This window comes from Mobula birostris, chromosome 8 (genome assembly GCF_030028105.1).
Source record: "Mobula birostris isolate sMobBir1 chromosome 8, sMobBir1.hap1, whole genome shotgun sequence".
Taxonomy (NCBI): Eukaryota; Metazoa; Chordata; class Chondrichthyes; order Myliobatiformes; family Myliobatidae; genus Mobula; species Mobula birostris.
The window spans coordinates 145,540,328-145,612,416 of record NC_092377.1 but is presented as its reverse complement, the minus strand read 5'-3'; the positions used below and the strand labels follow the sequence as shown (position 1 = coordinate 145,612,416).

Here is a 72,089-nt window from a genome sequence, read left to right as displayed (position 1 = left end):
GCGTTCTCAGGATTTCTGCCAGGGCTGCGTGATAGTGATGCTAAGAATTGGAGGAGATGGCAGTTGAATGCGTGGCTAAGGAGTTGGTGCAGGCGGCAGCGTTTTAGATATTTGGATCATTGGGATCTCTTCTGGGGAAGGTGGGACCTGCACAGATTGGATGGGTTGAACCTAAATTCGACGGGGAGCAATATCCTTCTAGGTCGGTTGGTTAGCATGGTCGGGAGGGTTTAAAATAATTTGCAAGGGGGATGGGATCCGGACCGATAGAGCAGTGAAAGAAGTGCATGGAGTAAAGCCAGATCTAACATATAGAGAGGCTTTGAGGAAAGAGAAGCAGGATAAGGGGTGTAAAGGTAGAAGGTGGAAGGGCTAAAGTGCGTGTACTTCAATGCAAGAAGCATCAGGAATAAAGCCGATGAACTGAGAACTTGTAAACATACATGGAATTATGATGTAGTGGGCATTACAGAGACTTGGCTGGCACCAGGGCAGGAATGGATTCTCAATATTCCTGGATTTCAGTGCATTAAAGGGGATAGAGAGGGGGAAAGGTGGAGGAGGGGTGGCATTACTGGTTAGGAATACCATTACAGCGACAGAAAGGGTTGGGTAATGTAGCAGGATCCTCTTTTGAGTCAGTATGGGTGGAAATCAGGAACAGGAAGGGAGCAGTTACCCTATTGGGAGTATTCTATAGGCCCCCTGGTAGCAGCAGAGATGCCAAGGAGCAGATCGAGAGGCAGATTTTGGAAAGGTGCAAAAACAAAAGGTTGTTATCATGGGTGACTTTAACTTCCCCAACATTGATTGGCAACTGATTAGTTCCAAGGGTTTGGACGTGGCAGAGTTTGTTAAGTATGTCCACGACGGATTCCTGTCACAGTATGTTGACAGGGCGACTAGGGGGAATGCCATGCTAGATCTTGTTTTATGTAAGGAACCGGGTCAGGTCACAGATCTCTCAATGGTTGAGCATCTGGGGGACAGTGACCACCACTCCCTGGCCTTCAGTATTATCATGGAAAAGGATAGAATCAGAGAGGACAGGAAAATTTTTAATTGGGGTAGGGCAAATAATGAGGATATAAGATAGAATTTGCGGGTGTGAATTGGGATGCTGTTTTTGCAGGGAAATGTACTATGGGCATGTGGTCGATGTTTAGAGATCTTTTGCAGGATGTTAGGGAGGAATTTGTCCCGGTGAGGAAGATACAGAATGGTAGGGTGAAGAAATCATGGGTGACAATTGAGATGGAAAATCTAGTCAGGTGGAAGAACGCAGCATAAATGAGGTTTAGGAAGCAAGAGTCAGATGGTTCTATTGAAGAATATAGGGTAGCAGAAGAAGGAGCTTAGGAAAGGGCTGAGAAGAACAAGAAGGGGGCATGAGATGGCCTTGGTGAGTAGGGTAAAGGAAAACTCCAAGGCATTCTTCAGTTATGTGAAGAACAAAAGGATGACAGGAGTGAAGGTAGGACCGATTAGAGATAAAGGTATGAAGATGTGCCTCGAGTTTGTGGACGTGAGCTCTGTCCTCAATGAATACTTCTCTTCGGTATTCACCAATGCGAGGGAACTTGATGACGGTGAGGACAATACGGGTGAGGTTGATGTTCTGGAGCATGTTTATTTTGAGGCAGAGGAGGTGTTGGAGTTATTAAATACATTAGGACAGATAAATCCCTGGGACCTGACGGAATATTCCCCAGGCTGCTCCACGAGGCGAGGGAAGAGATTGCTGAGCCTCTGGCTAGGATCTTTATGTTCTCGTTATCTACGGGAATGGTACCGCAGGATTGGAGGGAGGCAAATGTTGTCCCCTTGTTCAAAAATGGTAGTAGGGATAGTCCGGGTAATTAAAGACCAGTGAGCCTTACGTCTATGGTGGGAAACCTGTTGGAAAGGATTCTTAGAGATAGAATCTATGGGCATTTAGAGAATCATGGTCTGATCAGGGACAGTCAAAGCATGGCTTTGTGAAAGGCAGATCCTATCTAACAAGCCTGATAGAATTCTTTGAGTAGGTGACCAGGCATACAGATGAGGGTAGTGCAGTGGATGTGATCTATATGGATTTTAGTAAGGTATTTGCGAAGGTTCCACAAGGTAGGCTTATTCAGAAAGTCAGAAGGCATGGGATCCAGGGAAGTTTGGCCAGGTGGATTGAGAATTGGCTTGCATGCAGAAGGCAGAGGGTGGTGGTGGAGGGAATGTATTCGGATTGGAGCGTTGTGACTATTGGTGTTCCAGAAGGATCGGATCTGGGCCCTCTACTTTTCGTGATTTTTATTAACGACCTGGATGTGGGGGTAGAAGGGTGGGTTGGCAAGTTTGCAGACGACACAAAGGTTGGTGCTGTTGTATATAGTGTAGAGGATTGTCGAAGATTGCAGAGAGACATTGATATGTTGCAGAAATGGGCTGAGAAGTGGCAGATGGTGTTCAACCCGGAGAAGTGTGAGGTTGTACAGCTCGGAAGGACAAATTCCAATGCACAGTACAAAGTAAGTGGCAGGATACTTGGTAGTGTGGAGGAGTAGGTGGAACTTGGGAAACATGTCCACAGATCCCTGAATGTTGACTCACAGATAGATCGGTTAGTTAAGAAAGCTTATGGTTGTCAGCTTTCATAAGTCGAGGGATAGTGTTTAAGAGTCGCGAGGTAATGATGCAGCTCTGTAAAACTCTGGTTAGGCCGCACATGGAGCACTGTCTGCAGTTCTGGTCGCCTCGCTATGGGAAGGATGTGAAAGCATTGGAAAGGGTACAGAGGAGATTTAACAGGATGCTGCCTGATTTAGAGAGTATGGATGCAGGGTGACTTGGATAGGTTGGGTGAATGGGCAAATTCATGGCAGATGCAATTTAATGTGGATAAATGTGAAGTTATCCACTTTGGTGGCAAAAACAGTAAAACAGATTATTATCTGAATGGTAACACACATCAAAGTGGCTGGTGAATGGAGCAGGCCAGGCAGCATCTCTAGGAAGAGGTGCAGTCGACGTTTCAGGCCGAGACCCTTCGTCAGGACTAACTGAAGGAAGAGTGAGTACGAGATTTCAAAGTGGGAGGGGGAGGGGGAGATCCAAAATGATAGGAGAAGACAGGATGGGGAGGGATGGAGCCAAGAGCTGGACAGGTGATTGGCAAAAGGGATACGAGAGGATCATGGGACAGGAGGACCGGGAAGAAAGACAAGGGGGGGGGGAACCCAGAGGATGGGCAAGGGGTATATTCAGAGGAACAGAGGGAAAAAAAGGAGAGTGAGAGAAAGAAAGTGTGTATAAAAATAAGTAACAGATGGGGTACGAGGGTGAGGTGGGGCATTAGCGGAAGTTAGAGAAGTCGATGTTCATGCCATCAGGTTGGAGGCTACCCAGACGGAATATATGGTGTTGTTCCTCCAACCTGAGTGGTTGGATGAATGGTGGCCGATTAGGAAAAGGGGAGGTGCAACGAGACCTGGGTGTCATTATACACCAGTCATTGAAATTGGGCATGCAGGTACAGCAGGCGGTGAAAAAGGTGAATGGTATGCTGGCATTTATAGCAGGAGGATTCGAGTGCAGGAGCAGGGAGGTACTACTGCAGTTGTCCAAGGCCTTGGTGAGACCACACCTGGAGTATTGTGTGCAGTTTTGGTCCCCTAATCTGAGGAAAGACATCCTTGCCATAGAGGGAGTACAAAGAAAGTTCACCAGATTGATTTCTGGGATGGCAGGACTTTCATATGATGAAAGACTGGATCGACTAGGCTTATATTCGTTGGAATTTAGAAGATTGAAGGGAGATCTGATTGAAACGTATAAAATCCTGAAGAGATTGGACAGGCTAGATGCAGGAAGATTGTTCCCGATGTTGGCGAAGTCCAGAACGAGGGGTCACAGTTTGAGGATAAAGGGGAAGCCTTTTAGGAATGATATTAGGAAAAACTTCTTCAGACTGAGAGTGGTGAATCTGTGGAATTCTCTGCCACAGGAAACAGTTGAGGCCAGTTCACTGGCTATATTTAAGAGGGAGTTAGATATGGCCCTTGTGGCTAAAGGGATCAGGGGGTATGGAGGGAAGGCTGGTACAGGGTTCTGAGTTGCATGATCAGCCATGATCATACTGAATGGCGGTGCAGGCTCGAAGGGCAGAATGGCCTACCCCTGCACCTATTCTCTATATTTCTATGTTTCTATGATCAGAGTTTAAAGGTTTTACTCTTTGGAGAGAAGGAGCAAGAGAGGAGATATGATAGAGGCATACAAGATATTAAGAGGAATAGGTAGAATCGATAGCCAGTGCCTCTTCTGCAGTGCACCTCTGCTCAATACAAGGGGACATGGCTTTTTCGTAAGGTGTGGGAAGTCTAACGGGGATATTAAAGGAAGGTTTTCTTTACTCAGAGTGGTTGGTGCGTGGAGCACACTACCTAAGTCAGTGGTGGAGGCAGACACACTAGTGAAATTTAAGACACAACTAGACAGGTGTATGGAGGAATTTAGGGTGGGGGGTTATATGGGAGGCAGGGTTTGAGGGTCGGCAGAACACTGTGGGCGGCAGGGCCTGTACTGTGCTGAACTATTATATGTTCTATGTATTTTAAATTGAGAAAATGACACCGTAAAATGTGAAAATAGTCCTGAGGCCTAAGTAGTTTTCCAAGGCACTATATTTTAAAATTGAAGCAATGTTCTATTATGAGAATAAGATAAGCTGTGAAGTTGATACGATCTGATAGTGGAAAATAAATGCTGGATATAAAGCAATAACCATGAAATTGCTAAAATATATATTCAATGAAAGAATTCGTAAGAAATAATAAAGTAATATACTTGGGAAAACTTGAGCCTGTATAAACAAATACACAAGAATTGCAATTGAGGAAGAGCGAAAATGGAACATTGTAAGTTGCTGCAATAAGCAAGGACAATGATGAAATTGAAACTGTGGAAAAAAAAGCAAACACAGCTAAAAAAAACAGCATGTAAAATCGATGTATCATGCTAGAATGTCCGGGAAACTGCCAACAGTGTGCAGTAATAAGAAATTTGAATCGATGCTTTCGAAATATACGTATTTATTTATTGAGATACAACCTAGCCCTTCGAGCCTCGCCGCAAAGCAATACCCAGACTTAACCCTCTACTAACCACGGGTCAATTTTCAAACACCAGTTGGCTGCAGACCTTTTACGTTGTTGGACTGTGGAAGGAAAACGGATCAACCGAGTTGTCAAGGGGAGAAATTGCAAGCTCCTTACAGACAGTGGCAGGAATTGGACTTTTTTTGCTGGTACTGTAAGACGTTGTGCTAACCACGTCGCTTTTCCACAATATTGCAGAACCAGCACTCATGGTAATTGTGGAAGTAAAAATATACTGCTTCCAAAATAGTTCTCGAGAAGCTATCATGCTGAACAAGCGTAATTTTAATGGATATATTCATACACATGAAGGAGCTGGCTTTGGGTTTGTGGCTGTTATCACGTTCACACAATATTATGGTTTATTTTTCACATTGACGGGTAGTACAATCATCATCCCTGATAATCAACTATTCACCATCACGGTCCACAATTATGGCTTCAGAGAGGACTTAAGGAAACATTTCCAGTCGAAGTGAAAACATGAAAATGAAATTTCAAAGCTGGAATTTGAAAGAAAATTATTGTGGAAGTACATATTATCATGATTACAATCCTGACATTAATTTTCTTGCGGACCTTCAGAGTAAGTACAACAAAAACAACAGCAACAACAACAGCAACTACAGCAACAATACTACTACTACTACTACTACTAAAAATAATAATAAAATATGCAATAAATGTCATGTGATAGTGCCTTATGTCGTGCTCAAAGGTGGGAAGGGCTTTACTTATGATGGATTGCGCTTTACCCATTATTTTTTGTGGTGTGGGAATGTAAACGTGTTAACATACAAAGGGATTAATGGAAACTGTCATGGTCTGGTCCGTGAAGACCGCATTCCGGTTCACGGTCCGGTCCGTGGACTCGGGACTCCGGGTCTTCCAGCAGTCCCTTGTTTGAGTTAATCATAGGCACCTGATTCCCATCTTTGGGCTTGCAATATAAGTAGCCCTGGGCTTGAGTGTGGGCTGCTGGTTTGTCTTGTCAGCCCCCCTTGGAGCAACTTGCTGATGGATGGTTCGTGAAACCATTGTGATCTCTAGACCTGGTTGTAGGACCACCGCTTTATGGAGCCGTGTTGCCACTTGTTGGAGTAGTATTTGCGGTATGGATTGGGCTTTTTCCCGGGCCAGCTGAGTGGCCCTCAGCCACTCCGAGCTAGGTGGGAATCCGGCTGTTTCAGTAGCCAGCGGAGGTTGCTGGCTGTAACTGCAACTCGGCGCAACCCTGAAGCAGAGATGGATCTGTCTGTCGTTCTTTGTTTTTTGTCTCTTCTTGTCCTCACCTCTGTGGGGTAAGTCAGGCTGTTTTGCCGTTGCCCTGCGGAGGGACCTGCCTTGTCTTGTCCTTGCCACTGTTGGGTAAGTCTGGCCGTTCTGCCGTTACCTGACGGAGAGACCTGTCCCAACTTGGTGTGGAGACGAAGTTGAGTCCCGGCTTGTCTTAGGATAAGTCCCCGGCTCTATGTTATGTTCTGTCCTCTCTTATGTTAGTGTCGTGTTAAAGATGAGTCCCGGCTTGTTGAAGGATACGTCCTGGCTCTATGTTGATGTTCAGTTCCCAGTCTGTCTCTGAGCTTCAAGAACTCTAGCCTCGAGGATCCCGCAGCAAAGCACAAGACTCAAGAACCCACGCCTCGAGGATCCCGCAGACAAGCTCAAAACTCAAGAACCCAAGCCTCGAGGATCCCAAGCCAAGCTCAAGATCCAATACCCCAAGCCTCGAGGATCCCAAACCATGCTCAAGACCCAAGACCCCAAGCCTCGAGGATCCCAAGCCAAGCTCAAGACCCAAGACCCCAGCCTCTAGCTTCAAGAGCTAAGACCCCAGCCTGTCTCCAAGCTCAGGGCTCTAGACCACAGCCACATCCTGTCTGGAAGCCATGTCATGTCCTTTCTTGGTTCCAGGGTCCGAGCCCGAGGCAAGACGCAGGTTCTGGGTCCTTGTTCAGTCTGGGACTTGGAGTCCAAGCCTTGTCTCCTCGTCCAATGCTCCTAGTCCCGGTCCCGCTTTCCCTCACCCAAGTCTGCATTCTTGTCCCTGCTCCTTGCCTGATTCCTGTCACGTCCCTCTCAAGTCAAGTCCTGTTCCTTTTTCTTCTGTGTCTGCGTCTCGCTTTTGTGTCCGTTCCCAGCTCACCATTGTGGCAGGAAACTATATACTGGCTACAGAGTGGTAAATACGTTGCCTGTGGAATATGATGCTGAACACTGAAATATCCTGCTTACATAGAAAGAAAAAATATACTGAAGATTATGAAATATAGCACCAATAAGTCGGTAAAGTGTACTATATGTAAAGCATGCAAGGTACTGTTCTAGTCACGTGCATAGCCTAACATTTGAAGCAATGGTCTTTATCTTTTTAATACTTTCAAAAGAACCAGGTTGAAGATGGGGTAGATGTACATTATTAAAATTTATGCAGTGGAAGCACATGATATCGGTCCAACCATCTAAAGAACCTGGCTGCATTGTGCTATTCAGTGTTACTTTTCATTACTTTTATTGAACATAAACACATATATGTTCATTTTATTGAATGAGTGATGAGAGACAATATGAAGTGAAGAGCCAAATTTAAATTAGGTGAGTATGAACATAGTGCAGTACCTATACACGGAGCAGAGAAGATTACAACATCGCACAGTTCTTTCGGCCTACGATGTACTGCCGACCTTTTAACTTAACTCTAAGATCAATATAACCCTTCTCTCCTGCACAACCATCGTTTATTGTATTATCCATATGCCTATTTAAGAGTTTCGGAAATGTCCGCAGTGCTTCTGCCTCTATCATCACCCCTAGTGGGGGTTGTTCCACGCACGCACACACCCCCATTCCCTGTCTAAAAAAATAAATCTGGCATTCACGCTATACATTTCTGCAACCACTTTTAAATTACGCTTCCTTAGCATTGTGACTCTGGAAAGTCTCTGGCCACCCATTCTATATAAAATTGATATTGTACATTTCTATTAAGTCCCCACTTTCCCTACTGCGCTCCAAAGAGAAAATCCAAAGCCCTTGATTCTGTCTTTTCCCCCTTCGGCCAGTAGGGAAGGAAAAAATTTGCCACCTACTTCTGATGCTGTAATTCCGAAAGACCACATCCGAGCTTAAAGAGTGGCCCGGACAGGTGTCAGAAATGCAATACATCCTCTACTTATCAGTAGGTACAAAAATGACAAAAAGATCATTCAGTTTGTCTGCCTGATATTTCTCGTTTTTTTTTTTCCAGAGATGAGGTACTATACTGAACTAGCATGTATTGCGGGAGTATGGACTGATTATGCTTATTGCAGAAGCGGTAGGGGTGTGGGGGTACAAAAAGATGTGCTTAGTGGTCGGTCCTGTTGCAGACGGCGTAAATTACAGAGATTTGTATGTTGGACCCGGAGAATGGTGGGGTGGTAGGTGAGGACAAGGGGAACCCTATTCCTATCGGCCTGGCAGGACGATGGAATGAGTGCAGGTGTGTGTGAAACGGGAGAGATGCATTTGGGAGCAGAGTTGATGGTGGAGGAAGGGAAGACCCTTTCTTTAAAAAAAAAAAAAAAAAAAGGGCATCTCCTTCGTCCCGGAATGAAAGCCTCATTCCGTGAGCATATGCGGCGGAGACGGAGAAATTGCAAGAAGGGGATGGCATGCTTTGCAAGAGACAGGGTGGGAAGAGGAATAGTCCTGGTAGCAGTGAGAGTAGATAGGCTTATAGTAGACATCAGTGGATAAGCTGTCTCCACAGGTAGAGACAGAAATATCAGAAAAGGGGAGGAAATGGACCAGGTAAACTTGAGGGCAGGGTGAAAGTTGGAGGCAAAGTTAATGAAGTCAACGAGCTCAGCATGCGTGCAGAAAGCAGCGCCAATGTAGTCGTCGAGGTCGCGAAAGAAAACTGGGGGACAGATGCAAGTAGAGGTTTGGAACATGGATTGTTCCACAGAGCGAAGGAAAAGGCAGGCATAGCTGGGACCCATACGGGTGCCCATGGCTACACCTTTAGTTTGGAGGAAGTGGGAGGAGTCAAGGGAGAATTTATTAAGAGTAAGGACTAATTCCGCTAGTCGGAGTAGAGTGGTGGTAGAGGGGAACTGGTTAGGCCTGGAATCTAAAAAAGAAGCGGAGAGCTTTTAGACCTTCTCGGTGGGGGATGGAGGTATATAGGGACTGGACATCCATAGTGAAAATAAAGCGGTGTGGGGCAGGGAATTTAAAATCATTGAAAAAATCAGAGCTTGAGAAGTTAGATGGACATGGCAGGAACACCTCATCAACAGTTTCACAGTAATATCTATGTAAATCTTCAGAAAGCCACAATACTAAACACAGTAGAAATGTAGAATAGCATGAAAGTTCCTAACAATTGACAAACTAGTGCGCCTGGCTAGGCCAGTACTTCAGAACAATTAATATAATACATAGAGCCATTCCAAACACACAAAACTTACAGAAATCAATAAGTGAAATACACCATAAATGCGCTAAATTACAAGAGGAATTTTAAAGATAATGGAACATGAACAGGTTATACATCGTCCCAAGAGTAATACCTACAACTGATATGATCCCAAAATCATTACACAATAAACCAAAGCTGCAATATCTATGTGAATTTCTGGAAAGCAACAATATCAAATCACACACAAAAAAATACAGTCGGAACGTTCATAACCTTTGGAACGTGACTGTGCTTGGCAAAGCCAGTATCTGAGTTTTTACCAGCGTGAGTGAGAAAAAAAATACAGCAGAAATAATAATAGAACAATAATAACTTTATTTATGTAGCAACTTTTAGACATCCGCATGCGGCCTCAAATGCTTTACGTAGATTCTAAAGTAAAAACAATTTGTATTGATGTTTGTTGCTGGATTAAGACAGCAAGCGTGGGTTCTTAATCAGTTTAATTGCGTAACGCTTACTAGCTGTTGCTTTGAAATCTACCTTTCAGATTCACGAAAGCATCCTGAGTCAAAGTCGCCCAAAAAACGGAAAGATTATGGATTTTGGACATCGGCGATTCATATGGGTATCACTAACATCATTGTGGTGCAAGATTTTCATTGCGGAGTATTAATTTTCAGTCTACCTTTGCAGAATAACCAGTATTAAAATGACCCAGCTGAAGGGATAGAAATATAATACAATTTTCCAGTTCTATGGCCTCAATCCAAGACATTTAACCACAGACACAACATAGGTTAAAATGTCCTACATTCAAAGAGTAACATTTCAGGCTCTAGACTGACTACTAATTACGAGGGAGCACTAACTGCTCCGTAATTCTACATAGGAAAGACTGGAAACCTTCAGTATGGGTTCATAATATGAATCAAATGTCACTGTTAATATTGTCGTGTGTATACCTATTCCCTTCTTCTGTGAAATCATACGAAAGGATGTTGACATTAATGTTAAGGACCGCGGAGTTGGAATGAAACGGGTTATTAATCAACTTTTAATTTGAAGTATGTCAGTATTTACATCCTACCATTCTGTTCACAAAAAATATACATATTAGCAATGGCTTCTTGTGTTAAGTAACAGGACCAAAAAATGGACCCGTAAACTTTTTTTGAGTCAGAATTCAGTCTGCTACCAAATTTAGATTCGGCATTTCAATATTTCAGAGGAGAAGAAAAATAAAATCCCCCATAGCAGGTGTTTCCTGCTAGCTCAAGAGATAAACAGTTTTGCAGAGCCGTTGCTGTGCTGCTGCAGAATGCTGCAGCAGTCTCTGTATACAGCGAATGAAATGGAAAAAAAAAGACACAATGCTCAATTATTACTGCCTGAATAATTCCTGGCAAATAGTTGGTAAAGAAAACAATACTCAGCTATCATATAGTGAAAACCTTTTAATACCGTAAAGGAAGACTGTGGGTCATTGCATTTCCTAAAATCGTTGGGAAATGACCATGAGTACACAGAATAAGTACATTTGTCTTGTTTTGAAGTAGTTCCGAGAGTCAACTTTCTGGCAAAATCAATTAGTGTGGAAAGCCTTAGAAACGCAATAATCTCTGCTCACAGCAGAGCAGAGTAAACTCGAGTATAAAATCTGACAAAAAAAAACAAACAGCTCATTCCAAATGGATAACTTCTGCAAGATAGCCCAAATTGTCATATTAAATTGACCGAGAAGATCTGATTCACATTGATGATGTGAAAATAGCTACAAAAAGTGATCAGGCATACTTTTGAGATTGAAATTATTTTATTGAAAGTTGGCGGACTGAATTTCGTAACAAGTAACCCGAATTTCTGTTCTGTTTGTCATCGCTCTTCTCTCTTTCAGTTTGAATCTGCACATTTCCATCCCTTTAATGGGAGCATGTCAGGATTGTTTTTATTAATTCAGCACTGAGTTCAGGAAATTTAGGTTGTAAACACAGCTCAACTTTTAAAAAATATAGAAGATTATTGTATTGCTTTTGTAGATTGAGAGTTGTGATCCACTTTCAGAAACCTCTTGACTCTTCCCTTTTTACCTCGCTTTTCATTATAGCACTTATTTGTAACCTTTCGTATTCATGACATTTGTGACAGTCACAATAGTCTATGCGTGGTCTGTCGAGTGCTACTAGAATTTTATGCATGATTTGTTCTTCTTTTACCCTGCAGCGTCTTTCATTTAAGCTCTATATAATCTCTCTTTTCAGTTTCTATTGCAATTGCTTATAGGAATGTGAGTATGTATTACCCAGTTCTAACTTCCAGTGAAAAGTTGATTGTCAGCCACCTTCCAGAGACGGAATTCCCACGATCTTCAGGAACGCACGGTGAAGAGAAGGGACAAAAACAGGCAAAGAGAGCAATCTTGGGACACTTGTCTGTCAGCATGTCCGTAAGCAGAAACACAATGATAACGACAAAGAAGACACTGAGTGCATACAAAAACGCTATAATTGGGATATGTCAGTGCGTAGAGGAGGGAGATTACAATTCTGCCTGAGTGGTGCCACGACAACCTCTTTTCAATGTCAGCAGAATTATTGATTTCAGGAGGGGGAAACCGGAGGTCCATGAGCTAGTCCACATCGGGGGATCTGAGGTTGAGAGGAGTAGCAACTTTAAAATCCTCAGTGTCATAATCTCAGAGGATCTGTCCTGGGCCTAGCATATAAGAGCTATTATGATCAAGCACAACAGCATCTATATTTCTGAAGATTCGGCATGATATGGAAAACTTTGACAATCTTCCACAGATGTTCAGAGCGGAGTATATTGACTCACACCTTGTATGGAATATCCTGCATCAAATACTCGATACGGCCCAGTCCGTATTGGAACCAATACTGTTAAAGCTCTCACCATCTCTGGGCACCTTCTTCCATCATCATGGACATCCACTGTCAAGGCCATTCTCGCCTCACGTTAGTGCCATTAGGAAATACGCTGCAGGAGCCTCAGGACACTTATCATCAGGTTCAGGAACAGTTATGTTCCATTATCCATCAGGCTCTTGGATTGGAGAGGATAACATCACTCAACCTCACTCGTCCAATCGCTGAACTGCTCTCACAGCCTATGAACTCATTATAACAATGACTGATCAAAGGTTTTTCATTTGATGTTATTAAAATGCATTACTTATTTTTGTCATCATCATTATTATTATCTTTTGCATTTGCACAGTTGGTTGTCTTTTGCACGCTGATTGTTTTTTCTTCCGTCCTGCTGGTTACAGTATTTCATTGCTGGTATTGCGTTTTTTGGATTAGTGTTTCTGTCCCGGAAACACCCCACAAATCTTAGGGTTCTAAGTGCTGAAATAGAAAAAAAAACTTTGTAAGTAAATATACTATAAACTTTGAAGAGAATTGCAGGTGCATCGAATATGAATCGGTACTGAAGAAGAACAGCCCTTGCGCCCATCATGTCTGTGAGGAACACCACATCAAGTACTACTCATGCATTCTGCTTGCCCATTTCCAGTTTCTCCACCCCTTGCCTGTTCAGGCGCATAGATGAACGTCTCCTAAACGTAACTAACATATCTGCTTCCACTGGCAGACCTGGCAACGTTTGTAAGTACCCATTTTCGTTGTGTCATGAACATGCCCGAAACACTGCCTTTAAGCATTCACTCCCCTCACCCTAGAGCTATGCAGCATAGTATTTGACTTTCTAACATGGGAAAGAGATTCGCACTATCTCTCTTACCTATGTCTCATATAAATTGATGAATTTTTATCACGTCTATCCTTGAAGTAATCATAGGTTATATAGCTTGTTCTTACAAGTAAGGCAGTATAATCCCGGCAGCAGCCGATTAAGAGACTTCTGCACCATGTACAAAACTTCCACGTGTTTCAGAAATCGTTGATGACAATGGAAAGTCGTATCAAGGTGCAGCCGAACATATGATTTATATAGATACACCATGTACTCTTATACTCGGTGGCCTCAGCAATGTTGTGATGTGTGCAATGTTTTATCCTTTCCATCCACATAATTTACTTTTTCACTTTCAGCAAGGGATAGACTTGAACCCCAAGATCCCTCTTTACAATTATGCACCTAACCATTTATCATCGTCGGACTACGTTCCCATACTCTTGCCTCACATGGCACTTAAACAAGTGAAATTCGATTTGCCAGATTCTGCCGGCAACTGTTAATGATCCATATCCTGTTGCATCAGTGATGATATTGTTCCATGTTCACACCTCCACCACATTTATATCTTCCTCCAAGTAAAATATAAAAACAGATATATCTAAATCAACAGACAGTTTGCAGACACCTGGGTACATATATCCAGCCAGATAATCCCTTCCACCACTACAATATGCCATTTATGTGCAACCCGTTTCAGACTCTAAACTATCATGTAACTGTACGTTAGTCTTCCCGATAAAACCAGCAAAATGGATATTTTCAAGTACATTTATGCTTTGTATATTACATGTGGACAACATCCAAGCAGAACCACCATCAATCGATTTGTTCACAATCTGCAATCCTGCAAGCAGTTTTTAAAGAGATGACTCCTTCCACAGAAAGACATGGTGGTTGTTACTTATATCCTGTGTTTTTCCAAACTGTGACAAATCCTATCATTGAAACTCCACTTCAATAGTTTCAAAGGGTTAATGTGAGAGTGAACAGCTTATAAATTCCAGGATTTTCCTCTACCCCGCTTAATCAAGGAAACAACATTGATCCTCTTAACTGCTTATTTCGTACTTTCCCACATCGTCTAGTTTCACACATTAATTACCTCTCTTACTCTTGAGCAGTCAATCCTTCACTCTGTTCAGCCTCTTGTTCTGAATCAATGGTAAAATAGATCGTGATTCTTTTAACATAACTTGTAAAGTTCATGTTTATACACTATTGGCATTTCTATTCTTTTTTTAAAGTTTTTTCCCTGTATCCCTAAACGAGGCTGTCCAATTTCCTTTCCCTCAATAATATCTATGTTTCATTTACTTTCTGCCGAGAGCCAATAATATAATCGGTCCAGTATGAATTCAATTTTCATCCTTTTGCATTAGTGAATGTTTGTCTGCTCTGAGTAGAGCTGTGACATACTTTGGTTAGACACGGAACTCACTTATTATTTTACTTCAATTTATATCATTTTTGGCTTGGTGGAATCCCGGTGAGCAGTCAGTTCTGTTCTAATCGCAACCACTTATCTCCCATTGAAACACCATCATAGTTTAATGCAGTAATCGAGACTCTAAGTCCATCGGCCTTTTCTCTAATTCTCACCGTGTTGGAATAAACGCCATTTTAGTCCCATCATGTCACTTGAACTCTCCCTGCTTGTTTTCTTTTCAGACATACTTCTCAGAACATTTATACTTCTGTCACTTTCTCTATCTAACCTACAACTTAGGTTCCCACCGTCTGTCAATCCGGTTTAACCCCTCCCGCGTTCAAATTGTGAACCTTCCTACAAGGGCTTTGGTGTCTTTGCTGTTGTACAGCATCGCACCTTTGTACATGGATTGCAGCTGCCCCAGAAAAACGCCTAATAACCAACATCTCTAAAGCCTCCCGACTGCACCAACTGCTGACACGTGCAATGATCTGCACTCTCTTTCAATTATATACCTCAGTAGTTTATGCTACAGGCAGGAAGCTTCCAATGACAAACCCGGAGTTCATATTTTTAACTTCTGCCTGAGTCACAGAATTCTGTTTGAAGATCTAGAAATTCTTCTGTGCCAAATGATGCACGACCAATTGCTACACAACAACTCCATTAGAATGTCCTGTGCCCGTTCAGGGACGTACTTGAGCCTGGGACCAGTAGACAAATATCATTCAGGATTCTGTTTTAGGACCACAGAGACAGCTTCCTGTACCTCTGCTTTAAGAAATTCCTATCGCCTCAGCACCCCACGATTAAACAGTGAGAGACTGTATTGCTCCTTCAGCCTGCTGCTACTATTTTTCCTGAGGGGACACCGCAACTCAACTCTTAAATGATACTTTCATATCTGGGTAGCCCTGGGGATTCATTCAATGCTTCCCTTTGGGTTACCCATTTATATGGCTGACTGTCTCCCTACAAAATTCTCTAACTCCTGTATGACGATTAGTGGGCTCAGTGCTACTCCAGGCCAATCATTCTTCCTCACAGGAACAACAACTGTACACACCTTTTGCAGACAGAGTCGTGGGGACATTTGACTGCCCGCTGATTCTACATAACTGGCAGAAGAATCACACTCTATTGAATGCTCATCGAATAATATAAGAAGACTGGAAATCAACATAGAAACAAAGAACACCGTTAACACATACAGACCATTCGGCCTACAAAACTGTGCCGAACATATCCTTACCTTAGAAATTACCCAGGGTAACCCATAGCTCTCTACTTGTCTAATTTCAAGTACCTATTCAGGAGTCTCTTAATAGACCCTGTCGTTTCCGCCTCCACCACCGCCGATGGCAACCCATTCCACGCACTCACCACTCTCTGCATAAAAAAAAACCTTACCCCTGACATGTTCTCTGTATCTATTTCCAAGCACCTTAAAACTATGCCCTCTCGTGCTAGCCATCTCAGCCCGGAGGAAAAACCTCTGACTATCCACATGATCAATTCCTCTCATCAGCTTGTACATTCTATCAGGTCACCTCGCATCCTCCGTCGCTTCAAGGAGAAAAGGCCCAGTTAACTCAACCTATTCTCATAAGGCATGCTCCAAAATTCAGGCAACATCCTAGTAAATCTCTTCTGCATCCTTTCTATGGTTTCCACATCCTTCCTGTAGTGAGGCGACAAGAACTGAGCACAGTACAGGTGCTCCAAGTGGGGTCTGACCAGGGTCCTATATAGCTGCAATATTACCCCTTGGCTCTTAAACTCAATCTCACGATTGATGAAAGCCAATGCACCGTATGCCTTCTTAACCACAGAGTCAACCTGTGCAGCAGCTTTGAGTGTCCTGTGGACTCGGATCCCATGATTCCTCTAATCCTACACACTGTGAAGAGTCATACCATTAATGCTATATTCTGCTATCATATTTGGCCTACCAAAATGAACCACCTCGCACTTATGTGGGTTGAAATCCATCTGCCACTTGCCAGCCATTTTTTGCATCCCGTCAAAGTCTCGTTGTAACTTCTGACAGTCCTCCTCACTACCCACAACAGCCCCAAACTTTGTTTCATCAGCAAATTTACTAACCTATTTCTCCTATTCCTCATCTAGGTAATTTATAAAAATCACGAAGAGTAAACGTTCCGTAACGGATCCCTGAAACACACTACCGGTCACAGACCTCCATGCAGAATATGACCCGTCTATAACCATGCTTCTCCTTCTGTGGACAACGTCATTTCTGGATCCACAAAGCAATGTCCCCTTGGATCCCATGCGTCCTTACTTTCCTAATGAGACTAGCAGGAGGTACCTTATAATGCTTTGCTAGAATCCATATACTCGATATCTACGGCTCTACTTTCATCAATCTGCTTAGTTACATCCTGAAAAAAATTCAATCAGGCTCGTAAGGCAAGACCTGCATTTGATAAAGCCATGCCGACTATACTTAATCGTATTATGCCTCTCGAAATGTTCATAAATCCTGCCTCTCAGCAACTTCTCCATCAATTTACCAACCCCTCAAGTAAGACTCACTGTCTATAATTTCCTGGGCTATCTCTACTCCATTTCTTGAATGAGGGAACAACATCCGTAACCCTTCAATCCTCCAGAACCTCTTGCGTCCACATTGGTGATGCAAAGATCATCGCCAGAGGCTCAGTAATCTCTCCATTCGCTTCCCACAGTTGCCTGGGATACATTCTGTCTCGTCCCAGTGACTTATCCAACCTGATGCTTTCCAAAAGCTCCAGGACATCCTCTTCCTTAATAGATACATGCTGAAGGGTTTCAGTCCGCTGTAAGTAATCCCTACAATCGCCAATATCGTTTTCCATAGTGAATGCTATCGCAAAGTACTCATTAACAGAACGAAACAAGCAACTTAACTTCGGTTTGCATTGCTGTTTTTTGTCCTTTTCCTGAAGTTTGATAGTTTCAGAGTGCACTGTTCAACCCAGCAGCCGCTAATTCACCTCCAAGTCGTCACGATGAAAATGGTTGCCTCGATACTGCGGGTCTTCCATACTTTCACCTTAAACCAGTGCTTACTACAAACAAGCTTCCCAGCGGTTCAGATTCCCCATCTCGGCTGCATATTGTCTCTTATTCGCCATTGTACATCGCATTGGAAGCTCGTTTATCTCCCTCCACCGCAGGAGTTTGGAAAATAATTTGATATGCATCAGGTTCTCTAATCAGAAAAGAAAATGGGAAGAACGATGCATCTGTGAATGGTGTGTGTTTCTGTGTGTGTGTGGGGGGGCGGTGGGGGTTGGGGTGGGGTAATGTGGTGGGGGTGATAATGAGCTTTCACTAGGATGAGTGCCAGGATGAGCGAGTGGGAATATTTTGAAATACATATTCCTGAGAATTAGAGGATCATCTAAAGAAGAGAAGGGATACTGAGAGCACACAATTATCGAACTATCATACATTACTGGAAAAAAAAAGAAAGCATACTGGAGGAGCATCGAGAGATAAAACGTCATTAAGTTTTTAGTCCTTTTGATGGAAATAACCTAACAGATTTGTCGTGACAACGAACGATATTGATCGATAAAGCAGACAAGAAAACAAAGTTGATTTTTTTTTTTTTGGTGAAAGTCGGAGTCGGGAGAAGATCGCTGACTAAATGTCCAAAGTTTCCAACTGCATGATATTGGGAAAGAGGTAGATATGTAATGTGGTCTCCGAGAAAGCCCACCGAATCAGAAATAGTCTTTGCAATGATCTGAATAGCCTACTCCTGGGCAGTTAGCTTCTATGACTGAATGTTTTCTTTAGGATGTAGATACCGCGTCGTTGTATCATTGCTCATTGCTTCCTCAGAAGATGAACACATCAGTTCCATTAATGGACACGTCCTTTCCTATTGGTGCGATTCAACAAATTGTAATTCACGCGTCTATTGAGAGAATAACGATTGGATGCTGAGAGGGAAATATTGAATACTCAAAAGCATTCTCGAAGAACCTGCTTTCAGATCAATTATTCAGTTACTGATGTGCCTTTTCCTTGAACATACAGGACCGATAGCTCTAAATGACGACCGACAGGTTACCATTGACTATCTTGGCACTGATGGCGTTGAAGATCTGGAATTGTGAGTTCTTTAAACACATTCAAAATATTAGATGATCTGTTGATATGCTCATTATCATTAATGTCCAATGTCGCGTAATTTCATAACACTGTTACAGAAAATTGAGTGAAATGGAAAGTAAAACAGTAAATAAAAGTTCCTCTTCCACTTCCCTCTTTGTGATAAATCAATGTTGATATAGTAGACAAAAAGGAATTAAACATATCTGGCGCCCTGCGAATTTCGTGACGAAACCAATGTTTCATGTTCTTCAAAATTTGCAGTGTACTGGTTGAATAGATCAGGAATAGGCCGATTTGTTTCCAAGAAATGACGACGGATACGCTACGGTGAAATTTGGTATTGAATTTGCAGTTTTTGTTACCCTTCTAGAAGCAATTTTTCATTTCTATCATTTGCAGCATAAGTGCTTCTATGAATTACATGGAGTTCCGTTGAGTTTCTGTCAAATACTTCACTGCAAAATTGCAGCGAAAGGTAGATGAATTGTTTCGGCTCGAAAAATTTCGCTTTAGAAAACAGTCGGCTGCTGTCATCTTATAGTCTAATCAAATTATTAATCCATCTTGGAGAGTGGTCGCACTTGGGAAACAGCCAGTCAGATTTCACAGTATATCGTTCAGTGAATGCGAGCAGCAACCAAAGTTACAGCTGCTGCTCTTGTCTAACGCTGGTACTCATTCCTATCGCTGGTAATTATCAGTTCTTTCAAAACATTATGCTGCACAATCGGGTGAACAAGCATATCTAGTTCATTTAGTCTCAGCTTTTGGAAATTATTTTCATATTTTACATTATTGAAATAATTCTGGAATACAATGAGTTTGATTGGTATCTTCAATGAAATGATATTTTGTATTTTGTATTTTTGTGCGGCCGGAGAGAAGCTCCCAGCATTTTTCTTGTTACATTGCAAGTATGCGAGAACTTGCTGTTCTACATTCCTTTTCTTCTCCAGGTTAAACTTCTAGTGCAAATTTCAATGGGAAAATGTTTTCTTTATCTCTTTTTACGTTATGTAAAACGTTTAATGCGTTACTGCTGTATAGTGGAAGAAAAAACATGAGAAAATCGGTGTGCAGTGAAGGGCAAAGGAAATTAACGAAGCAAAACGTCTCTGTTTCTCTTGACGCAGATACATACTAATCTGCCGCGTGTTCTTGACTTTAATCTCGTTTACTGAATACTTGTTTGATATTTATTTAAGAAATGAATGCAATACAAATTTTGTTCAGAATTTCTGATTAAGCTAATAAGTATGTAAACTGAATATTGATAGATTTTGCATACTTTTGAATATTCATTAACACTGAAGTATACTCTCTCCTCGACTCTTTAAATGGAAGCAAATTATTATTATTTTTTTTCTCGATGGAAATAATGACGACTTAATTTCTCTCTCGGAAAATATGGTTAGATGGTCACCCATACACAAACGCTCGCTTCGGACTTCCAGTCTGTGCCGAGTGGGAAACACTAACTTACAATTGAATCCTATTTTAAGATTTCCTTCTTTCTAAATATCCACCAATAGATTCTCCCAATTACCAACATACCGGATGGTAGATTGCCTCCAGGGTGCCGGAGTCTGGGATATCTCTGATTGAGTCCTGAGCATTCTGAAGTGGGAGGCAGAGCAATCACAAGTGGTGGTTCATATAAGTACCAATGACATAGGTAGGGCAAGTTATGAGATTCCACATAGGGATTTCAGTGAGTTAGGTGCTCAGTTAATGGCCAGGTCCTCTTGGTTTGTGAACTCAGGAAGGCTATCCGTACCACGTGTAAGTGAGGCCAGAACTGGAAATATTAAGCAATTTATTACATTGCTAATGAATTTGTTTTGGAAAGAGGGCATGCATTATTTGGATCTTTGGGATCTCTTCCAGAGAAAATCGGACCTATACAGAAGGGACGGCTTACCTTGAACAGGAGGGTGTTAATAACCTAGCGGGGACGATTGTTCATGATGCATGTTGGGCCTTAAACTAGAATTGCATTGTGGTGGCAACCTGAGTATTAGAACAGTCAGTGGAGTTGTTGTGGTGGGAGATGTTGGTATGACCTCAGACAAAATTAGCATTCAAAAAGTTGACCGTGGTGCTACGAGTGTCCTGAGCTACGTGTATTCCAATGCTATGAATTTCATACGAAAATCCGATGATAGTGCTGATGATGGTTTCCAAATAGAGGCAATGTGTAGTGAGAAGAGGCTGTTACCAGGGCAAAATTGCAGAAAACAAGATGAGTTGGAACTTAAAAGCAGGACAAAATCTGGAAGGGTAAATACAGCACTGAAGGTGTCATATCTGAATGCAGGTAGAATCAGTTAAATGGACTTGCAGCACAATTTCAGATTGGCAAGTCTGATATTGTAGACATCGCAGAATGATGGATGAATGCAGATTATAGCTGGGAGTTAAATGTACAAGGGTACATATTGTAAGGATAGGCAGGAGGGCAGAGACAACGACGTGGCTCTGACGATAACATAGGAAACCGAGCATTATAAAGCGCTGAAATCGGATCAGAAGATGTTAACTAATTGTGGATAGAGCTAAAGATCTGCAAGGGTAAAATGAGCCTGATGAGAGTTGCATTGAGGTAGTGATAAGGATGTAACCTACACATTTCAAGGGGATGTAGCAAATACATGACAAAAGGATAAAATTGTCATGGTCATGGGTAATTTCAATTTGCAGGTAGACTGGGAAAATTACGTTTGTGCCGGAATATAGAAGGGAAAATTTATCTAGTGCCTACGAGAGGGTTTTTTTTTTTTTAGAGCAGGTCATAATTGAGCCCACTTAGTGATCAGCTATTCAGGAATGTGTTTTGTGCGATGAACTGCAGTTTATCAGAGAGCTTGAAGAAAAAGAATACTCGGGGATAAGGGATCATAATATAGCCGAATTTCCCTGAACTTTAAGAAGGGGGAGTTAAATTCAGATGAATAAGTATTACAGTGGATTAAAGGGAATTACAGAAGCATGAGAGTAGATGGCCAGATTTAATTGGAAAATAACAATGGCAGGACGGCCGGCAGCGTATAGAGGTCCGATACTTCTGGAAGCAATTCGGAAGACACAGAAGAAATATGTCCCGCAGAGGAAAAAAGGAAGAAGAAAGAGATGGCTGAAGGGATTGTGGAGGCATTAGTAATGGTCATGCATCGATAACCAGACTCTGGCAAGATTCTGGAAGACCGATACTTTGCAAAAGTCAGTCCATGTTTCAAAAAAGGAGAGGAGCAGAAGAAAGGAAACTATTGGACTGTTAGCTGGCCTCAGTGGTTGGGAAGATGTTCGTGTCCATTATTAAGGTTGTGGTTTCAGGGTAATAAAATAGTCGGCAGTCGGCATAGTTCATCAGGAGAAAATCTTGCCCTACAAACCTATTGGAACTCTTTGTAGAAATAGCAAGGAGGATAGATAACGGAGAAACGTTGATGTTTTGTGTTTGGATTTTTAGAAGGCCTTTGGCAAGGTGCCACACATGAGGCTGCATAATAAGTTAGGAGCCCATGGATTTACGGGAAATAATTTAGCATGGAGAAATCAAGAGGGAAAGTGTAGACATAAATACATTTTATGGCTGGCTGCCGGTGACTTTGGTATTCCACAGGGGACTGTGTTCGGATCGTTTATTTTTACGTTTAATGCCAATGATTTGGATGATGGTATTGATAGTTTAATTGCAGTTTGCAGATGATATGAATATAGTTGATGAGGCAGGTAGTTTTGAGGAAGCAGAGAGGTTACAGATGGTCTTCGGTGGATGCGAAGTATGGGTAAAGATATGGCAAATGGAATTACGTATCCAGAAGTGTATAACTCGTGAAATTTGCTAGAACAAATGAAAAGGCTGACTATTTTCGAATTGAAAAGAAAAGATGGAAAAATAATGGGGGCGCAAAAGGTGAATTTGCAGGCTGAGTATGTGGTGAGGAAGGGAACTGCTATATTAGCACTCATTTCAAGAGAACTGGAATATAAAAGCAACAATCTAATGGTGAGAATTTATACAGCAAAGGAGATGCCTTACTTGGAGTATTGTGAGCATTTCTGGCCCTTATCTTCGGAAGGATGTGCTGAAGCTGCAAAGGGCTCTAAGGAGGTTTAAGATCATTCCAGGGTTGAACGAGTTTGTTGGCTCTGAGGGTGTGTTCACTATAATAGAGAAGAAATTGCTCTGACCTAATTGAAAATCGTCAAGTACAGAGAGGCCCTGATGGAGTGGATGAGTAGAGAATGTTTCCAGTCCTGGGAAAGTCAAAGACCCGAAGGTACAGCCTCAGAATATAGGGGCGTCCTTTTAAATAGCATATGAAGGGGAATCTATTTTTCCACGAGTATGGCGAATCTATGGAATTCTTTGTCACATGCAGCTGTGGAAGCAAAGTCGTGATGTATATTAAAGACAGAGCTTGTTATATTCTTCATTGGTCAGGACATGAAGGGACATAGGGAAACGGGAAGAGTCTGGTGTTGAGATGGATTTGATGAAATGGAGGAACACACTCGATGGGCCAAATATCTTCATTCTGCTCTTATGTCTTATGCCAGTTCCCAGTTAACTTTAAATTATACTCTATCAGGGAAATGGGGAAAGCCCAAGTTTCAAATGGAGTACATGCTAATCCACTGAGGGTGAACTTGAGCTTAGAACTGAAGGCCGATCACCTGTGACTGAGCGCAGTGTCACTATTAATGCAACGTACTAGAAGTACTCCTTACTTAATAATGTGTCGTTCTTCAACTGTATACTTCTAGAGACGCATACTTGTGTCTACCCGACGGTGCTATCTGCGAGATGTGCAGTGCATGTTTCCCTGTGAGCTGTTTCCCTCATTCCCTGTTTCTCCGGGTACTCTGATACCTTCCCACATTCGATGGCTTGCTGGTTTGTTGTTTAATTGGATACCATAAACAATTGCTTTGTAGAACCCTAAAGATAATGCACATGGCAGTTCATGGGATTTCGTGAGATGTAATAAATGCAGCATGAAGGAAAATAACGAGTAGAAGAACGAAACTGATTTTTCTTCGGAAATGTACTACGATTAAAGAGTTTGACAGGTTTCTTTTCTTATATTCCGCTAATAAAAAAAAAATAATAAGTTCTCTTCAATACACAGCGATGAGGTTTAAACAACAGGAAATTGCTTCAACTGTTAGGAAAAATAGAGAAATGATTACCTTTGCCTAATTGCCACATGTAGTTCAGCACAAACAGTGACATATGTTGTTTGGGTCAAATCCAATCGGCGAGGCTTGCGCTGGTCTGTGCAAAAATATCGCTACGCTCATGGCGGCAACATTGCATGCCAACAACTCACCAACCATATGCATACGTCTTTGGAATGTGGTAGGAAACTGAAGGAAGCCCACACAATCACAGAGCGAACGTGAAAACTCCTTTGAGTAGGGAAGTGTTCCTAAGCTGGCACTTTACATTGATGCGCGAGTGGGTAAGTTGCCGCTGAATTGAATAAAAAAAGCCTCGTCATTTATTTCTAGTTCTGAGGCTGACTTAATTTATAGGTATTACGACTTATGAGACATAAACCTAACATACTGAGCATCAACATTGCTTATTGACAATATAAGGATGTTGGATACTCGACTTTCTAACCCGAAGACCACAATCTGTGCGGATTGGCGATGACATTTTCTCCTCGTTGATGATGAACACTGGTGCACTTCAGGAGTGTGTGCTTAGCCCACTGCTCTACTCTCTCTGTACCCAGAAGGCAGGACAGCGACTATACATCATCCCGAGTTTGAAGAGATTTGGTATGTCAAATAAAGAAACACTCAAACACATCTATAGATGTACTGTGGACAACATTCTGTGAGGCTGCATCACAGTCTGGTATGGGACGTGGAGAGGGTGGGGAGTGGCTAGTGCACACGATCGGAATGAGCTACAGAGGATTCATAATGTAGTCGGCTTCATCTTGTATACTAGCCTACAAAATACCCAGGATATCTTCAAGAAAGGCAACGTCCATTGTTAAGGACCTCCAGCACCCAGGGCATGCCATTTTCTCACCGTTACAATCAGCTAAGAGGTACAAAATCCTGAAGGCACATACTCAGATATTCAGGAACCTCTGCTATCCGTTTTTTTTTACTGGACATTGACCCCCTTGAACACCACATCACTTTTTAAATATATATACTGCTTTCTTGCATGATTTTTAATCTATTCAGTATACGTATACTGTAATAGATTTAATATTAATATTATTTTTACTATTATTATTATTTTATTTATTTTTCTTCTATATTGGGAATTGCATTGAACTGCTGTTGCTAAGTTAACAGATTTCAGGACATTAATATCAGTGATAGTAAACCTGATTCTGATTCTGAAATAAGTTGAATAGTGTGTTTGAACTGGATCAGAGGAAATGCCGTGAAAACCGTTCACAACTTATAGCAGAGGCCTTGAATTTATGAATATAATCATGCAGTTTCCACTTGTTAAAAATCGGTTACTTGAACATAGCAATGCGTCAGGCAGTTCCTGTCACTTGAGCAGAATTGTTCGGAGCAGTCGGACTGGGAGCAACCAGTCATTTGTAATATCCGGAAATACATGAGAGGCAGCGAGCGGTGTGTGATTTAATGGATGAGTCTGCCAAAGGGAAAATATCGAGTTGTTTTGCTTTTGAATTTAAATTTATCCTGAGAATCGCAGCGGCGTCTACAGAGCCAAAAAATAAAGCAATGCAGCGGAACAAAGAGCTCGGAGGGCGGGACTGAACGTGGGAGGGAGGAGGATGTGTCGGTGGGGCAAGATGGCGGATGCGGGTGTTTTTACCTTTGATCGCTTATTAATTTCGTATTCCTTTTACCATGTCCTCCTAATACATAAGTATACCACCCCTGTAACTCCAAAGATAAATCTAATTGTACATTTCTCATTTCAGGCCGTCCAGAGCATTCTCAGACCGAGCAATCAGGTAACCTCGCTTAATTTTCACTGAGTAATGGTCTGATTTGTTGAAACTAATTGTTAAAGAGTATCTGGCTGAGAGGCATTTGCTATTCTCATGGAACGACGACAAGCACCAAACTTCATACAGGACAGTCAGCAGAGAAAGAACGTCCGTTGACTTTGTTAGTTCCTGAAAGTAAAAAAGAAGCCTCCCATTTTTTATTCCATCCTTTCAGTGCTGAGCTGACGTCGCCTGAAGGCTCAGTTCGACTCTTTCTCCAGGAAATTTCCACACCTCCATTAATGTTTAAGTTCGATTACCCGATTGATGAGGGCTAAGTACGGTGGAGGCACGGAAAGAGCAGAACATCAGTAGCTCTCCGAAGAGCAAACACTATTCAATATCCCCTATAAGCTCTGTGAGTGCGCGGCCGCGCATTTAGACTTTGTAGCCGCGGAGCTGGATTTTTTTTTTTTACATTCAAACTTTTAAATGGTGTACAGTTGTAAGGCTGTGTAAAACTTTACTTATTAGAGCAATGGTAGGTCCGCAAATCTGTAAAACAAATTAGTGGGAACATTGAAGCAGATCATCCTGTTTTCCTCGGAGACACCCATTTCTTCCCATAGAATGACCGGTTGACTCTCGGTTCTCCAGGAGTTGTCCAGCTCATTGACTAATTTCGTTATTTTAAGCAGCGTATTCGGGGTTTGCCACAGTCTGAACTCCGTGTTGATCATCACGTTGTTCATGAAGAATTATAATGTTTGAGGTGGCTTAAATCGTGGCTGACTTATGATATGTTATTTTCTGATATTTTTCAGAAATCCCAGCGTTAAGATTGGTGAATGGTGGCAGTCGATGCGCCGGGAGAGTAGAGATTCTCTACAAGCGAAACTGGTGGACTGTGGTGGGCTATTACTGGAACGATCAGGCTACAGCTGTGGCGTGTCGGGAGCTGGACTGCGGCGCCGCGCAGAAAACACTGGGCGATGCTCACTTTGGACAAGGATCCGGACCCGTTTTATATTCCAATGTTAATTGCAACGGGAGCGAGGCTACTCTGCGGGACTGTACAGCCTATGACTGGTCTGACTATGGCTACGTACATTCATACGATGTTGGCGTTATTTGCGAAGGTAAATATCAGGCTTTTATATCTGTGATCCCGCCACTTTGATGTTGTCCGGGGTGACTCCGATAGCAAATAAACGGGACGGGCCACACTTCACTTGTGATGTCGAACTAAATCTAGCTTATGTCGGGATTATTTCCGTCATGTTGGAAAAGCATTTCCTGTGATAGTACTCGTACTGTGATGTTAATAAAATAGCACCAAGTTCATGTCTAGTCTAGTGTCAGCTAAACTACTCGAAAGAGTCGCGTAACATTTGTGGCTTGAGAGACAATGATATCGTCAGGCCTGCACAGATACGGACCAGAAACGTCGAGCATTTCCGTCCCCCGCAGATGATGATTGGCGCTCTCAGCTCCTCCATAGTTTGTTGTATTTGATCCAGCATCCAGCGTTCCTATCGTTGATTAATAGCGTAATATGGCACGGAAACAGTCCTGTCCTATCGCCCTCCAAACATTTTCTATACAAGTACCACGGTAAATGTTTCTACTCCGGTCCTTTTGATTTATTTGGTAAATTGATGGAGAAGATCCTGAGAGGCAGGATTTATGAACATTTGGAGAGGTATAATATGATTAGGGTGTTGGCGCGTGGCCTAGTGGTTAAGGCGTTCGTCTGGTGATCTGAAGGTCGCTAGTTTGAACTTTGGCGAGGCTGTGTGCTATGTCCTTGAGCAAGGCACTTAACCACACATTGCTCCGCGCCGACACTGGTGCTAAGCTGTATGGGTCCTAATGCCCTTCCCTTGGACAACATCGGTGGCGTGGAGAGGGGAGACTTTCAGCATGGGCAACTGCCGGTCTTCCATACAACCTTGCCCAGGCCTGCGCCCTGGAAACCTTCCAAGGTGCCAATCCATGGTCTCACGAGAATAACGAATACCTGTTATTAATATGATTAGGAATAGTCAGAATGGCTTTGTCAAGGGCAGGTCATGCCATACGAGCCTGATTGATGTTTCTGAGGATGTGACTAAACACATTGATAAAAGAAGAGCAGTAGATGTAGTGTATATGGATTTCGGCAAGTCATTTGATAAGGTACCCCATGCAAGGCTTATTGAGAAAGTAAGGAGGCATGGGATCCAAGGGCTCATTGCTTTGTGAATCCAGAACTGGCTTGCCCACAGAAGGCAAACAGTGGCTGTAGACGCGTCATGTTCTGCATGGAATTCGGTCACCAGTGAAGTGCCTCAGGCATCTGTTCTGGGACCCTTACTCTTCGTGATTTTTATAAATGACTTGGATGAGGAAGTGGAGTGATGGGATAGTATGTTTGCTGACCACACAGAACTTGGTGGTGTTGTAGATAGTTTGGAGTGCTGTCCGAGATTAAAGCGGGACATTGATAGGATGCAAAACTGGGCTGAGTAGTGGCAGATGGAGTTCAACCCAGACAATTGTGAAGTGGTTCATTTTAGTAGGTCAGGACAGTTAACATCTTAGTCGACGTGTATTTTGTAACTCTAGTAGGTCAAATATGATGGCAGAATATAGCCATAATGGTAAGACTCTTGGCAAAATGGATGATCGGAGGGATCTACCACTGTAGCCATTCCCCTGAATAATAAGGTTACCGTCCTGGATACTGTCGGCGGGGACGACCGACCAGGTGCAATTCACGGTGGCAGGGCCTCCGGCATTGAGTCTGACCCTGTGGTGCAGAAGGGTGGGACGGAAAAGAGGAGAGCTGTCGTCATTGGAGACTCTATATTCAGGGGAGCAGACAGGAGATTTTGTGGACGTGAGAAGGACACCGGCATGGTTTGTTGCCTCCCGGGTGCCAGGGTCCGGGATGTCTCTGACCGGGTGCACGACATCCTGGTACGAGAGGGAAAGCAACCAGAAGTTGTGATACATGTTGGTACCTACGACGTAGGCAGGAAGAGGGATGAGGTCCTGATGTGTGAGTTTCGGGAATTAGGCAGAAGGCTGAAGAACAGGACCTCGAGGGTGACGTTCTCAGGATTGCTGCCAGTGTTACGTGACAGAGATGGTAAGAATTGGAGGAGATGGCAGTTGAATGCGTGGCTGAAGAATTGGTGCAGGGAGCAGGGTTTTAGATTTTTAGATAATTGGGATCTCTTCTGGGGAAGGTGGGACCTGTACAGATTGGATGGGTTGCACCTGAACTGGAGGTGGAGAAATATCCTTGCAGGTAGGTTTGCTAGCATGGTTCGGGAGGGTTTAAACTAATTTGCGAGGGGGATGGGACCCAGAGTGATAGAGCAGTGAAAGAAGTGCATGCAGTAAAGCTAGATCTAACATACAGAGAGGCTTTGAGGAAAGAGAAGCGGAATAAACGGTGTAAAGACAGTAAGGTAGAAGGGCTGAAATGTGTGTACCTCAATGCAAGAAGCATCAGGACCAAAGGTGATGAACTGAGAGCTTGGATACATACATGGAATTATGATGTAGTGGCCATTATAGAGACTTGGCTGGCACCAGGGCAGGGATGGATTCTCGATATCCCTAGATTTCAGTGCTTTAAAAGGGATAGAGAGGGCGGAAAAAGGGGAGGAGTGGTGGCATTACTGGTCAGGGATACTATTAACAGCTACAAAAAGGGGTGGGTAATGTAGCAGGATCCACTTTTGAGTCAATATGGGTGGAAGTCAGGAACAGGAAGGGAGCGGTTACTCAACTGGGGGTATTCTATAGGCCCCTGGTAGCAGCAGAGATACAGAGGAGCAGATTGGGAGGCAGATTTTGCAAAGGTGCAAAAATAACAGGGTTATTATCATGGGTGACTTTAACTTCACTAATAATGATTGGCACCTGATTGGTTCCAAGGGTTTAGATGGGGCAGAATTTGTTAAGTGTGTCCAGGATGGATTGCTGTCACAGTATGTGGACAGGCCGACCAGGGGAATGCCATACTAGATCTAGTACTGGGTAATGAACCGGCTCAGGTCACGGATCTCTCAGTGGGTGAGCATCTGGGGGACAGTGACCACCGCACCCTGGCCTTTATAATTAACATGGAAAAGGATATAATCAAAGAGGACAGGAAAATGTTTAATTGGGGAAAGGCAAATTATGAGACTATAAGGCTAGAACTTGCGGGTGTGAATTGGGATGATGTTTTTGCAGGGAAATGTACTATGGACATGTGGTCGATCTTTAGAGATCTCCTGCGGGATGTAAGGGACAAATTTGTCCCGGTGAGGAAGATAAAGAATGGTAGGGTGAAAGAACCATGGGTGACAAGTGAGGTGGAAAATCTAGTCAGGAGGAAGAAGGCAGCATACATGACGTTTAGGAAGCAAGGATCAGATGGGTCTATTGAGGCATACAGGGAAGCAAGAAATGAGCTTAAGGAGGGGCTGAGAAGAGCAAGAAGGGGGCATGAGAAGGCCTTGGCGAGTAGGGTGAAGGAAAACCCCAAGGCATTCTTCAATATTTGAAGAAAAAAAGGATGACAGGAGTGAAGGTAGGACCGATTAGAGATAAAGGTGGGAAGATGTGCCTGGAGGCTTTGGAACTGAGCGAGGTCCTCAATGAATACTTCTCTTCGGTATTCACCAATGAGAGGGAACTTGATGATGGTGAGGACAATATGAGTGAGGTTGACGTTTCGGAGCATGCTGATATTAAGGGAGAGGAGGTGTTGGAGTTGTTAAAAATACATTAGGACAGAAGTCCCCGGGGCCTGATGGAATATTCCCCAGGCTGCTCCACGAGACGAGAGAGGATATTGCTGAGCCTCTGGCTATGATCTTTATGTCCTCGTTGTCCACGGGAATGGTACCGGAGCATTGGAGGGAAGCGAATGTTTTTCCCTTGTTCAAAAAAGGTAGTAGGGATAGTCCGGGTAATTATAGACCAGTGAGCCTTACGTCTGTGGTGGGAAAGCTGTTGGAAAAGATTCTTAGAGATAGGATCTATAGGCATTTAGAGAATCATGGTCTGATCATAGACAGTCAGCATGGCTTTGTGAAAGGCAGATCGTGGCTAACAAGCCTGAGAGAGTTACTTGAGGAGGTGACCAGGCATATAGATGAGGGTAGTGCAGAGGATGTGATCTAAAAGGAATTTAGTAAGGCATTTGACAAGGTTCCACACGGTAGGGGGCTTATTCAGAAAGTTAGAAGGCATGGGATCCAGGAAAGTTTGGCCAGGTGGATTCAGAATTGGTTTGCTGCAAAAGTCAGAGGGTGGTGGTGGACGGAGAACATTGAGATTGGAGGATTGTGACTAGTGGTGTCCCACAAGGATCTGTTCTGGGAACTCTACTTTTCGTGATTTTTATTAACTACCTGGATCTGGGGTAGAAGGGTGGGTTGGTAAGTTTCCTGACGACACAAAGGTTGGTTGTGTTGTAGATAGTATAGAGGATTGTCAAAGATTGCAGAGAGACATTGATAGGATGCAGACGTGGGCTGAGAAGTGGCAGACGGAGTTCAACCCGGAGAAGTGTGAGGTTGTACACTTTGGAAGGACAAACTCCAAGGCAGTGTGCAAAGTAAATGGCAGGATACTTGGTAGTGTGGAGGAGCAGAGGGATCTCGGGGTACATGTCCACAGATCCCTGAAATTTGCCTTACAGGTGGATAGGGTAGTTAGGAAAGCTTATGGGGTGTTAGCTTTCATATGTCGAGGGATAGAGTTTAAGAGTCGCGATGTAATGATGCAGCTCTATTAAACACTGGTTAGGCCGCTCTTGGAGTATTGTGTCCAGTTCTGGTCACCTCACTATATGAGGGATGTAGAAGCATTGGAAAGGGTACAGAGGAGATTTATCAGGATGCTGCCTGGTTTAGAAAGTATGCATTATGATCCGAGTTTAAGGGAGCTAGGGCTTTACTCTTTGGAGAGAAGGAGAATGAGAGGAGACATGATAGAGGTGTACATGATAATAAGAGGAACAGACAGAGTGGATAGCCAGAGCCTCTTCCCCAGGGCATCACTGCTCAATACAAGAGGACATGGCTTTATTGTAAGGGGTGGGAAGTTCAAGGGGGATATTAGAGGAAGGTTTTTTTTTACTCAGAGAGTGGTTGGTGCGTGGAATGCACTGCCTGAGTCAGTGGTGGAGGCAGATACATTAGTGAAGTTTAAGAGACTACTAAACAGGTATATGGTGTGGGTTTATATGGGAGGCAGGGTTTGAGGGTCGGCACAACATTGTGGGCCGAAGGGCCTGTACTGAGCTGTACTGTTCTATGTCTATTTCTATGTCTGTCTTGGGGTCAGAGTCCATAGGACACTAAAAGCAGCTGCGCAGGTTGACTCTGTGGTTAAGAAGGCGTACGGTATGTTGGTCTTTAACAATCATTGAGCTGAATTTAGGAGCCGAGAGGTAATGTTGCAGCAATACAGTATAGGACCCTGGTCAGACCACACTTTGAGTACTTTGCTCAGTTCTGGTCGCTTCACTACAGGGAGGATGTGGAAGCCATAGAGAGAGTGCAGAGGAGATGTACGAGGATGTTGACTGGATTGGGGAGATGCCCTATGAGAATAGCCTGAGTGAACTAGGCCTTTTCTCCTTGGAGCGACGGCGGATGAGAGGTGACCTGATAGAGGTGTATATGATGATGAGAGGCATTGATCAAGTGGATAATCAGAGGCTTTTACCCCCAGGCTTAAATGGTTGCCACAGGAGGACACAAGTTTAAGGTGTTGGGGAGTAGGTACATAGGAGATGTCGGGGTAAGTTTTTTTTTACTCAGAGAGTGGTGAGTGCGTGGAATGGGCTGCCGGCTACGGTGGTGGAGGCGGATACGATAGGGTCTTTTAGGAAACTTTTAGATAGGCACATGGAGCTTCGTAAAATAGAGGACTATAGGTAAGCCGAATAATTTCTCAGGTAGGGACATGGTCGGCACAGCTCTGTGGGACGAATGGCCTGTATTGTGCTGTAGGTTTCCTATGTTTCTCTGTTCTATGTTCTATTTCATCTCTCACGTTAAACATAGGTTTCCATTTTTTAATGCTCTTTCCCTAAATGCCGAGAGTTTCTCTTCCCTGACAGATGATGCTCATGCCGCCGAAATGCTCCCCGTTCCGGCATTTCGAACTGTTTATTAGTAGAGTGATGCAGCATGTAAACAGTTCTCCGCTCTCCCGCCCCCTCAAAGAAAGGAGACAAAAATCGTTCATGACAAGCAATATGACAATCTGCGTCAGTTTGACCACATGAGTTCCAATATCCATCAAAACAATTCCTATTTTTTAGCTGTCAAAATAGCTTTCAAATATTGCCATTTTACCTGCCTCAGCCACTTCCTCTTGCTGGTCACCGTCAACAGACCGACATTTAGATGAGGAGTTTGCACCTCAAGTTCTTGAAAAACATCTCCTATCTCCGCTAAACATATGCTTTTAGGTTTTAATAAATTATTTCTGAAAGTAAATAACGCTTATTTGTCGCACTCATGCTTTACGGGCGATACATTTCCTATGACAGCACGCTAGTTTTACAGCTCAACAGTTGCCATAGCTCAACTGTATGCTGAGTGCAATACCGCAGTGCGTATTGCTGGGAATCCTTCGCGTTTGACAGGGATAGATCTTCGCATGATTTGCATCCGACAGCTCAAGCATGCGTTAAGATATTTGTGGGACATTTGAATTGTTAATGATTGTGTTTGTTTTCCATAAAATGTAATGCAGTCATTCATGTCAGCGTTGCTTAATTATAAAAATCATCTTTTAATGAAATTGTTGAAATTATAGAGGTTGCTGGGCAAACCATGGCTCACCTCATCCATGCCTTCTCACAAAGTGCGCAAAGCGTTTGGACTCGGGACAATGATATTTGTACGCATCAGATGAGGGAAAACTAGAAATGGAGTTGCGAATTATGTTATTGGTCATAGCTTTTTTGTGGAGTAATCATGCTTCACTAAATCATTTTAGTGGTTGAGGAGTAGCTGAGAATATTAATGGAACACACAAATAAACTTTGGTAATGCTTTTTCATGTTTTCGCATGGTAATCTCTAGAAAGTTCAAGCGCCTGGTGTCCAAACTGAGCTGGCTAATTAGTTGCATAATGTACTGCAAGACAAGAAACCGATAGAAGAATGACTTTCTTGTCAGAAAACTTGACCAGCAGTGTATCGCAGACATTGTTGTTCTAAATTTTGTTTTGCGTCACATATATACTGTAACACTGACTTTGACTTATATGCGGATGTTTTGATAAGTATATTTAGATGACAGGCAAAATATGGACGGAAAGAATGTTGAGGATTCTTGATGTACAGAAAGTTGTTGCAGTTCGAATGCTCTTGATACCTTTAATTTGCAAAGGAGATGACAGTGAGCCAAAGATGGCATATGGCTTTTTTGCCTTCTAGGTGACATTGGAACGAAGAAGATTTGAGTCGTCATGACATAAGAATATTAAACGCTCGTTAGGCTACACATAGAACATTGTCTGCAGTTCTGTTACCTATTTGGTAAGAAGCATAAGACTTTGCTAGAGGACGAGAAAAGGGGATGAATGAAAATTTTCGCTGAAAGAGTGGATTTTAGTTATGTAGACTGGATACACTCGATGCTTGAGGCCCAAAGAGCAATAAACGAGAAAGATGACCTAATATCAATTATCGGACGGAAATGTAGCTGATTTTTTTTTATCTATCAAAACAAAAACAACGACAAGTACTAAAATATACTTAAATTAAATGACGACCGTTTGGGGGCGGGTGGGGGGTGTCGTTTTTCCCCCCTAAGTTTGCAATCATACAGCAGTATCATTTTCTCGATTTCAATTATTATCGAGGTGGCATGATTCCTACATACGCAGTGCATCTAAGTAGTCGGTTTCAAACAGGTTCTCCACCGGTAAATCGTGCGCAGTTCTGATCGCCTCCGCATGTGACAGATCTTCATAAGCGGGACAGGGTGCAGGAAAGATTCAATAATAATCAGTAACAGTTTCCCAGCTATACAGCTTGGATTAAAATAAACTTAGCACAAGGTGAAACAATATTAAGTGAAGATGGTTGAGGGGTTACCTTATGGATGTTTATAAAATCATCAGTGTCTCAGGTAGGAAAGTGTTTTGCAGTATTTTTCCTGTTGGTGCGTGGCCAAGTGGTTAAGGCGTTTTTTTTTTTTTTTAGCGATCTGAAGGTCGTTAGTTCGAGCATTGGCTGAGGCAGCGTGTTGTGTCCTTGAGCAAAGCACACATTGCTCTACGACAACACCGGTGCCAATCCGTATGGGTCCTAGTGCCCTTCCCTTGGACAACATCGATGGCGTCGAGAAGGGAGACTTACAGCATGGACAACTGCCTGTCTTCCATACAACCTTGCCCAGGCCTGCGACCTCGAAACCTTCCAAGGAGCAAATCCGTGGTCTCACATGACTATGGATGCCTATAGATTACTCTACAAATATATTGCTTAGCTTCAGTCGAAACTGGGACCGGCTAAAGAAGAAGCATACGAGACAATCTTTTCATACAAATAATTTTGGAGATATTGTATCGGTGGGAAAAAAAAGTCAATTGCAATTATTAAATTTGAAAGGTACTAGAACAGGACGCTGAGTAGGAAATGTTTGGTTTGATATGGAGCAAAACAAAGAAATTGGTTAGCTCAGGTAGATTTCTTGATGGGAAAGAAGACCGTTCGAGTAGCTTACCTCCTTGACTGGAGACGACACGAACCCAACAGAGAAACGCGTTGCTGAGGGAAATTATTGAAGCAAGAGAGGGAGTTTTTTTGTGATATTTATACAGAGCGAGTGTAAACATGGAGCAGTGTGTCAGGGAAAGTTAATTCGGCAACATGCTTTTCATCGTCTGTCGGCATTCGACATACCAGAGAGAGGGCCTGGGGCATGTCGAATGCTGAGTGAACAATGTAGTCTTTTGTGTACCACAAGCCTGTCTTTTTGCTGTTGCCTCGATCACGCTTTAGTACTCGGTGGCGGATGCTAATGTATTTTTTTGCCCGTGAGGTGATGGGGTGTTACTGCTGCGGTCGCTTTCGCGCGGGAGGGATTGGAGCTGGGGGCGAATTTGAGGCTCTAATGTTTACCTGTCGTCCATTCTTGAGGGGTACTCCTCTGTTTTCATGGATGGTTGCGAAGAAAAAGCATGTAAGGATGTACATTGTGTACATTTCTCTGACATTAAATGTACCTTTGAGTTCCTGCAGACAAGAAGTGGAGCAGCAAAGGCGATTGTAGAACGACCAGTCATTTGTCCTTAATTAATGAGGAAATGGAAAATAAGGGTCTTTCTACGGAGCTCTGATGTCCCTATGTCAAATTGGACAATGGCGACCAAAAGATCGAACTTAGCGTATGCTCTGCGATAAAAAAAGATTGTTTCTTTTTACAGATTTTAGAATATTCCTATTCATTATTTTACCGGTTATTTTGTTCTCATACACAATTAGCTTGCAACATGGGTGTACAACATGCTCAGTTAAAATTAATTCGCCATTAATAAATAAGTACGGTTCAAACTGGTGGAGGAAAACCAGGTAATCTCTCGGAGAACAGCTTGGAACCCAAATATTTCGGAACCTGATAAATGCTGAATGCAATATGATTTGACTGTACATTGTTATAACTTTCATTGCTGTGTTTGCTCTTCACATCTCTCTCAGGTCACAGAACTGCAAGATTGGTGTCCGGAAAAGACGAATGTTCGGGAAGACTGGAAGTGCAGTTTGGTGACTCCTGGCGAACTGTGTGTGACCGGCACTGGGATATGAATAATGCCAACGTCGTGTGCAATCAGCTTCAATGCGGAGTCGCTGTTTCTGTGCTGGGGGGAGCTTATTTTGGAGAGGGAGAAGTGCCTGTATGGAAGAAAATCCTTGAATGTCAAGGTAACGAGTCGAGCATAGCCGACTGTCCATATTCTTCAAGGACTCCCCGTTGCAACCACAAGAATGATGTCAGTCTGACCTGTTCTGGTGAGTATCGGGTTTGTGAACAAATCAATATTAAGCTTTGATTGCACTTTAAATGCAGAGGTCACTTATTAATAGTTCATCCTAATAAGCATTTGTAAGTTGAATCAGTACAGTATGATTCGATATTATTTTGATGTGAAATTGACCAACATTTTAAAGGCGGGATAGGGGGTATTTTAAGAATTTGCCATTAGTCAACGTTAGTCATTGAGTTCAATGTCGGGTTCTGAAGGAGGTAATTACGAATACCTGTAATTGTAAACTTGGAAGGGATGAAAAAAAAGAATCTCCTATCAAAACTTGATCAATAGGCTGATAAGTTACCGTGGCGTAGAGCAATGACAGTTAGCATATTAACAAAGTACTTCGGTATTATTCTTCGATTTCCTTAGTGTCCTTAGTGACTAGAGGTGTAGCTGCACATGAAAAGTAACACGGAAGAGGGAGACAAATTAAATTGTACAGCGGGGAGATGGTTGAACATGTTTCAGGCAGTATAATGTATAGAAAGGAATGCAAATAAGATATATGAAAATAAATACTGAAAAGTATGTTTTGATATTATAGCGTTGTAGGAAAGTCTGTTGTTCATGCATGACTCAGAAGGGAAGCACATGGCGATATTTTCAGAAATCATCATGCAAGTGAAATCAGAAACCATATTGTATTAGACCTCAAACGCAAAAATCTGCAGTTCATTGTATGCCCTTCGGCCCACAATGTAATGCTGATTATGTAATCGACTCTAGAAACTACCTCTTGTTTTCCTACCGGAGAGCCCTCTATTTTCCGAAGCACTATGTACCAATCTGAGAACCTCTTATAAGACCCTATTGAATCCGTCTTTCTCAGTGTCGCCGACAGTGCACCGCTCTCTGTGTGAAAAAAAAAAGCTCTGAGATTCCGCTGTACCACTTTCACGCTCCTTAAAACTATGACCTTAGATGTTTTCGATTTCAGCCGTGAGAAAAAAAAAAATGCCTAGCTCTCCACACGATAAATGCCTTTCATCATCTATACACATCTGCCAGGTCACCTTTTATCCTCCGTTGCACCAAGGAGAAACGGCCAACTTCACTCAATCTATTCTCATAAGGCACGGTCTCCAATCCAGGCAAGAACCTTGTAAATCTCCTCCTCACTCTCTCTATTGTATCCACATCCTTCCTGTAATGCTATGATCTGAACTGAACACAGTACTCCAAGTGAGGTCTAACTAAGGTCTTATATTTCTGTAACATCACCTCACGACTATTGCACTCAAATTAGACTGAAATAAAACAATATAATTGTTTAAATGAAACTAATTATACTAAATTCTAATAAATCGCTGACAACGGGCATATAACGGATTATACGCGAAAGTCCAAATAAGATAACATCTGCAGATGCTGGAAATCAAATGAATAAACACAAAACTCACGAAGGGTTATGGCCGGAATATGTCCACTGTTTACTCTTTTTCCGTAGAAGCTGCCTGGCCTGCAGAGTTCCTCCAGCAATTTGTGTTACAGATATGCTGAAGTATTCAGCAAGCACTATTACTCTTGAGGAAAAGCCATAAACTGTTGTCTTTCAGCACTACTGGGACAATGGAATAAAAACAATATATTTCAGTTTTGGGTTAATTTCCAGATGCTTAGAGGATGTTGAAGAGATTATTCCTTTCTTTGAAAACGAACTGCAGAAGATCATTAATCCAGAAATGTGTCGATAAACTGAATACATTTTTCAATTCGCATTATTTCCAAGCAGCTGCCTACTGCATTATAGAGGAATATTATTAGGTCGAGACACGCTGCGGCTTTACTATCGGAGTTCCCCGCTGCAGAATCAAGCATAATAAATGTCCGCGCTGACCATGCATAGAGGCGAAGGATTAGAAGACAACAGCATAGTCGTTAATCGCTCACAAAATAACCGATGAATTCCCCTTTAATTAGATTCAGGCCGGGGAATATTGATGGCGTCTTTGAGAAACCATAAGGCGACAAGACCATTAGATATATGAGCAGAATTAGGCCATTCGTTCCATCGAATCTGATTTGTCATTTCATTGTGTCTGACCCATTTCCCCTTTTAGCCTTAACACACTGCTTTGCCCCCATATCCCTTCATGCTCTGAATAATCAAGAATTTATCAACGTCTTCCTTAATTATAACCTAAACCTTGGATTCCACAGCCACCTGAAGCAACCAAGTCCACAGACTCACCAATCACTAGCAAAAACAATTCCTCCTCATCTTCGTTCTAACAAGTTGCCCCTCTGTTCTAAGGCATTGTCCTCTGTTCTTACACTGGGACTTAGACTTAGCATGGGAAATATGCTCCCCAGATCCGCTCTACGGGAGAATGTTCAATATTCGATCGGTTTCATTTTCGTCAATACTTATTCTTCTGAATTTCAGAGAGCACAGGACCAAAACAGTAAAAAACTCTTCATATGATAATCTCTGAATAATTTTCCTAGGACAGGAAAATTCCCATTCAGCCCGTCAGCCAGAGTTGGGAAAGTTACTGAAAGATAACCGAGTGGCCAGGATCTACCAACTATTGAACAACAGAGTCTGATTAGAAGTCAGCATGTTGTTGTGAATGGAACATTATGTTTAACAAAACTTTTTAAAGGTTTTAGAAGATTTAACTAAAAGCGAAAATGAGGTTACGGCAGCCGATGTTGTACATTTGACATCATCAACGTCTTTGATAAGGTTCCACATGGCAGCATGGTTTGAATCATTCCCTTGTTCATTTGTCCCTGAAGCGTTGACTGTACTCTATTTCATTGATGCTGCCTGGCCTGCTGAGTTCCTCCGGCAGTTGGTGTGTGTTGCTTAGATTTCCAGCGTCTGTAGATGTTTTCATGTTTATGATAGGATCTCAGCAAAAATTTACAGAACTGAAAACTAATATATTGGAAGCGAAATGTCCCCCCTCAACGAGATGAAGAACATGTCTGTATTGTACTATTCAATGTGTCCCATTTCGATGAATCTTCCTGTACAGAAACGATTGTCAGGCGCTCTTGCTTAGGAAGTAAAATAACAGCTAGTTTGTCCATTTTATTGTTTTACTCTCTTTTTATTGAGAGTAATTAAATGCCTTCAATAATTACTATAACAGGGAAGCATGGACCACGCTTGGTTAATGGGAAGAGTAGATGCTCTGGCCGTGTGGAAGTCCTGCGCGGAAACCAGTGGGGTACACTTTGTGATGAATACTTTGGCCTGGAAGATGCTGCCGTGGTCTGTGAACACCTACAATGCGGGGCAGTAAATGCAGCTGCCAGAGGTGCTAACTTTGGCAAAGGAAAAGGGCCATTGTGGAAGTATAACTACCGTTGTCTGGGGAACGAGTCCCGATTAACTGATTGTCCACTCTCAGCCTTGGGTCACATTAACTGTTCACATGGGAATGCCGCTGGTCTCATCTGTTCTGGTGAGTCACAAAGAATGTTGGAGAGAACAAAACTGCTCTTTACACAATTTACACATCAGCGACGTGTTTAGTAATTTAACGAATCTGTCATTTACCGGTGACCATGTCTGACTGAAATTATAAAGGTAGCTTCCGCTTCTTAATTTCGCAAATACATGCCGTCAGACCATTTTCCTTGCATTATACATAGACTGCATTTGAACTTAGAGTAAATAATTCTGAAGTTGGAAAATAATTCTGCACAAGGCTGCAGGAAGATGACAATTCATTGATCAGTCTAGCACTTTTTAGCACAATGCAAAATTCCACAAATATAGAAATATACTATCTATTCAGAGCTCCCCTTTAAGGTAGACTTCACTGTTGATTTGACGAGGGGCAATAAAAAATGAAGGGCCCGTCTTAAATTTGGCGAGTAAGAGCAGAGTCTGGCGTTGTTACCATGAGCTTAGAATACGTGTTACTTCGAAAACACTCTTCCTTCTGCGCATTATGTATTGCCGCCACTTTAATCTACTCTAATAGTGGTCCAATTCTTCCCGACAGCACAACCTCCATTGCTTTTCCATGTGCCTATTTAAGAGTTCCTTAAATGACCCGACTGTATCCGCCTGTATTGGCTACAGCAGGCCGTTCCATGCGGACGACTGGACTCTGTGTAAATAACAAGAGCTCTGATATTTTCCCTTGCTTTACTCGACTCCCAATAAAGATATGTCTGCAGGGATTTGCCATTTTGACTGTCGGGTAACGTTTCTGTCTATCATCTTGTTATCATCTTGTCCACCACGACCAATTCCTATCTGGTTCTGCTTTACTCTAAAAAAAAAAACAGTCGCATTTTTTTTTCTGTGTGTGCTTTTCTTTCCCACCCAGACCACTCGTAAAGAGAAACTGCATATCGCTCTTGGGATGCTTGTATTTAATAATGCGAGCAAAATAAAGAGAATAACGAAAACCCGCCTGGGCCAACAGTGTAGCTTTGGTCAGGGATCAGAATAAGTAAAGCATTCACTATTTATCGATACGTTCAAAGTTAAGTTGTATTCTTCATAATTTCCGTTTCTGAGATGAAGTATGGAGATAGTTTTTTTTTTGTCGAATGGTTCAGCGCACTTTACTGATATTGCTCGCAACGCACGTAATATGTGGGAAAATTAGTGTATAAAACAAACTCTACAGTAATATCTGAAAAAAAGTGCATATTTTCTCTTAATGTTAACTGTTTTTTCTGCCTTATCTGATATCGTAGCTGAAATTTGGTCTTTGAGACTGAGCGATGGGGTAAGCCGATGCGACGGCCGAGTGGAGGTTTATGATAACGGCACCTGGCATAGATTGCAGGATAAAGATTGGAACCTCAATGACGCAAACGTTGTCTGTGGGCAACTGCGTTGCGGCTTCGCCACATCCGCCTACAACTCCTCAAGGTCCAGAGAACCTGAACGGCCCTTGTTGGTGACCGAAGTTCAATGCGTGGGAAACGAGACACACATGCGAAACTGCAACACGTCGGTGTTGAAAAGGTCTTTTTCTGACATCACGGGCATTGGTGTACAATGTTCAGGTGAATATTGTCAAAAAAGTGGCAATAGTAATTTGTAAACTCGTGTGGTCATTAATAATGCATCGATAAGTTCAGAGTCACTAAAGCATGGAGGTAGTTATTCAGACACATCGGCGCAAATTTCCTTAATAAGCAATCTCTAGCCTATACGGCAATGACCCCCGAATACCCTCCCCTCCACACACACACACACACACACACACACACACACAACTCCACCCGAAGCCCTGTTCCACAGACACCACAACATATTTGAATCTCATAGGGAATTTGCAGTACTTCCTTAGCTTACCAGCGTACCAGACTGCACAACCTGGGGAGGTGAATGAAAATCTAAATACAAAGGGGAGCATCCTGTTTCTGGGCAGAATGCGGAAAATTCACGCAGAGAGTCGGTTTTTAATCTGCTTCAATGGATCTGTGACGCACTAGCTTTTGACGCTATGAACACGATGTCGCGGACTCATTCGCCATTGGGCTGTGTCCTGCAGAGCTACACCAAGGGGAAAAATTCATTTATCCGTTCGTTTGAATCTAATCAGGCATCGCAATGAGATTTCTGTTAATTACAAATGGCTGAAATTACTGTACATGTGCTTTTAAATAACTGAGGATGAGTACAGGCGGATTCATTTCTGTGCGCACAGACCTGGGAGGGTGAAAGCCCGTTTTGCATGCTGTACAATTACGAGGATGAAGTCTCGGATCCATATATCTGAAACTCTCAGGTTGAACTCTCAATTTGAGGTCTTCAATGGGAATGATGGGCCATGTTTTCTGTATTTAACAAACATTCCCATACTGTGAAAATATAGTTCTGTTCAAGGGATTATTGTTACATTTAAACCACAACCTATGGAAACATATCAATAGGTGGAAGCACATTAGTGGTACTACAGTGTCCAGTAACTGCATTAGTTAGGCTGTGAAACCATATGTCTTCAATTGTGTCCCCATTGCTACAGTCAATTGGTGTGTGTTTATTACCCTAGTACGTAGATGTGTGCTTGACTGCATCTGCTACAACCGTGAATTGAATGAGAAGAAGATACATCTATTTGTCTATTCATCAAAGACAAACTTAATATCCCGCAACACTTGTCCTATAGGGTGGATAACTCTTGGTTTGTGTCGCCAGCTTCAACTTATTATATACGCACTCCAATTCTCACTAATATTGTATTCGTGAGATTACTCCTTTGACAGTGCCGTCTTTGGTTGACCTCACGTCACCTTCCGTGTTATGTGATGAAGGAACGCAGAAAATCATGGATCAACGTGAAGTTTTGGACCAAGAAACTTCGACAGTACTGGAAAAGAAGTGTGTTTGTGTGTGTGTGTGTGTGTGTGTGTGTGTGTGTGTGTGTGTGTGTGTGTGTTGGTGCGTGGTGGGGGGGGGAGGAGATCAGTGGGGTTGGTAGCGTTAGTGGTAAATGATGTAAGAGGCTCAAGCGCTAGGTCAAAGATATAAGGGGTTGCGATGAATGAATCTGCTACGAGTATGATTTGCGACAGTAGTCTATGGAAAAAAAAAGAAAGTAACGGGGTATCAGATTGTAATGATGACCCGCAAATGTGAAGTTATGGGAGAGGAAAGTGAACGGGAAATGTGAAAGAGAGAATGGAGAGAGCGGTTGGAGAAATTAACGGAAGTGAGAGGTATTTCTTCCAGATTGAGATAGACAGAATTTTGAACCCTTTGACGTTCATGGAGAATGAACTTTACTCCGTATCCAGGAGAACTTTCGGATATTTCAGTCTGATGCGACAGGTGCAAGACTGCCCAAGGAACGAACAAAGAAAGAACAAAATTAAATGGCTGATGTCTGGCCTTCTTTTACTTTAAATCTTTCATGGTTGGATGATCAAAACATATAAGAAATATATACACACACGTACACACATATACATATACATACATATACATGTGCGAGAGAGAGAGAGATAGAGATAGAGAGAGAGAGAGAGAGAGAGAGAGAGAGAGAGAGAGAGAGAGAGAGAGAGAGAGAGAGAGAGAGAGAGAGAGAGAGAGAGAGAGAGAGAGAGAGAGTTACCTCTGTTTTCATACTTTCCCGAAAAGCGCACCTTCATTATAATGATATAGTAAACTGGAACTCTTAAGTGGAGAGATACCAATCAAAACAATAATAATAAACATTTCTAATTCAAAATCTTAATAAAATCCAGCTTGTTTTCTCGGTGAAGCCTGCGAGCTGAATGTAACCATTTTAACTGCAGATGTTCTTCTTACACTTCTTAAGCTCGTTCATCCACATTGGATCATAGGTCGCTGACAGCAACTCGACAGTGTCCTATGTGAATGATTTCGTTCCTTTTGCTGTTGTTTTTCGGGCTTTCGGTGTTCACCACACGACTTCATTTATCCTCTTATGTAAGATCCTTCCTCCTCCAGGGATGAAATCTTTGTAGTTTCTGCTGAAATATTTGTGGCACCGTTTTTTTTTTCCCCAAGCTTAGTTGGCTTTGACCATGGCGGAGCTGCATGCGCTCTACCATACCGAAAGCATGATCTCCATTGAGAAACAAGAGGGCACGCTGTTTATTAAACTCTGAAATTGAAAACGCCTTTGATGTTCACAACAAATAATCATATATTATATTTGGATACTGGCCAACAGGCAAATTCTGCAGATGGCAACAGTATCAGTAAGAGCACAGATGTATAGAATAAATGGAAGATGCAGGCAAAATAGCCAGCGATGTCTTTATTCATCAAAGAGCAACATTTTTTCCTAGGCCTTTTCTCCAGAAATATGAACATCTGCTTTGGCTGATGACTATCCTACATTTATTTTCTAACACTCTACATCCGTAATGATCTTTGCTCTGCTGTTTGATGTGAATTATTTTAGTTAGCGAAGTCCCTTATTCGTTATCCAGTATTCATTATTCAATAGAATGTACACTATAGCTTTATCTGTATGATTATTGAAACCCCCACTTACCTTCCCTGACAATGCAGACGGCAATGATGCATCTCAATCAAAAAAATGACATAGTCCCATTTTGGACTCAGATTAAACTTCTGTATTTGTGAAGACTTCATGTGTAGTGAGACACGAGTGCATGAATATCAGTTCCTTATCAATTTCTGGTAAAATGGGACTGACTGGATTTTCCCACACTCGCCATTGGACAGCCGGAGATATTGGACACGAAGTACAGTGGTAAGATGCTCAATTTCCCACGATTTGGCTCAATGTTCTTTCTGCTGCCTCGGAAGAGGACTGAAGAAGAAGAAGAAAGGACTTAACTCTGAGTGGAGTCATCGGGACACGGTCATGACAGTGTTTTTTTTTTCTTTTTAGCAGGTTTTCTTATTTTTACGAAGCCGTCGCTCAACTCAGCTTGGATGGAAAGCGTGCAAGGGAGCGAGCTGGATTCCAACTCTGGAGCCTTCGCTCCGAAGTCTGGCGCTGATGCCACTCTGCCACCAGCCGAACTACATTCTTCAAACTACAGGGAACGCTCTAGTATTGACCATGCTCAAGACAGCGAAAATATCCGATTAAAAGAAATGCCAAACCCCGCAGAATAATGTAGCCACCATGATTGATGTATGGTTTTGAATGCAGTACCTCGGCCAGAGAGGAATTGCACCTGGAATTTCCAATGCCCAACTTTCTATGTAGGGTACGAATGTTGAGGTTATAACCTGGTTCAGATATGAATCAGTGACTGAACACCTAGCTCAGCGGAAAACTCTAACCCGCGCTGCATGTCCAACTGAATTCTCACAGCCTTTTCGCTTTTGAGTTTATACTTTAGCACCTTCAGTTTCCAATATTCTGTGATGTCATTGCACAATTATTTTAAAGTATAATTTCAGAAGAGGTTTCAGAAATGCGAACGAGGTGATGAGTTCATTTTTAATGGAATGAATAACCTCGTATGTTTTTTTTTACAACAGACCACTTGCAGTTAAGGCTATTCGGTAGTGAAGATGCATGTGCTGGAAGACTGGAGATATATTATCATGGATCCTGGGGAACAGTCTGCGATGACTCCTGGGATATAGTTGATGCTAACGTTGTATGTAGACAACTAGGTTGTGGTTATGCTTTGGAGGAAAAATTTCTTGGTATCTGTGAACGAAGCACTGGAGAAATTTGGTTGGATGAAATGAGATGTTCAGGTAATGAAACGGATCTCTGGAAATGTCCTTCCGCGCCGTGGGGCCAACATGACTGCAGCCATAAGGAAGATGTGACAGTGGAATGTTCTGGTAAGCGTATTTCCATTATCCTGATTTTCTGCAACGTGTGATTGCAATCTTCTTTCTGCAGATTTGAGAAACGATCTACGGCACACATTAGGGTTACTGAAACATAAGCATAGAAATCTGCAGCACATTACAGACCTTTCGGCTCACAATGTTGTGCCGACCGTATAAACTACTCTACAATTTCCCTACTGCATAACCATCTATTTTTCGAAGCTCCATGTACCTATCTCTACCACCGTCGATGGCAGCGCATGCCACGCACCCAACACCATTACACTATCAATAATGGTTAATCTGTGTAATGTTTTCGCTCTACATTCTGAAACTAAAAAAAAATCATGTTATATCCAATTACCTTCAACAGGAGTGCGATAGCGAAAAGCCACTTAGTCTTAGCAGCAGATAAATAGAGAGTTTAATGTGTAGCACAATGTCAACACCACTAATTGCAGAAAACGTATAAATTAATAGAGCATTGAGAGTAACTGCTTCGGATTACGCCTTGTTCTTTCGCCAGTTGTGTTGCTTACCACAAATTTATCTGCTATACACTGTTCGCCAGAAGACTCTATTTATTTTTACTTTGAGGGAGCGAACTGCATTGAACTTTCCCGACCCAACGAGATAAACAAATAATTGATTTGCTAACCCTTACCCCTTGGAATCTGGAGCATCCAGAGCAAAGCAGTACGTCACGTGGGAACGCATAAACTCCTTACTGACAGCGGCGGTGTTGATCCCGGAAATAAAAGTGAAAACAATAACAAGTAGAAAAAAATAAACTCTGTGACAGATTGGATTACGCAAAAATTTAAATAACTAACTCTAGATAATACAATATTCATTTTGGAAGATTATTTGAAACTTATTTGTTTCTCAAACTTCTGTTGCATTTGATTGTTACAGAAAAGGGTGCCACCGTATAAAAGAAATAAGTAGTTGCGGAACGGCGTTGTTGATTTTTAGGGTAGCAGAAGCTCATCTGAACGGCAGATTTGAAAGCAAATGTTGATCATGCCATTAAACGCTGAAAGGGAGAAAAATTGTTAACAACGCCAATAATACCTGCAATATGTAAGAATCGAAGGAGTGCAAGTGAATGTTTGCACAAACTGCAAACAAATAGGTTCTGGATAGAGGGAATTCAATAGAGCCGCTTCTCAAGCACTTGCATCAGAAAGCCCCCTATAATCAAATAGGCGGTTTCTGCAGATTGGGCACTGAGTAAACAGTTCTCTCGAAATATTGAAGAGTGGCTCATCACTTATGAACTTTCGTAGGGCCCTTTACCATTTATTTCCAATTATTTATTTTCTGCAACTCTGCTGATTCTCGCAATCATGCGCAGAGCCAGAAAACCACTAAACCCTGCTCCTCATTTACACCCAAACCATCCTCAGATTCACTGCCTGATCCTTTGCAAAACTGGTGAAGTGTAACACAATTTCACTAACAGTCCCAATTTTCTGCCTCCACATTCCGTAATTAAATAGAATATAGCTCTTTGTTGTTCACTGATTTCTTTACGTCTGTGGTGGGAAAGCTGTTGGAAAAGATTCTTAGAGATAGGATCTATGGGCATTTAGAGAATCATGGTCTGATCAGGGACAGTCAGCATGGCTTTGTGAAGGGCAGATCGTGTCTAACCAGCCTGATAGAGTTCTTTCAGGAGGGTAGATGAGGGTAGTGCTGTGGATGTGGTCTATATGGATTTTAGCAAGGCATTTGACAAGGTTCCACATGGTAGGATTATTCAGAAAGTTAGAAGGCATGGGATCCAGGGGAGTTTGGCCAGGTGGATCCAGAATTGGCTTGCCTGCAGAAGGCAGAGGGTGGTGGTGGAGGGAGTACATTCAGATTGGAGGATTGTGACTAGTGGTGTCCCACAAGGATCTGTTCTGCGACCTCTACTTTTCGTGATTTTTATTAACGACCTGGATGTGGGGGTAGAAGGGTGGGTTGGCAAGTTTGCAGACGACAAGAAGGTTGGTGGTGTTGCAGATAGTGTAGAGGATTGTCGAAGATTGCAGAGAGACATTGATAGGATGCAGAAATGGGCTGAGATGTGGCAGGTGGAGTTCAACCCGGGGAAGTGTGAAGTGGTACACTTTGGAAGGACAAACTCCAAGGCAGAGTACAAAGTAAATGGCAGGATACTTGGTAGTGTGGAGGAGCAGAGGGATCTCGGGGTACATGTCCACAGATCCCTGAAAGTTACCTCACAGATGCATAGGGTAGTTAAGAAAGCTTATGGGGTGTTAGCTTTCATAAGTCGAGGGATAGAGTTTAAGAGTCACGATGTAATGATGCAGCTCTATAAAACTCCGGTTAGGCCACACTTGGAGTATTGTGTCCAGTTCTGGTGACCTCACTATAGGAAGGATGGGGAAGCATTGGAAAGGGTACAGAGGAGATTTACCAGGATGCTGCCTGGTTTAGAAAATATGCATTATGATCAGAGATTAAGGGAGCTAGGGCTTTACTCTTTGGAGAGAAGGAGGATGAGAGGAGACATGATAGAGGTGTACAAGATAATAAGAGGAATAGATAGAGTGGATAGCCAGCGCCTCTTCCCCAGGGCACCACTGCTTAATACAAGAGGACATGGCTTTAAGGTAAGGGGTGGGAAGTTCAAGGGGGATATTAGAGGAAGGTTTTTTTACTCAGAGAGTGGTTGGTGCGTGGAATGCACTGCCTAAGTTAGTGGTGGAGGCAGATACACTGGTGAAGTTTAAGAGACTACTAGACAGGTATATGAAGGAATCTAATGTGGGGGCTTATATGGGAGGCAGGGTTTGAGGGTCGGCACAACATTGTGGGCCGAAGGGCCTGTACTGTGCTGTACTATTCTATGTTCTATGTTCTATGTTTATCCGTCCACACCTTACTCTCCCTTTTGAGTGTTTTTGGGTTTTCAGTTTTTTTTTGAGGTATTACAGATATGTATCACGTGCCTTTTTTGGTTTACAAAAAAAAAACAAGCTAAGTTTCTGTGCTATGTAAACGTTGTTCGGCCATTCATTCAACTGCTTTGCTCTCAGAACACAAAGAAATGCGCCTGGTTAAAGGAAATCACAGCTGTGAAGGCAGAGTGGAAGTGCGGTACAATGGGAGGTGGGGAACAGTTTGTTCCGAGAACTTGGATAATACAGATGTGAACGTGATCTGTAAGCAAATGAAATGCGGACCCGTAAAATCTATTGAGTATGACTCCCAGAAGTATGGAAAAGGATCTGATCCAATATGGCTGGATGAAATAGAATGCCTCTCGTACGATTCGACTCTTTGGCAGTGCCATGCAGAACCTTGGGGAAAACACGACTGTCAACATAACGAAGATGTAGGTGTTGAATGTAAAGGTAACAGATGGAACTCATTATCTAGTGATTTGCATTATAGACGTAGTTGTGTAAAAAAAAAAGACAGCATTTTTCTCTTGTCATCAGAAACGGAAATACGGGAGAGGTCCAGTGTAAAGGGTTGCGAGGCATCCTATGTATCTCAAGCAGGTAATCTGCGCTGCAAGTTACAATAGCATTTATCAGTTTACATTCAGTTTCCAGCTTTGATTAATGCAAAGTAAGTGTTTTTTTTTCTCTCTGCGATAGAACTACCGTTGCGTCTTTCTGCCAGCAACACTAATTGCTCCGGAAGGTTGGAAATGAAGTTCAATAATATCTGGGGCACGATATGTGATGATTCCTGGGATATAGCAGATGCCAATGTAGCGTGCAGGCAGTTGGGCTGTGGCTCAGCCCTTTGGACCGTCATGTCGAGTAAAATTGTCCTGGGTGTCGGTGATATTTGGCTGGATGAAGTGAAATGCAAAGGAAGTGAAGCTTTTCTGTCCAGTTGTCCTGCCTCTCCACTCGGTCAACATGACTGTGATCAGAAGGAAGATGTCTTTGTTGTTTGTTCAGGTAGGTGTCCTTGGACAAATTCCGTGTTTTCTTCAATTGATTTATAAATGTCGGAATCATAAACAACTGTAAAATAAAACCTAAAAAAGATGAAGTTATTCATATTTCTCCAATAATTCTCTTCACAACAGAGTCCGTGCCTCTCACTGGTTCGACCGGTTCAGGTATTTAATATTATGGCATTTCTCCTTTATTTGATCTCCAAAGTAGTTTAACAGTACTGATTTTCCTCTGTTACTACTTGTCAATTCCAAAGGAATTGAGCGGTTAACTGAGCGGGGAACATATTTGCCGAAACCCTTATTGTCCAACCAAGTGTTCGGATCAGGTTTTGTAAAATTCTTAAAACTAATATATCCAACTCCAGCCAAATACCTGGGAGAGATTAACTTATGTGGACATAGGGATAATTGGCTCATTATTGAGCATCCATAAAGTGCCTTGAAAAGGTGCTCTTATTGGAACGTTGAAGAATTTCCACTGTACATTTGGTAAATCATTGTTGATCTTTGTGTGAATAATGACAGTTAATTCATATCAGTTGTTGGAACCAATATCACCTGCGACTTGGAGAATTAGTGCAGGCTCTTTGTTGTTTGATACATTAATGCGGAACCATTTGCTCTTGTCTTCGTTCATGCTGAAGTCATCTAGATAAGCCGCATACAGTGAATTTTGTATCAGTATGGTAATTGCAAGAAAACCCAACACCACATTCCAGAGATTGGTAGTTAACACCTCCCTAGAATACTATATCCTTGGCTTCTGGCCAGCAGACTCACAATCGAACTACTGATGTTCCAAAACTCAGTGTCCTCTTCCCCTATCGTTCTCGTTGTACATTTATTGCTGCAGGCCAGATACTGCTTGAACTCCATTTACAAGTTTTCTGAAGATACCATCATAAAAAAAAAATGCCACATCACGACAACGAGGGGTCAATGTACAGGAAGGGGACTGGAGGTGAAGTAATGTAGGTTGATTAAAAGAACCTTTCCCTCAAGGACAGCAGAACAAACGAGGTTATCGGTGAATTCAGAGATATGTTATGTTTACATAGACAATATTGAGGGTGAATGTGCGGAAAGTTTCAAGTTACAAGTTGTGAACATCTCCAGCAGTGTTTCGTGCTCTAACCAGGCAGGGAGGTCGGCTCAGAAACCTTCCTCACATGCCGAGATTTAATTTCGTCCGGAAAGAATGTTGATGAGTTTGAGAGATAATTTTGACATTGGTGGATTGATCGAGAGTCATTTTGTTGTTTAATATCATGAGGAAACAAATGCCATGCAGCGTCGGGAGGCTAGACGACTTTAGACGTACTTTCAACACAGATTGTTCGCTACAATGAGTTAACATAACATTATGATTAGTAGCAGGTTATCGACCGTCCCATAACCTACTATAAGTGCAGCAGACATTTGAACTGAAGAGAAAAAAAAGGAGAAGTGCTTCCAGCCCATAAAATATGCTTTGTACTGGGGCTTCAGTGCTATAATTCCACTACTTTGATCTCTATAATTCCGAGCATCTTGAATTGTGAAAATGGATGCTTGTGGTTGAAAGGATTTGGAATCGGTATGAATAATAGAAACCACGATCCACCTTAGAGCAGTGGATATGCTTGCCGGGACAAATACCCTTCTTGCTGAAATAACTTGACCCTTTATTTATTCAAGATGTCCTCTGGACTCCGTGTGTACGTGTTGTTTCGTTTCACAACGGAAATTTCAGCCACAACTCTGTGACCTTTGACAATATCCATTGCCTATTATGTAACTGCTCATAGGCGTCATGTTTTGAACAGATCGTTCTGTCATTTAAACAGGTTATCCTGTTCGACTGACAATATATTTTCAGAGCTATTGCCTTCCACCTGAGAGACATCCACCAATGGATTCTAATTTTTTATATCTCCATAATTCTGTCATGGTAGCATTTGTTTCCTTTGCCTTTGACATTTTCACCACGGATGACGTGTTGTCTAATGTTTATCGGGTTTTGTTCCATCGTGTCTTTTTGCAAGGTTGAGTTTTTTTCCAACATCATAACCCGTAATTATCACTTCCGTTGTTTTACACGACATATTTGATATCTTTCCATAAATCTTATTCTACGAGTAATTCCGAATTATGCAGACTTTCTTCGGTAATTAAAAATAAGCATTTCTCTTTGTGAATGTCTAAACCTTAAAGTTATAATATCTGTTTAAACTTATCTACTGAATTTGTGTTTAAGTATTGGAAAACAAGTTCTCCTCCATCTTGTTTGCTCTCTGCGTGACTTTCGGAATCGTTGTCGTGGGCGAGCTATTTACAATGATGGTGATAATGCGGAGAAGAGGTAAGATTCAAGCTTTATACTTTATTATTTTTCGGAATAATATTTCAAATGTTGTTAAGAATAATAGATGCTGATTTTTTTACAGACAGTCGTGTTATTATCCGGTACAATACGGATGGTACCCTCACCTATGTAGTAATAATAACCACCGTCTCATCATTTGCAATGAAGTTTACCAATACCATGGAACAACAATTGGCAAATATGTTTTATGTATCCAGATACAGCCTGCGTTCAGTCTTTCTACTGTTACTGTAATTAGCCCATATGTACAGATTATATGAATGATGACAGAATTTACAAAGTGCTTTCTCATCATCAGTCACATATGATTGTTTTTCCATTTTTATTTTTAATACCGAGAGGTTAACCCTTCAATTTGTGTCTTGTAAATGAACATGGTTTTTCGAACCTTCACTTCAACAGACACAGTGTTTAGAGGTAGAGCTTCACCTGATATCTTTTACCAAGCAATTTATGAAGAAATTGAGGATACTCCCCGCATCAAGTACTTGAACCATGCACACGATTCAGGTACGTCTTGCTTCTTTCATTTACTTTTCAGGAGGTCAAAACCGATTCCTTCCATACCGGCACAAGAAATCGAGATATACCACTTAAAAATAACAAAACGTACTTCAAAGTTGAAATGAAAAGAATTACAGAAATATAGAAATGAAATGTCTGACGACAAGATGGCCCAGAGGAAAATCCAGACCTTGGGTTATAGAGTTCATGGCGGAGGGAAGCGAATGCTCTAAGTTTTTGTTTAAATAAATCTTCCTCCCTTCGTTCTTCTTGCACAACTAGAGCACTGTGGAGACTAGGTAAATTCATAAAATGTTCCTCTTGCAGGATGGGCAAAGGCAAAGCGATCTTTAGTGTCCGTGGCGACTGCACTTGCAAGATTTGCCTCAAGCTGCAGTTTCCTACAGACCGTGCAAAGGAACTAGATGAATTCCCGATTATTAGGGAGGCTGAGAGGCTGACCGGCGGGACTTGTGGGTAGCTACACCTAAGGGGCAGGACACAAGTAACTGGCTGACCTTCAGAAAGGAGAATGGGATGATTAGCCAATGCAGAGTACCACCGTGGCTGCTCTCCTCAACAACAGTGATACTGCTTTGGACACCGTTTGGCAGGAATGATTTCTCAGGGAAAAGGCATACTGGCCAGTTCTCTGTCAGTGATTGTGGCTCTGTGGCTCAGAAAGAAAGGGAGGAGGAGAAGCGTCCTGCACTGCTGGACGATTCATTTGGTTAAGTAATCAGACAGATGTTTCTGTCTACGTGACCGATATTATTATTTCCTAGTTGGCAGGGTCACGAACATCTCTGATCAACTCCAAATAATTATTAAGTCGGGAGTGGAAGAGTGACCAGCCACATGTCATGATCAACGTCGGTTTGTAAAGAAGGGTGATCAGGTCCTACAAAGAGTGCTTACGGAATTAGGAGATGAGTTAAAGGACAGAAATTCCAGGGTTGTGATCTTAGGATTGCTATGAAGATTATACTGAAGGAACCGTTTGATAGTGCTGAAAAGTGGTGAGGTGTGGGTGTGGTTGTGGTTTAAATTACACTTGTAGGCGGATGCGAGCTAGGGCATAAGAACAGATAGTGGAGTGGTTGTGGGGAACATAGTTGTTGAGCGAACATACAAAGGGAAGAATCGAGAGAATGAGCATGTTCTGATTTGCGTATTTGTAAATGAACGAAGTATGCAAGGAAACGTTGATGAGCTTAGGGTTCGGATCAGCACATGGGGCTATGGTATTATTGTCATTAGTGAAACCTGGTTGCAGCCTTGACAGGGTCGTCTTACAGAACCCCAGGATTTCATTGTTTTAGACTTGATAGTACAGCAGTGATTAAAGGGTGAGAGGTGACATCACTTATTTGAGAAGATGTCACAGCGGAGTCCAGTAGGAAAGACAGATGAGCTCGTCTGCTGAGGCTATATGGGCGGAACTATGGAACAAGAAAAGGACGGCGACTGTAATATATTTTTTTAACACCGACCAACTGGCATTCAGCCGGATTTAGAGCAGCATCATTAAGAGAAAGAGAGGGAGAGATAGAGGAAGGAAGGGTTGTGGGGGGGGGGAGACAGAGACAGAGACAGAGAGTTCAGACTGCTGCAAAAGCATATGGCAATGATGGCAGGTAATTTAAAACTCTCACATATTCATTGGGATCCTCATACTGGAACCAAGCCTGAAGGAATGGATTGTCAACTATAGGCAGGTGACTTCCGAATTAGATAGAGCGAAATACTAGATCTTCTATTAGGGATGAGACAGAAGAGGTGTCAGGAGTTTCTGTCGTGGAAAACTGGTGATCATAATTCCATTAGTTTCAAGATAATCGCTGAGAAAGATAGATGTGATCATCGGGTTGGATTTCTCAATTGGGGAAGGACTAAATTCAATGGTGTAAGAAAGAATCTGGAAAGTGTGAATTGGAATAGGGTGTTTTCTGGCAAAGGCGGTCTTGTTAAGTGGGAGGACCTCAAAAGTGAAATTCTGAGAGTACAGACTTTGTATTTGTTAGACAGAATAAAAGGCAACGATAACATGTCTGGGGAAATTAATAATTATCCTTGAGGGAAGAAGAGGGTACTACCAGAGGTAGCAGCAGCTCCGTATTTTCTGTCTGGGTATGCTGGGTATGAATAGAGATTTTTCATTTTGATTAACAAATGCCCCTGCCCCCAACTTCCTCTGTACCCAATTCTGGCATTTTACCTTTTCTCATCTTCCCCGGCTCCTTATATCTCTTACTCCTTCCGTCTCCTGTGGTCCACTCTCCTTTCCTATCAGAATTCCCTTTTTCTCCAGCACTTGATCTTTCGCACTTACCTGGCTTCATATATCACCCCCAGCTAGCCTCTTCCCCCTCCTTTCACATTACAACTCTGACACCTTTCCCCTTACTTCTGAGCCCTGAACTTAGAACATAGATCATAGAATAGTACAGCACATTACAGGCCCTTCGGCTCACAGTCTTGTGTCGATCCTCAAACCCTGCCTGCCATACAACGTACCCACCTTAAATTCCTCCATAATACTGTCTAGTCGTCTCTTAAACTTCACGAGTGTATCTGCCTCCACCACTGACTCAGGCAGTGCATTCCACGCACCAACCACTCCCTGAGTAAAACAACTTCCTCTAATATCCCCCTTGTACTTCCCACCCCTTACCTTAAAGCCATGTCCTCTTGTATTGAGCAGTGGTGCCCTGGGGAAGAGACGATGGCTGCTAACTCTATCTACTCCTCTTATTATCTTGTACACCTCTATCATGTCTCCTCTCATCCTCCTTCTCTCCAAAGAGTAAAGCCCTAGCCCCCTTATCTCTGATCATAATGAATACTGTCTAAACCAGGCAGCATCAAGATAAATCTCCTCTGTACAATTTCCAATGCTTCCACATCCTTCCTATAGTGAGGCGACCAGAACTGGACGTAATAATCCAAATGTGGCCTAACCAGAATTTTATAGAGCTGCATCATTACATCGCGACTCTTAAACTCTATCCCTCGACTTATGAAAGCTAACACCCTATAAGCTTTCTTAACTACCCTATCTACCTGTGAGACAACTTTTAGGGATCTGTGGACTTGTATTCCCAGATCCCTCTGCTCCTCCAATCTACAATGTATCCTGACATTTACTTTGTACACTGCTTTGGAGTTTGTCCTTCCAAGGTGTACAACCTCACATTTCTCCGGGTTGAACTCCATCTGCCACTTCTCAACCCACTTCTACATCGTAACGATGTCTCTCTGCAATCTTCACCAATCTTTTACACTATATACAACACCACCAACTTTTGTGTCATCTGCAAACTTGCCAACCCACCCTTCTACCCCCATATCCAGGTCGTAAATAAAAATCACTAAAACTAGAGGTCCCAGAACTGATTCTTGTGGGACACCAGTAGTCACATTCTTCCAATCTGAATGTACTCCCTCCACTACAACGCTCTGCCCTCGGCAGGCAAGCCAATTCTGAATACACCTGGCCAAACTTCCTTGGATCCCATGCCTTCTGACTTTTTGAATAAGCCTACCGTGTGGAACCTTGTCAATGCCTTACTAAAATCCATATAAATCACATTCAGCACACCAACCCTCATCTATATGCCTGGTCACCTCCTCAAGGAACTCTATCAGGCTTGTTAGGCACGATGTGCCCTTCACAAAGCTATGCTGACTGTCCCTGATCAGACCATGATTCTCTAAATGCCCATAGATCCTATTTCTAAGAATCTTTTCCAACAGCTTTCCCACCACAGTCGTAAGGCTCACTTGTCTATAATTACCCGGATTATCCCTACTACGTTTTTTGAACAAGGGGGCAACATTCGCTTTCCTTCAATCCTCCGGTGCAATTCTCGTGGACAACGAGGACATTAAGATCCTAGCCAGTGGCTCAGCAATCTCTTCCCTCGCCTCATGGAGTAACCTGGGGAATATTCTCTCAGGCCCCGGGAACTTATCCATCCTAATGTATTTTAACAACTCCAACACCTCCTCTCCCTTAATATCAACATGCTGCAGAACATCAATCTCACTGATATTATCCTCACCATCATCAGGTTCCCTCTTATTGGTGAATACTGAAGAGAAGTATTCATTGAGGACCACGCTCAATTCCACAGCCTCCAGGCACATCTTCCCACCTATGTCTCTAATTGGTCCTACCTTCACTCCTGTCATCCTTTTCTTCCTCACATAATTGAAGAATGCCTTGGGGTTTTCCTTCACCCTACTAGCCAAGGCCTTCTCTTGCCCCCTCCTTGCTCTTCTCATCCCTTTCTGAAGCTCCTTTCTTGCTTCCCTATATTCCTTAATAGACCCATCTGCTCCTTGCTTACTAAACCTCATGTATGCTGCCTTCTCTCGCCTGACTAGATTTTCCACCTCACCTGTCACCCATGGTTCCTTCACCCTACCACTCTTTATTTTCCTCACCGGGGCAAATTTATCCCTAACATCCTGCAAGGCATCTCTAAACATCGATTACATGTCCATAGTACATTTCCCTGCAAAAACATCATCCCAATTCACACCCGCAAGTTCTAGCCTTATAACCTCATAGTTTGCCCTTCCCCAATTAAATTTTTTCCTGTCCTCTCTGACTCTATCTTTTTCCATGATAATGCTAAAGACCAGGGAGCGGTGGTCACTGTCCCCCAGATTTTCACCCACTGAGAGATCTGTGACCTGACCCGGTTCGTTACCTAGTACTAGATGTAGTATGGCCTTCCCCCTAGTCGGCCTGTACGCATAGTGGGACATGAATCCATCCTGGACAGTCTTAACAAACTCTGTCCCATCTAAACCCTTGGAACTAAAAGGTGCCAATCAATATTAGGGAAGTTAAAGTCACCCATGATAACAACCCTGTTGTTTTTGTACATTTCCAAATTCTGCCTCCCAATCTGCTCCTCTGTATGTCTACTGCTACCAGGGGGCCTATAGAATACCTACAATAGAGTAACTGCTCCCTTCCTGTTCGTGACTTCCACACATACTGACTCAAAAGAGAATCCTGCTACATTACCCACCCTTTCTGTAGCTGTAATAGTATCTCTGACCAGTAATACCTCTCCTCCTCCCCTTCCCCCCGCCCCATCCCTTTTAAAACACTGAAATTCAGGAATATTGAGAATCCATACCTGCCCTGGTGCCAGCGAAGTCTGTGTAATGGCCACCACATCATAATTCCATTTATGTATCCAAGCTCTCAGTTCATCACCTTTGTTCCTGATGCTTCTTGCATTGAGGTACACACACTTCAGCCCTTCTACCTTACTACCTTTACACCGTTTATTCTGCTTCTCTTTCCTCACAACCTCTCTATATGTTAGATCTGGCTTTACTCCATGCACTTCTTTCACTGCTCTATCGTTCCGGGTCTCATCCCCCTTGCAGATGAGTTTAAACCCTCTCGAACCTTGCTAGCATACCTACTTGCAAGGATATTGCTCCCCCCCTCGAGTTCAGGTACAACCCATCCAATCTGTGCAGGTCGCATCTTCCCCAGTAGAGATCCCAATGATCCAAAAATCTAAAACCCTGCTCCCTGCACCAACTCCTCAGCCACGCATTCAACTGCCATCAGCTCCACTTCTTACCATTACTGTCATGTAGCACTGGCAGCAATTCTGAGAACGCCGCCCTTTTTCTTCAGTCTTCTGCCTAGTTCACGAGACTCACACTTCAGTACCTCATCCCTCTTCCTGCCTATGCCGTTGGTAACAACATGTATCACGACTTCTGGTTGCTTTCCCACTTGTACCAGGATGTCTTGCACCCGGTCAGAGACATCCCGGACCCTGGCACCCGGGAGGCAACACACCATGCGGGTGTCCTTCTCACGTTCACAAATTCTCCTGTCTGCTCCCCTGACTATAGAGTCTTTAAGTGAAGAAAGATCTTCATTTCAAACTTAAATGATGTCAGCCCTGCTAAATTCCTCCTGCAGTTTCTGTGTGTTGTTTTAGATTTCTAGCATCTGCAGACTTTCTCGTGTGCATAACTGTTAGCGTCTGCAAGAATGATGAGACGGATGTCAAAGGTAGTTTTTATACACAGATAGCTGTCGGTTCGTGAAACGTTCTGCTGTGGTAGTTGTAGCAGCAGATACACCAGGCACATTTAAGAGACTCATACGAAACATAGATGAAAGTACAGCGGAAGGCTATGCGGGATGGAATGGTGGGGCAAAGAGTCTGTGAAGTGCTGTAATATTCTATGTGCTCTGCTGGAGATTCTTGAAATCGCACTGAACTTGAGTGCTGGAGGGAAAACAGCGCCGATTGAGCTGCAGTGGAGAACTGATGTTGCTAGCAGTAGTGCCCTCATCCATCTTAAAAAAACAAATCATTATACTCTATCAGTTTGTGTCATTGCTATCTCTTGTTCTTCATCGTATTACAGACATTACTTTCCTTCTCTCACTCACCCAGCATATCTACTCTGCACTATTTGCATCGGCCTTGATTCTCACTTTTCTGACTACGATCAAACTAGTCTCACACGAAGTTCCCACACTACTCTTACTGAGATGATGAAGAATTTATGAATTCCGTCCTGTAGACGAAATAAATCTCTCCATCAGTTATCTCTTTCGTTGTCTTCTAGTCGCTGGTTCCAATGATTCCATCAATCAAATCGAATATTACACCAGTGATGCATTTAACAGCACCGAAATTAAACCAGGATGTACTGAAAGAAACTCTGGTGTTCAAGGTTGGGGTATGCTTCTTTGTGATGTTATTTTTCTTGTTTATTTATCCATTCTAATGGCCACGATCATAACTCGACCAAGCAAGTTTTACAGGAATTATGACTTTAAGTGATACGAAATGTCAAACTTCTCTGAGGGATTTTCGTTATTCCATGTGTGTGCCAAAAAATCTCGCCTGCAGACAGGCGAGTTGTTGAATTAAATGCCATTTCTTTGTGAATTTCGTTTTGGGATAATCAGAGAGCAGTTTTGGTACACGATAACTTGTTCAAAGCCAACACACTGATAAAGATCCGTCCTTTATCAGAATGCCGATCTCACGTGGAACAAAAATAATATCTCTCATCCAGCAGGGCGCGGTGTACAACATCTATTTTCAGGAATAACGATTTGATTCATGCTTCCTCCTAGATCTGTTTCCCAGCGTATGTGATGGCGTTGAGTGCAAATCCATTGATTCTCCTGATGCTGCGATCCCGATACCCGACGTTGCGGACGATCCGCTGATGCTCAGAGTTGCCGTTGATGACCTAGAAAATGAAGGTAAGTTCAGCTCCGTCACATGCGTACGAAACAAAATTTGGGGTAACAAAACATTGATCGTCTTATGCTTTTGACGCATTCAATGTTATGTGTATATTTTGATTCGTAAAAATACATGTCCTGGGAACGCAGTTCCCAGCAATTATAAATTTTCCGGTGGTGCATTAAAACTTCCATCCCTTTCACTCCCAAGAGGCGTTGACAGCTCGGTCAGATACTTTACATCTTCACCATGAAGTCAGTAAGGAAGGATTTTTTTTGTAAGTTTGTGTTTGTTCACTGTTTTTGGCCCGTCAGCTGTAATTTAATATTAATTGTAATCAGTTGAAATTAGAGTTCACGGAGTTGCTCATTTCCTGGAGGGCTTTCCTTCACAGCAAAATGTACTGTGTACATAATATTTTAATCTTCGATCCAACTAATTAAATCCAGGATAAAATTTCATCGATTTATCTTGAAATGTGCTCTATTTTTAGTTGATATCTATCATGACGCATTACCGTCTGTTCAGGTTGAGGAGACGAATATTTTCAGTGAAATTGCCCTGTCCCCTCGAATAACGTCACTGAAATAAAGAAGACAGATAATATCTCCAACCCTACTTTGTATTTCATTTACAGTCTTCACTTAACCAGCTTAATCCATCAACTTTGTTTCTTTTCTTAGGTAAATTATTCTGAACTCCACGATCACTTCTTCTAATGAGAGTCCTGAAGGGAGTGGAAATATTCCAAATAGGTATCCTTTCATCTCTCCTGAAAGATGAACATGTAGATCGTCACGTTTTTGGTTTCTCACGCAGTAATACCAATAGCAGAAAGGTTGAGTTATCTTGAGACATTGGTTTTCTCTCTTGCCTTAAAACTTGCAAGAAATCATGTTTATTCAGGTGACCGGAAAGAAATCTGGTAAAATTAAAATGAAAATCAGTATTTTACTTCTTGAGCCTTCATGGTACTCCGTATGGTTCTTAAATATATCCGAGGATGTTCAGAAGAATGGTTTTACGGCTTTATCGTTCTTTATTTTGCTGTGGTTGGTGCCAGCCGCAGTTTCAATTTACCTTGTTCGGTGAAAGTTACAAACAAAAATAAAATAAATATATTATTTTATTATAAAGTGATTCTAATTCATGTTATTAATGTGTTCATATTTTGTCCTATACTTGTTACAACCACCGATTCGGCAGCGCAGCGGATACAGCAATTGCGCTCGTGAATATACACGTTTCAGTTAATTATTATTTCATTGTGATAGTATTTAACTCCATTCATTCGTTCGTAGTATTTGTCGATACTTGGACACAGCACAGCAACGCTTCGTTTCCTGTTTGCATTCGGCCTTGCCTGAGAACTTAGACTGTCGAATGAACTGACTCTAAAGACATTGGAACGTACCTATGTGGAACCCCAGGCAATTATCCCCTGAACATGTCCCACATTTCTTCCGTACGTTTCCCTGAGAACATCTGTTCACACTTTATGCTTCCAAGTTCCTGCCTAATAGCATCATATTCCCGTTACACCAATTAAACCGTTTTTCTAACTTCTGTGTTCCTATCCCTCTCCAATGCTATGGTAAGGGAGATAGTGTTGTGATCCCCATCTCCAAAATGCACTCCCACTGAGAGATCTGGCACCTGACCAGGTACGTTTCTCAAACACCAGGTCAAGAACAGCCTCTCTTCTTGTAGGATTATCTACATATTGTGTCAAGAAACCTTTCTGAACAGAGCGTAACAAACTCCATGCATCTAAAGCCCTTGCTCTCGGGAGATGTCAATCAATATTTGGGAAATTAAAATCTCTCACCTCGAGGACCCTGTCATTATTACACCTTTTCAGAATCTCTCTCCCTATATGCTCCTCGACGTCCCTGTTACTAATGGGTCGTCTGCAGAATAACACCCAGTGGAGTTATTGACCCCTTCCTGTTCCGAACTTCCACCCACAGAGACTCCGTAGATGATCCACTCATGTCTTCCTCCTTTTCTGCAGCTGTGACCCTATCTTTGATAAACAGTTCGACACCCCCACCTCTTTTGCCTCCCTCCCTGTTCCTTCTAAAACCTCTAAAGCCTGGGACTCTAAGTAACCATTCCTGGTCCCGAGTCACCCCAGTCTCGGTAATGGCCACGACATCATAGCTCTAAACACGGATTCATGCTCTAAACTAATCCGCTTTGTTCATAATTCTCCTTGCACTAAAAGAGACACATCTCAAATCACTGGTCTGAGTGTGTCTCTTTTCTATCATCTGCCTATCCTCCCTCTCGCACTGTCTACAAGCTTTCTCCATTTGTGAGCCAACCGCCCCTACCTGGGTCACTTCAGTTCGGGTTCGCACCCCCAGCAATTCGGGTTTAAACTCTCCCCATTAACCTTTGCAAACTTCCCCTCCAAGATATCGGTCCCCCTCGCATTCAGGTGCGACCCATCCTTTTTGTACAGATCACACCTGTCGCAAAACATGTCCCAATGACCCACAAATCTGAATGCCTGCACCCGCTCCAATTCCTGAGCCACGCATTTATCCTCCAGTTCATTCTGTTCCTATACTCATTGTCACGTGGCACAGTAGTAATCCCTAGATTATGACCTTTGAAGTACTGCTTCTCAATTTCTCAACTTCCTTCCTATCTCCCTGTAGTCTGTTTTCAGGACCTCCACCCTTCTCCTACCTATGTCGTTAGTGCCAATATGTACCACGACCTCTGGCTGTTCTCCTTCCCACTTCAGGATATCCTGGACGCGATCAGAACCATCCCGGACCCTGGCACCTGGGAGGCAAACTACCATCCGTGTTTCTTTCCCGTGTCTACTCCCCGCCCCACAAACTATGGAGTCCCCTATCATTGCTGCCTTCCCTTTCCTTTCCTTTTCCCTGTCCTTCTGAGCCACAGGTGCAGACTCCGTGCCAGAGGCGCGGCCACTGTTGCTTCCCTGAGGTAGGCCGTCCCCGTCCCCCCCCCCACCTCAGCAGTACTCAAGTAGAAGTACTTATTATTAAAGGGGACAGCCACGGGGGTACTCTCTAATATAATATTCTTGCCCTTTAATCTCTTAACTGTTACCCACATCCCATCATTTCCCGAGGCCCTTGTGTGACGACTTGCATGTAGCTTCTATCTATAAACTCCTCACTCTCCCTGACCAGATGAAGGTCATCGAGCTGCGTCTCCTGTTCCATAATCCGGCCTCTAAGGAGGTGCAGCTCGACGTAACTGGCGCAGATATGCCAGTCCAGCAGGCTGGGAGTCTCTAGGACTTCCCACATCTGACACCCAGAACAGAATACCAGCCTCACACTCATGCTTCCTGTCTGTATTTTTCACAAATAACTGACCTCGCTTCGGCCCTGTTAAGCCAAAGCCCTCTTACTCTGTCTACCTCTATTGCATCGCCCGCTCTTCTGTCACCCGCTCGATGAAGCTTTTTAAACTCTTTTCGCTGTTCAGACTGGCTGATGATCACACGCTTGCGCAGTCGTGCCTCGATCAAACCGCTGAAAAAATAACTGTCTCCTTTTAAACTCTTCTCGCTGTTCAAACTGGCTGACGTCCACGCTCTCGCGCAGTCGTACCTCGATCAAGAAAAAAAAAGAAATAATCTCTTGCAAACCCTGCCAGAGTGTCGTACGTCCGACGTCGGCTCCAAACTCGTTCGAAATTGTCCGTGCGCCCTTGAAATAGCCCTACGCAAATGATATCTGGTTTTCTGGTACAGACCTGTGTCGCCGAACTTGAGTGCCACAAATCTAGCCTCCAGGAGACGCGGTACTATCATGTTCATCCACGGCTTTTGGTTTGGAAATGTCCAGTAAGTCTTTGCAGGCACACACTCATCCACACACGTTTTAATGTTGTCGGTACCAAAGCAACATACTGATTCAAATTCAAAGATAAGTCCCTGAATACAGTCCAGTCCACCGATTCAATGCAGTCCTGTAGGCGCTTCTGTGTTTCCCTTGTCCATACCTTTTTGACCTCACTAGTGGTGGTGTAGACTTAAATCTCTGCCAATTCTCAGAGAGTAGAAGTGCAACCAGGTAATCAGACTTCCCGAGGTGAGGGCGTGGAATAGCATGGTAGACGTTCTTCATGGTATGTGTAGCAATGGTCCAATGTGTTGTTTCCTCTGGCACTGCAAGTGATATGTTGATGGTAATTGCTCAGTGATTCTTTCAGACTGGCTTGATTAAAACCCTCCAGAACGATGATAAAGGCGTTAGGGCGTGCTATTTCATGCATGTTGAATTCATCACTCAGATCATCAAAAGCCTTATTTGAAATTGGCCAGATTTGGAACGTATACCGCTACCAAATTGATCCCGGAATTCTCCCCTGTTAGGTAAAATGGACGGCACTTAACTGCTACTCCAGGTCTGGTGAGCAGAATTGTGAGAGCGCCGATATATTTATGCACCGAGGAGGGTTGATCATGAGGTATACTGATTTAGAGAGACGCTATAGGTCTGTCCTGACGGTGTATAATAAACCGTCGACAAGAAACTCTGCATCTGTCACAGAGGGTTTAACTGCGATTCCCTGAAACAAAGGACACACGCGTTCCTAATATCCCTCTGATTCAGCACCCTAGCTCTGAGATCATAGATTTTATTCACGATACTATATGTTTGCCAGCAAGATTGTCGGAATTGGCAGTTTAAAACCCTGTTTTCATAAACGCACTTGTGTCCCCGACCAGCATCCACATTTCCTATGTGGAATCCGGCGAAGAATCTGTCCAGGATCAGCATTGCTTCCATCAGTTTTAAACAGCCATAGTTCGTCTGAACGCATTAACACGACTTTGTTGACCGTACTGACCTTGAAAGCAGTTGTGCTTTTTAGCTGTATCAGGCTGAAAGGAGGAAATTTCATCGTATCTGTTGAGAGTTCAGCTGCCACACGAGTTGCCTTGACGCGCCCCGGAATCATTACTTTAATCATATTACCTTCCCTTTGATCAATGAACTTAATGATTGTGGTATCATAGTTTGTAAAGTGTAAAACTATGGAGATGAGGCAATAACATCCCAAACTTCGATGAATGATCCTATGAATTTAAATATAAGCCATAAAAATATTCGGTTCATGTCTGTCACTGGGCTTCCCTATTACCTTACCTTTTAAGCAGATAATGATGACTGTGCGTCAATAGCAATAAAACTTTTCTCGGAAATCACGTTTTCGTATATGTAAAAGCAACTGCTGTCACTCCAGTATAATATAAATAATAGAATAGTGCGGCACTGGAAAAAGTCTATGTTGTGCTGAACCAGCTAAAAGGCAAATCAAAACACCCAAACAGTAATCCCTCCTCCCTACACAATGCTCAAATCCTCAATCGTCCTTATATCCACCCACTTATCCAAACGTCTCCTGAATGCCTCTTATGCATTTGACTGTACCACCATACCAGGCCGTGTATTTCAGACGTCCACACTTCCCTTTTGCGCCATTCTTTCTTCCTCTTTTCAGATTAATTCTGCTCTAGTCCTTTAATTTTCCCATCTCCTGGATTCACTCATCACCTTCTAGGTAATCTTCCTTTCCTTCCCACACCTTATTCGTGCGTATTTTCCTTGATTGTTAAGGAAGGGTTTACTTTTTATCATAAGTGATGCGTGAGCTGTTGAGTTCTTCCAGAATTGTGTGTGAGTTGCTGAGAATTTCCAATATCTATAGAATCTCTTGTTCTTATTCAATTATAAAACGGTAGATCTGGTAGTTTACTGCTACGTTGTTATTGGGGAACCTTGGAAAGCGTGCAGAGGAGATTCAAGAAAATGGTCCGAGCATGATCCAGTGAAAAGGCAGTTTATATGGGTAAGTGTACGGGCAGGATATGCAAAAAAAAATAACTCTTATGTTCGGCAAAAAATAGTGACAACTACCCCACCCCATCCCTCGACATCAGGCTCGAAAACCAGGAGAGGGAATACATATACGTAGATGTAAACCAAGAAAAAAATGTGAAATATATTAACATTGTGGCTTCAGGTAATTGTGCAAATCCATTATGAACTTTTATCCAATCAAGCTATCCAAACAGTTTCAGCTCTGTAATTCAGTACTTCTTTAGTTTGTGAAAGATTTTCTGATTCACCCTCAACGAGAAAAGGAGGGATTAATTTACAATTCTCTGTAACTCATAAGAAAATCCCGCACGACAAACTGAATCGTGAGAGATAGATGTAAATAGGCTCATTCGCAATAAATTTTAATACTTTTCCAGTTCTTTTCTTTTAAATTTATTATGCAAATTTGCAAATTTTGGAAACAGACTGAAATATTTCTCCAAGACCTGTAGCTGCACTGTGCCAGTGCAGATCCAGCTGCTGTTCCATAGCTAACCACCGGAGGGCAGATGTGGGCCGTGAATGCAGACCTCGGAATGCAGCTGACAACGTGGTCTGAACAACGATTTTCGTTTCTGGAATATAAGTTATATTTAAACATGATCCCATTCTACTGAAAGCAAAAGATCCCTATTCTCAAATTAAAATAGAATAATTATATAAGTAAAACACAAAAACAAAGTGCTGGTGAACGCAGTAGGCGTCAGGACGAAGGGTCCCGGCCCAAAACATCATCTGTTACTCTTCCTATAGATGCTGCCTGGCCTGCTGCGTTCACCAGCATTTGTGTGTGGGTTGCTTGAATTTCCAGCATCTGCAGATTTCCTCGTGTCTACGAAAATTATTTACGTAAAGAGGGATCAATTTGAGAGAATTCCTCTGTCACCCGATTCCTCACTCTGCAAGGAGCAGATGGTCTTTCAAATTCATAGCGTATTTCTGGTTCTTCTACTGTGATGTCATCCGAAGAGCAGGGTGACGGAAATTGAATTCGAAGACTGCAAGCTTACCCTTGTAGCCTCGATGTATCGTGAACAATTCTGGCATTGCTGTTGAGAACAAATGCTGCACTCTTTCAAGTATTTCTGAGTCACAGTGCTTTAAGGAAGCCACGAAGCAATGAAGCTGCAAAACAAGCAGCACATATCATAGTTGCTGGTAAATGCAGCCAGCCAGGCAGCATCTCTAGGAAGAGGTACAGTCGACGTTTCGGAAAGAGACCCTTGATCACGACCAACTGAAGGAAGAGCTAGTAAGAGATTTGAAAGTGCGAGGGGCAGAAGGAGATCCAATATGATAGGAGAAGACAGGAGTGGGACGGATGGAGGCAAGAGCTGGACAGTTGATTGGCAAAAGGGATATGAGAGGATAATGGGACAGGAGGTCCAGGGAGAAGGAAAAGGGGGAGGGGGAAAACCCAGAGGATGGACAAGGGGTATAATCAGAAGGACAGAGGGAAAAATAGGAGCGAGGGAGAAATAATGTATGTGTGTATATAAATAAATAACGGATGTGGTACGAGGGGGAGGTGGCACATTAGCGGAAGTTTGAGAAGTCAGTGATCATGCCATCAGGTTGGAGGCTACAAAGACGGAATATAAGGTGTTGTTTCTCCATCCTGAGTGTGGCTTCATCTTTACAGTAGAGGAGGCCGTGGATAGACATATCAGAATGGAAATGGGATGTGGAATTAATATATGTGGCCACTGGAACACGAGCTACAAAACAACATCGAGCAGAGTGTATGTTAACATAATTAGGACAAATGTCATCTTGCAGTCCATCAAAGAAATATTTTATTTTTATGCAGATGTTGGAAATTCGGGAAGCACACACAAAATGGCTGGAGGAACTCAACAGGCCAGATAACATCTATTGGGGAAAAAAAGTGCAGTCGAGGTTTCCGGCCGAGACCATTGGGCAGGACCGGCCGAAGGGTCCATGCCTGAATTGTTGACTGTACATTTTTCCACAGATCCTGCCTGCTCTGCTGAGTTCTTCCAGCATTTTGACTGTGCCGTTTTTCTTCTTACCTCTCAGATTGCCGAATGTCAGCGCTGTTTACAGCTAACAGAATGGTAATTACGATACAGAAGAAGTATGATATCCAGAAAATCTTTCAGTAGATTTCTGACGGCTGAATGGAAGATTTACTTGCAATTATGTGATATTAAGACAGATACAATGAGTAGAATTGGGCCATTCAGCACATCGAGTCTGTTCCGTCCTTCCTTCATGACTGATTACGAATCCCACTCAAGCCCATGCTCGTTATTGCTATAACCTTTGATGCTGTGGCCAATCACGGAACTATCATTTTTTGCTTAAAATATACCCACGGTCAGGGCCTCCACAGCTATCTGCGGTACAGCATTCCACAGAATCATTACTCTCTGGTTGAAGAAAAAAAATCCTGTTCTAAAAGGTCAGCCTCAGATCTAAGTCTGCGCCCTCTAAACCTGGATCCCCCCAGCACGGGAAAATTCCAGTCCACATGCACCTTTTCTTAAAGGGTGCTTAACAATATTAGGGTGATTTAGATGAGATCTCCCGCATTCTTCCAAATTGCAGGGATTACAGGCCCAAAGTTGCCAAAAGCTCTTCATAAGTTAAAACTTCATTCCCAGAGTCATCCTCGTTAGTCTCCTCTGGACTCACAATGACAACACAACCTACCTGAGATATGGGGACCAAACGTCACGTGCAGCCTGACTGGTTTCTTATAAATATTCAGCATTATCTTCTTGTTTTTTTTTTAATATATTCTATTGTCACTGAAACGAAAAGAACATTGCATTCGCCTTCATTACCATTGACTCAACTTGTAAATTAACCTTCTGAAAGGCTTGGACGAGACCTCTTTAAGTCACTCTGCTCCTCTGAAGTTTGAATTTACTCCCAATTTGGATAATAGTCTGCACTTCTGTTCCTTTTACCAAAATACATTATCACACATTTCCCAACACTGCATACCACTCTGCCAATGTTTTGTCCATTCTTCCATTTTTTCTAAGTCCTGCTTGGATCTCATTGCTTCCTCATCACTGCCAGTGTGTTTCCTGTAATGCCACGGGACTTTATCTTGTTATGCAGCCTTGTACGTGTTACCTTATCAAATGCCTTCTGAAAATCCAAGTAAATGTCCACCCTGCTTGTTCATTCCTCGAAGATCTGTGGAAGGTTTGTCAGGCGGGATTTCTCTTGGCAGATACCACGGCGACTTTGATTTCTGTTATCAATACTTTCCAAATGCCATAGAAGTTCATCCTTAATAATAGATTCCAACAATTTTCCAACCACTGATATTGGGCTAACTGGCCTAAGATTTACTTTCTTTTTTCTTTCCTCCCTTCTTAATGGGTGGAATGACATTTGCAATTTTCCAGACCTCCTGATTCATGCTAGAAACGAAAGTTTCTTGAAAGATTATCACCAAGTCAACTGCTTTATCTTCAGCAATCTCTTCAGAAATTTTGGATATAGTCCATCTGTTCCAGGTGACTTATCCACCTTAAGACTTTTCAGTTTGCCAGTCAAATATTCCTTTGTGGTAACAATGACGGTTACTCCTGCTCACTGACACTCAAAGACTTCTGGCACACTGCTAATGTCTTCCACAGTGACGAATTATGCAAAGTATTTGTTTTCACACACTATTTTAGTTCCCCATTACTACCTCAGCTCTATCATTTTCCAGTGGTCCAGTACCAGCTTTCACTTCCCTTCTACTCTTTACATAGCTAAAAGCAAAACATTTTTTGGATCCTGTTTTATATTATTTGCTAGTTTGCCCTCATGTTTCAGCTTTTCTCTTAATTTGGCTTCTCTACTTGCTATTTGTTGGATTTTTGAAAGAGTCTCAGTAATCCGACTTCCACTCACTTCCGGTACATTACATGCCCTTTCGCTCATTCCCGTAGTTACATTTATTGATCTTGTTGAGGCAACATAATGCATTTAGTGACAACGCATGTACAGTGGTAAACAAGTTAGAGAGCCTATAGTGATGATGGATTGGGAAGGGATCTCGCAGCAACATAACACTTTGAATGGTCAACATTTGGAATACTGTGTGAACTTCCGTGTGCCGCGTTACAAAAAGCAGATATGGGACTAACTAATTGGTTGAGGAGGTTCACTCGTCTATTGGCTCAGTTGGAAATTATCACTCATAGGCAAAGTTTGGACATTGTGAAACCGATTCCGTCGAAGTGTAAGAGGCTGAAAAGTGTCCTGTTGAAAAATAATAAGAGACTTAGATTGGGCGTATGTTCAAAGAGAAATGCTAAACATTAGAGTTCATAGGTCTGTAGTGAGTATGGGTATGAAAACAAAAATCCACTTGTCGTCAATTTGATTACACAGAGACTGGTAAGTGCCTCGAAGCAAAGAATGGGAGTAAAAACGACTGAGATTGAAATTCGTAAGAAACAATGAGACAGAATAGTGAATTGGCGGGAAATGGAGGACATTAATCGTCTGCTGGCAAACGTTATTAATTGTGTTTGCCATTGAGAGCTGCAGTCTATTTTTTCCCGTGATTTTAATATTGATGCACTAATCATGATCAAATGCAATGTCTCATCAGCGGTATACACGCATTGAAAATAACTCATCCATGAAAGGAAAGGTATATGAAATATATATTTTTCCTATTTGCTTATGGAGCATTTTCTATTATTATGGTCCAATGCTATTGTATATTCAGAAGCGTACGAAGGGTGAAGGGGGCAGTTCCCCAGAAAACGATACTCACATATTCTACACAACTTTGCTGTTTTTTTACGGGCTATTTCCAATTACTGGGATAGTACTCGTATTGTCCGATATCAGGAAATATTTGTATTGCTTCTAAAACAGTCCTTAATTTATCATAACAATGTGACTGAAACTACAGCTCCAGAGTTGTTGAGGAATGAAGTATCCACGCAGGAATATAGATTGAGTTTAGGAAAGAGCTGAAGCACTCATCGAAATATTCATGGCTTTGATAACTGTGTATGATTGGTAACGATAATTTACTGTTGCTGGCATCAGAACTCCAAAAGTGTCCACTCCATTTGACGAGCAATTGAGATGTTTTCAGTTGGAAACTAAACTCAGCCTCAGAATAGAGGCACGTCCATTTGGAACAGAGATGATAAGGAACTTCTTTAGCCACAGGCTGGTGAATTGTTGGTATTCAGTGCTAAGGATGACTTGGGAGGCCACGCCATGGGGTCTACTTTAAGTTGAGGTTGGCAGGTTCTTGATTAATTCGGGCATCAAAGGATATGGTCTGAAGCCAAGAGAATGGGACTAAGAAGAAAAATAATTCAGCCACTATGGAATGGCAAAGCAGACCCGATTGCACGAATGGTCTAATTATGTTTCTGTATCTTATGATACTATGGTCATATGGTCGATCGTTATATAACTGCGATGTGCTTTTCTACAAGCTGAACGTTAAGGCGTGTGTCCTAAGGAAAACACAGTGGGCACTGAGAACAAAAGAATGGTCATACACTGCAAAGGGTTTGGGTAATTGGACATGGCAGGTGAACTAAGGGGTAAAGCTGTGCAATAACACTGGACAACAAATGTTTTGCTTATTGACTACCTTTGGGTGTATCTTATGCATTTTGGTCTCATGGCGATGAAACTCATTTTGACATTCCCCTGTACGTACCATTTTTCTTGTTTAAAGTCTTAATTCAAATCAGTTACAATGCTGCTTACAGTGTAAGCAAAAAAAAGATCTATTTTGTTCAGTGATGCCTGGGTATGCTTAGCAGGGGCCGATGCTGTAGGGCAGAATAAATTTCAAAAAGGCTATAAATTCATCTCGCAGACACCGGTCAATGCTTTGCGTTAATAGAATTATCTGTTTGCCATCATTTTGATGTGCATTCTTTACGTGCATGCTTTACGCGCATGGCATGTTGTGTGTACTCATGATCAGAAAGTAATTTCATTTTCTGACGGATTTGTGATAGCAAACTGTCTCGCCAATTTTGGAACAGCCGCGATAATTTCTGTTACACTTGTGACGAGTACACGCTTAAATCTCAAACGCAGAGTACGTCTCCTCGTATTAAGGAAACCTATGCGCTCTACTTTCGTGCTAAATTGGCGACTTGGG

The 72,089-nt window shown here is 42.5% G+C and overlaps 1 protein-coding gene across 2 annotated transcripts; it reads left to right on the top strand.

The window, feature by feature from the left end:
- The first annotated feature begins 18,740 nt into the window (after positions 1–18,740).
- Positions 18,741–61,210, top strand: LOC140201805 (scavenger receptor cysteine-rich domain-containing protein DMBT1-like). Of its 2 annotated transcripts, none has more exons than XM_072266494.1 (16): positions 18,741–18,821; positions 25,759–25,791; positions 26,592–26,906; positions 36,479–36,790; positions 39,915–40,229; positions 41,482–41,796; positions 45,728–46,042; positions 49,084–49,401; positions 49,489–49,551; positions 49,651–49,962; positions 50,094–50,126; positions 52,201–52,305; positions 52,732–52,839; positions 59,458–59,565; positions 59,975–60,106; positions 60,773–61,210. In XM_072266494.1, the coding sequence occupies exons 1-16, from the start codon at positions 18,761–18,763 to the stop codon at positions 60,784–60,786; spliced, it is 2,859 nt and encodes a 952-aa protein (XP_072122595.1). In that variant the 5' UTR covers positions 18,741–18,760; the 3' UTR covers positions 60,787–61,210. The 2 variants fall into 2 exon arrangements, with proteins under 2 accessions (XP_072122595.1, XP_072122593.1); XM_072266492.1 differs by having other exon boundaries at positions 59,458–59,571.
- Positions 61,211–72,089: the final 10,879 nt, after the last annotated feature.

What these genes read in the sequence shown, in the direction of transcription:
- LOC140201805 (XM_072266492.1), top strand. Translation starts at nt 18,761, where the DNA reads ATGACGACCGACAGGTTACCATTGACTATCTTGGCACTGATGGCGTTG. An exon ending in GGCGTTGAAGATCTGGAATT is followed by an intron (nt 18,822 to 25,758) that starts GTGAGTTCTTTA and finishes TTCTCATTTCAG; the next exon opens with GCCGTCCAGAGCATTCTCAG. An exon ending in CACTGGTTCGACCGGTTCAG is followed by an intron (nt 50,127 to 52,200) that starts GTATTTAATATT and finishes TTTGTGTTTAAG; the next exon opens with TATTGGAAAACAAGTTCTCC.